We start from the raw sequence: 71,879 nt of genomic DNA, 5'->3' as shown, positions 1-71,879 counted from the left end.
CATCTATCCATCTTCTATCTGTCCGTCCATTTGTCCATCCGTCTATCCATCATCTATCTGTCCATCTATTTATTCATCTATCTATTCATCCATCCATCTATCAATCTATTATCTATCTACCTACCTGTGTATCTATATATCTATCTATTGATCTATTATCTATCTATCTATCTATCTAACTATCTATCTATCTATCTATCTAATATGGTTTTGGATTTGTGTCCCTTCCCAAATATCATCTTGAATTGTAGTCCCCGGTGTCAGGGGAGGGGAGTGGTGGAAGGTGATTGGATCACGGAGGTGGATTTCTCCCTTGCTGTTCTCTTTCTTTTTGAAACAGTCTTGCTCTGTCACCCAGGTTGGAGTGCAGTGGTGCCATCTCAGCTGACTGCAACCTCTGCCTCCTGGATTCAAGCGATTCTCCTGCCTCACCCTCCTAAGTAGCTAGGATTACAGGTGCCCGCCCCCACACCCAGCTAATTTTTGTATTTTTCGTAGATACAGTGTTTTACCACGTGGGCCAGGCTGATGTTGAACTCCTGACCTCAAGTGATCCACCCCCCTTGGCCTCCCAGAGTGCTGGGATACAGGCACGAGCCGCCTCGCCTGGCCGCTGTTCTCATCACAGTGACTTCTCAGGAGATCTGGTTGTTGACAAGTGTGTAGCACCTCCCCCTTCTCTCTCTTCCTCCTGCTCTGGTCATGTAAGACGTGCCTGCTTCCCCTTCTACCACGACTGTAAGTTTCCTGAGATCTCCCCAGCCATGCTTCCTGTACAGCCTGCAGAACTGTGAGCCCTCTTTGCTTTATAAATTACCTAGTCTCAGGTAGTTCTTTACAGCAGTGCGAGAATGGACTTTATAGCTGTGTGAGATACACAATCGGGTGCTGGCTGGTGGCATCAGATCTGCCTCCTCGCTGAAATGCTCCTGAAGCTTGTTTCCCAGGACTCTATTCTGCACTGACCCTTCGTCACCTGCCACACTTGCATGGTTCCTGCTCCTCTCCTGACCCCTAACCCGGGAGTGTCCAGGCCTGGCACCCTGCCCTCTGCTTCCTGGGTGACTTTATGGCTTAAATTCAACTTCCATGCCTGGGCCCTGACATGTTCTTGTCCCCATATCTGACCACTCTCCCAGCTCCAGGCTGATGTGCACACCTGTGCACATCTCCACCTGGTGTTCACATACACCTACAGCTCCAACGTCTAAACCCAACAATCTGTCCCCCAGACTCCCTTTCCCTGGTGCTCCAACTCAGCAAATGGCATTGCCATCCCCCGGGCTCTGGCCCAAACCCTGAGTCATTCTCATACCTCTCCTCCTCTTGCACCCACGGCCAATCTGCCGGGAACCCCTGTCAGTTCCACTTTCAGAACAAACCCAGAATCCAACCCCTTCTCACCACCTCCACTGCCAGCACCCTGGACTCAGCCCCCACCGTTTCCCTCCTGAATTACTAGAATAGGCTCCTAAGCCTCCTTGCTTTCTTCCAGGGCCTCTACACTCTCTTCCCGCAGCAGCCAGGACGCTGCTGTTACAACCTGAGTCAGATGATCATTGTCTTGACCAACCCTCCGGCGGCTCTCCACAAGCCTGGAGTGAAATCTGAGTCTTGACCCAGGACATCCAGGCCCCAGAAGCTGCAGCTCCAAGACCTGTCTTGTCTCATGTCTCACCATGTTACCTTGGATTCTCCTGCCTCACGGACCTTTCCTACCCCGAGTTACTCTGAGAATGTCCCACCCCTGGGTCCTGGCACTTGTGATTCTTTCCACCTATATATAGCGTGTTAGTTCTGTTTCTCTGATACAGTCACCATGTGACTAATACAATCATCATGTGACTTTCTACACATTTTAGTATCTACGTTACTAAAATGATAGACCAATAGGTAGATAGTGTGTTAGTCCATTCTCACACTGCTATACAGAACTACCTGAGAGTGGGTAATTTATAAAGAAATAAGGTTTAACTGGCTCACGGTTCTGCAGGCTGTACAGGAAGTATGGCTGAGGAGGCCTCAGGAAACTTTGAATCATGGCAGAAGGGGAATCAGGCATGTCTTACATGGCAAGAGCAGGAGGAAGAGAGAGAAGGGGGAGGTGCTATACACTTTTAAACAACTAGATCTCATAAGAGCTCACTATCATGGGAAGAGGAAGGGAGAAATCCACCTTCATGATTCAATCACCTCCCACCAGTCCCCTCCCTGACACTGGGGATTACAATTCAACATGAGATTTGCGCGGGGACACAAATCCAAACCATATCAGATAGATAGATAGATAGATAGATAGATAGATAGATAGATAGATGATAGGTAGATAGATGACAGATAAACAGATAGATGATAGATAGTCGACTGATTGATAGATTGATAGATGATAGATAAATGATAGATCGACAGATAGATGATAGAGATAGATAGATAGATGATAGATAATAGATGATAGATTGGTGATAGGTAAATAGATGATAGATAAGTAATAGATAGGTGATAGATGACAGATGATAGATAGATAGATGATAGATAGAGACAGACAGGTGATAGATAGGTGACAGATAGATAGATGATAGACAGATAGAAGATAATGATAGATGATAGATCATAGATAGATAGATGATAGATGATAAGTGATAGATAAATAGATGATAGATCAATAGATGATAGATAAATGATAGATAGGTGATAGATAGATGATAGATGATAGGTGATAGATAGATGATAGATAGATAGATGATAGATAGAAGATAGATACATAGACGATAGATAGATAACTATGTACATACTACTAAGTTGCAGAGTCAAACCCATCCTGGTGTCAAACTACTTTTAGTACTTCCAGATTCGTAAGTCAAGAAATCCTCCTTCCTGTTTGCACCAGTTGGCAGTGGGTTTTCTGGCATTTGTACCTGGTATGTGTAGCAGGTGGGTCGGGTTTGGTAGGAGTTGCTGGTGGGAGTGGGGAATTGTTTGCCTCAATCTGTTCCCCTCATATGGCTGCAGCTGCTCCAGGCCCTACACCAGTACCCACAAAGTCCAGAAGAGGAGTGAGATGATTTTTGTTCCCACACACTGAGTGAGAGCTCCAAGGCTGATTTTGACCGGATGTTTTCAACCCAGGGTAAAGGCCTATGACTTCCCAAGGTCATACACTTCAAACTTCCTGCATCTGGTGACTGAACCAGGCTAGAGAGGTCTGGTTATGGTGCACTCTGACAGGCCGTCCCCTCTCCAGGGTCCCTCCAGGTCAGCCAAGGCTTTGTTGGGCCTGTGGTTACAGCTCTTCTTTTCCTTCAGCTCAGCCTGCTTTCTCCTCCTCCTTTTCACAGCTGTTGCTTCCTAATGAGTCCCTTGTTCCCCAAACTCCATATTAGCACCAGCATCCAGAGAACCCACCTGCCACATGTGCTTTTTTCTTCCCGCTTTATTGAGGTATAATTGACAAATAAAACTTGCATATATTCAAGGAGTACAACTTGACATTTTGATATACGTATGCATTGTGGGATGATCACCAGCATCAAGCTAATAAACAAAGCCATCAACACTCCCTGTTACTGCCTTTTTTTTTCCTTTTTGTGGTTAGAACACTTGAGATCTACATCTTGGTGAATTTCAGGTATACAATACAGAGTATTAACTAATGTTCCCATGCTGTACATTAGCTCTCTGGAGCTTTTTAAAATTTCTGAGACGGGGTCTTGTTCTGTTACCCAGGCTGGAGTGCAATGGTGCAATCAGAGTTCACTGCAGCCTCAAACCCCCAGGCTCAAATAATCCTCCTGCCTCAGCCTCCCAAGTAGCTGGGACCACAGGTATGTGCCACCATGCCTGGCTAATTTGTAAATTATTTGTGGAGATGGGGTCTCCCTATGTTGCCCAGGCTGAGCTCTCTGGAACTTGTTTGTCTTGCATTATTGAAAACTTCTACCCTTTGACCACATTCTCCCCATTTATTTCTCTTCCTACCCCCTAGCAACCACCATTCTACTCTCTGTTTGAATGAGTTTGAAACATCCACATCTGAGTGAAGTCAATGCCAATGAACAGAGACAGAGGGAAAGAGTTTCAGAATATCCTTCAGAATAGCAGCACCTGGCAGATCCTGCCTCACACTTCGAGGGCCTGTGTGGGGTCCTAGGTTCATCCCTGATCCATCTCAGAGGTGCGGCGATCACTGATCCATCTTGGAGACCTTTGAGCTTGGACCTGACATTTGCCACTTCCTCTCCTCCTCACTGGAGACAGAGTGCAATCTGTTTCTGCAAAGCAAGAGCATTTTAAGAGGGTGGAAGGGCACTCACCTGTGTCAGGGTCATGTCTGTGTGCAAATCCCCCAAGATCATTGTTGAGAGAAGGGGGAAAATGTTGGGGAGGCCAGGCAAGCATGTGCCGGCTACCCTCACACTTGCACACAGCATATGTCAAGTCACCTAAAGGAATCCTGAATGATATCATCAGAGACTCTGCATAGGATTACTTACTAGCAGTGCCCTGGGTTGAACACAGAGGTCGCCAAAACAGGACCAGCCATCATGGCAATAGACACCCCATGCAGATAAACCCTGTGCATGAAAAACCTAGGATTTTAGAACAAATTGAGAAGGAGGTCAGGAGTTCAAGACCAGCCTGGCCAACATGGTGAAACCCCGTCTCTACTAAAAATACAAAAAGTTAGCCAGGCATGGTGGTAGGCGCCTGTAATCCCAGAACTTTGGGAGGCCGAGGTGGGTGGATCACCTGAGGTCAGGAGTTTGAGACCAGCCTGGCCAACATGGCAAAACCCCATCTTTACTAAAAATACAAAAATTAGCCGGGCGTGGTGGTGCACTCCTGCAATCCCAGCTACTTGGGAGGCTAAGGCAGGAGAATCCCTTGAACCCAGGGGGTGGAGGTTGCAGTGAGCCGAGGTCGATCCATTGTACTCCAGCCTGGGCAATAAGAGCAAGACTCTCTCTCAAAACAAACAAACAAACAAACAAAAACCTTATTTACAAAAATATCTCTGCCAAGGCAACTGGATTCTTTTTCAGGGTCAGCAGTCTGTATCCACACCAGGGTGGCCATGAACACATGTCTGTTAGACTTCCCACTGCAGAGAGGGTGACTGGTCCACAGCCCCAGCTGCCTGTTCTGAAATCCATCACCAAGTTCACGCCAAGGCCAAATGTCTTGCAGGCTGCTCCCAGCCCATGATGGAGTGTGCCGGGGACACTGGGTGAGACCCGTTCCTGGACCATGCAGGACTCCTCTGATGAATAACTTTGCCGAGGACACCCCATCTGCTTTGGCAAAACTTTCTTAGTCTCAGATTTTTATTTTTTATTTTTTTGAGACAGAGTCTCGCTCCGTCACCCAGGCTGGAGTGCAGTGGTGCGATCTTGGCTCACTGTAACCTTCGCCTCCCAGGTTCAAGTGATTCTCCTGCCTCAGCCTCCCGAGTAGCTGGGATCACAGGCACCTGCCACCATGCCTGGCTAATTTTTGCATTTTCAGTAGAGATGGGGTTTTACCATGTTGGCCGGGTTGGTCTCGAACTCCTGACCTCAAGTAATTGGCCCGTCTCGGCCTCCCAAAGTGCTGGGATTACAGGCATGAGCTACCTCGCCCTGATCTAAGATTTTTCCTACTTATATTAGTTTCTTATAGGTACTAAAACACATGACCACAAACTGAGTGGCTTCAAATAACAGAAATGTATCATCCCACAGTTAGGAGGCCAGAAATCTGAAATCAAGTTGTGGGCGGGGTTGGTTCCCTCTGGAGGCTTTCAGGGAAAATCTGTTCTGTGCCTATCTCCAGCCTCTGGCAGCTGTCCTCCATTCTTGGAGTTTCTTGGCTCCTCCGCCTCCATCTTCATATGGCCTTGCCCCTTTGTGTCTGTGTGTCTCAAATCTCCCTCTCCTTCCTCTTATAAGGATACCAGTTATCGACCTTAGGGTCCACCTCAAATCCAGGATGATCCCATCTTGAGATTCTTAATTTAATTGCATCTGCAAATAACCTATTTCCAAATAAAGTCATATGCATGGGTACCAGGGATTAGGATTTGGATACATCTTTTTGGAGGGACAATATCCAGCCCACTTTATGATCCAACCATCCTTCCTCTCACTCCTCCATAGGGACTGTCCATACCCCCAGCTTCCTCAGCGCCCCTCCACCCCGCCATTTTTCCTTGCAGGCATTTTCTGCAATAAATGTCTTGCACATTGAATCCCATGTAATTCCACATTGCAGCCTGTTTCTCAGAGGACCTGAGCTGACACAGATGACACAGATGTGATTTTTACTTAAAAGGGATTATATGTATATTGTCCTGAAGCTTGTTTTTATTTTACTACCAAGTGTCTTGGACATCTTCCCATGTCAGTACATGCAGATCTACTGATTGGAAGAGCTGCAGAATCTGTCATCTTCATTTTTTGTAGTGTTTTTCAATGCATCTCTCTGTCTAGTTTTTGTAGTGGTTGCCCTGGGTATTACAATACACATATGTAATTTATTATAATCTCCTAGTAAGACCTCATTGCAATTTTGGTCTTTTTCTCTTTCCCACTTTTAAATATCTTGGTCTTGGGTATTGGATGGTTTCATAATTTTTGTTCCAATCATCAGATATGATTATAAAGCTCAGGAGGGGAAGGACAGTCTATTGTATGTGACCCAGATCTCTGCCCTCCTCATTGTTCCTTCTCCCTTCTGATGCTCCAAGATTTTTTCTTTCTTTCTTATTTTTTTTTTTTTTTTTTTTTTTTTTTTGCGCGACAGAGTTTCACTCTTGTTGCCCAGGCTGGAGTACAATGGCATGATCTCGGCTCACTGCAACCTCCGCCTCCCAGGTTCAAGTGATTTTCCTGCCTCAGCCTCCTGAATAGCTAGGATTACAAGCATGCGCCACCATGCCTGGCTAATTTTTGTATTTTTAGTAGAGACAGGGTTTCACCATGTTGGCCAGGATGGTCTCATGATCCACCTGACTCAGCCTCCCAAAGTGCTGGGATTACAGGCGTGAGCCACCGCGCCTTGCCAGATTCTTTCTTTTATCATTTTCTTTCTGTTACAAAAACTTCCTTCAGCTAAACGTTAAGGGTAAGTCCACTTGCGACACTTTCTTTTCATTTTCCTTCATATGAGAATGTCTTTATTTCCCCTTCATTCCCAAAGGATGGCTTCACCAAATATAGAACTAATGGCTCACCTCAGACCTTGTTATTGTTATACCTAGAAGTACAATCTGGACCTTTTTTAGGTATATCACCCATATCTCTACCTAAATGCTCAATCTTTTCTCCAGCTTCTTGAACACATGTAATATGACCTTTTCTGGCTATTCTACAAATTCTGGCTCAGCATTAATTGGTTGCTTTTCCTCCTCATTTTTGGTTGTATTTCTCCGCTTCTTTGAACGTCTGGTCATTTTTGACTGGGTGCCTGACATTGTGAATTTTACCTCACTGGGTTCTAGATAATTTTGTATTACCGCAAATATTCTGTTTTATCTGGGGATATATTTAAGTAGTTTGGGGGCTCTGCATGGTGGTTCATGCCTGTAGTCCTAGCACTTTGGGAGGCTGAGGTGGGTGGATCATATATATATAGAAAAAATTAGCCAGGCATGGTAGTTGCATGCCTGTAGTCCCAGCTACTCGGGAAGTTGAGGCCAGAGAATCACTGGAGCCTGGGAGGTTGAGGCTGCAGTGACCTGTGATCATGCCACTGCACTCCAGGCTGGGCAACAGAGCAAGACCCCATCTCAAATAAATAAATAAGTAGTTTGGAAACCATTTTGTTACCAGAAAAAGGGTCTCAATGCAGACCCCAAGAGAGGGTTCTTGGATCTCACATAGGAAAGAATTCAAGGCAAGTCACAGAGTGCAGTGAAAAGAGAGAGTTTATTGAAACCTACTTCCTTAGGGAGTAGGGCGTCCTCAGGAAGCGAGAGAAGGAATGCACTGTCCTTGTTTTAAGTTTTTCTTATATAGAAGTCTTATCTATGTAAAGACTAAAGCAAGCTGTGTCTACATGTGGGCGGGCAGACAGTATGACAAAATATATTATTCTATTGATTTAAAGAAAACTATCCTTGACATTTTAGTGGATAAGTACATTGAAGCATAACTATAATTATTTTGAAAGCATGTATTGTTATGGGTATTGGGATATCAGGACTTTCTATGTTGTAGGTATTTGTCCTTGCAGGCATTACTAATCTGCTTTCTTAGCTGTAAACATCTTATGACCGTGGGTCATAACTGGCAAGGAATGTGCCTTGTTAGTCTCAAGATGGAGCTGAACTTAAAATGGCGCTACTATGGCTCTCTGAGGCTCTTGCTTCCCTAACAATCTCATCCTTTCAGGGCTTACTCTTTAAGATTTGGTAGGTAGAATCAGAGAAGTGTTTAGTCTGGGGCTAATTTACCCCCACTACTGAGGTAAGACCCTTCTGAATATTCTCCCTGATACCCTGTGAATTATGAGGATTTCTACTCTGGCTGGAGGGAACAGAAACTATTCCCATTCCTGCGTGAGCTCCTTGAATTGTTCTTTCTAATCTTTTTGGGTGATTCTTTCCCTGGCCTCAGGTAATTTTCTTTTTTTTTCTTTTTTTGAGAGAAGTCTCACTCTGTGGCCCAGGCTGGAGTGCAGTGGCATGATCTCGGCTCACTGCAACCTCCGCCTACCTGGTTCAAGTGATTCTCCTGCCTCAGCCTCCCGAGTAGCTGGGATTACAGGCACCTCCCACCATGCCTGGCTAATTTTTGTATTTTCAGTAGAGACAGGTTTCACCATGTTGGCCAGGCTGGTCTCGAACTCCTGACCTTAGGTGATTCGCCCGCCTTGGCCTCCCAAAGTACTGGGATTACAGGTGTGAGCCACTGCGCCCAACCAGTAATTTTCTCACATACATGTGCTGGCCAGTACTCAGCTAAAGATGGCTAGAATCCCTCCTCTCTTATTTCCTTGTACCTGGCACTGTATTCCCCATGGGAAGGCCCACTTATTTAAGAGACAAAGAATAGCTCTTGGCTGCCTTTGGAGCCAAGAAATTGGTCTTTAACTGGGACAAAACCTGAGACCAGGGCAGATAGAGCATTGTCTACCTACTGCAGGTCCGGGAGCTTACTGTGGAAACAAGGAGACCCTCCAATAGGGAGAAGGAGGCTGAATCTGGGCTTTAGAGATCGCCCAGTTGCTGGGTTGAGAATGGAAGGTGCACAGATCCATCCTGCAGGCCGTGTGTGATGAGTAAACTGAGCCAGAGTTCATCGCTGAATTGCCCAAAGAGACACAGCTGGAGGGGACAGAATGGGGCCTGAGCCAAGCTGCCTCACTCCGGGGCACCTGCTCTCAGTCCCATAGCAGACAACCTCTCCGAGAGTGCATGTTGACATGCAGCCTTGGTATTTCACCAAGTAGCATCTGCTGTCATCCCCATAGCCTGTGGTCTCAGCTATTTGGGAGGCTGAGGTGGGAGGATCGCTTGAGCCTGGGAGTTCAAAGCTGCGGTGAATCAGCATCAGAATCATCTTGGAGTTCAAAAACAGTGCAGAATCCTGGGCCCCCACAGATTCCCTGAGTCAGAGTCCCCAGGGTGTGGCCTGGAAACCTGTAGGCAGGTTGTTCTGAGCTGCACTTTGATAGCAGCTGGATCTTAGCCAGTGTGCTTCATGGTGCAAAAGACAGAACGCCCAATGCTCGCATGGGGTTGGCTCAGGGCCTTCAACAAGGACCAGGCTGCCGGGCACAGTGGCTTACGCCTGTACTCCCAGCACTTTGGGAGGCTGAGGAGGGCTAATCACTTGAGGTCAGGAGTTTGAGACCAGCCTGACCAACATGGTGAAAGCCCATCTCTACTAAAAATGCAAAAATTAGCCAGGTGTGGTGGCACATGACTGTAATCCCAGCTACTCGGAGGCTGAAGCAGGAGAATTGCTGGAACTTGGGAGGCAGAGGTTGCAGTGAACCGAGATTGTACCATTGCACTCCAGCCTGGGCGACAAGAGGGAGACTTCATCTCTAAATAAAAAATAAAAATAAAAATTAGACTGGTGTGGTGGCACATACCTGTGGTCCTAGCCACTGGGGAGGCTGAGGCAGGAGGATCACTTGAGCCCAGGAGTTGGAGGCATCAGTGAGCTATGATTGCACCACTGCACTCCAGCCTGGGCAACAGAGTGAGACCCCAACTTTAAAAAGAAAAAAAAGCTAATATGGAGGCCAATGGTGTCCAGCACACACATGCTATTAATGGCTATGCCAATGTGGGTGAGAAGTCAGCTGGGTGGTCAGCCTGGAGGAGGAGGAATGAGCTGGGGCCTGAGGATGGGGGCAGAGTACAGACAGATGGAGAAGAAAGGGCATCACCATTGGGCCACAGCCTGAGCAGAGACCGATGTCCTGGGATATTTCCAGGGACCTCCCCCAGCAGCAAGTACACAACAGGCACTTAATAATTACACAGTTGGCAATGGCACCCACATTGGCAGGGGAGCCCCTTCATTTCTTCTTGCTGAGCCAAGTTGTTGCCCCATATTTACAGTTAATCACTCACATCCACCCAGTAGAATAGCCTGGAAACCACTCTTGGAGCAGGACTCCAAGAAAAGACGTGAAAATTTCCATGTTCCCGCAGAAAACATGATTGACATTCCAGTTGGGCTGGCATCAGTCTCATCTTTTCCTTTACTTCCCAGCTCATTAGAATTTAATATTGGGTTCATCCTTCCCTCAGCCTTCACCTGGGTGTGCTTCTGAATCTAGCCTGATCCAGATCAGTGGAGATAGAAATGGGGAGGACATGCTTGTGCTGAAAAGGAATTGTCATCTGGGTCTGAAATTGTAGCTGGAAAAGCTGACCTGGCCTCTGGTCTCCAGGTGTTGGGGAGTTAGAGCCTTAGGGACTGTGCTTGCCTGGGACTCAAATAGAATGGCTGCTCCAGGCTGGGCGCGGTGGCTCATGCCTGTAATCCCAGTAGACTGGGAGGCCGAGGTGGGCGGATCACTGGCCAACATGGTGAAACTCCTGTCTCTACTAAAAATACAAAAATTAGCTGAGCGTGGTGGCAGGCACCTGTAATCCCAGCTACTGGGGAGGGTGAAGCAGGAGAATCGCCGGAACTCGGGAGGTGGAGGTTTTAGTGAGCTGAGATCACACCACTGCTCTCCAGCCTGGGCAACAGAGCAAGATTCTGTCTCAAAAATAAAAAAGACTGGTGGGCCCGGTGGCTCACCCCTGTAATCCCAGCACTTTGGGAGGCTGAGGCAGGCGGGTCACGAGGTCAAGAGATCGAGACCATCCTGGCCAACATGGTGAAACCCCGTCTCTACCAAAAATACAAAAATTAGCCGGATGTGGTGGCAGATGCCTGTGAATCCCAGCTACTCAGGAGGCTGAGGCAGGAGAATTGCTTGAACCCGGGAGGCAGAGGTTGCATTGAGCTGAGATCGCGCCACTGCACTCCAGCCTGGTGACAGAGCAAGACTTTGTATCAAAATAAATAAATAAAATAAAAAAGACTGGTCACTCCCTCGGGCCTGTTAGGTGCTCCCCCAGCTTAGAAAGTGAGTGTCAGCTAAATTGGCCTAGGGGTCATCTTCTCTTCTTCATTATCCTCCACTCACTCTCCAAATACTCATGGGAGAAGCTGCTGAGCCCTAGCACCAGGCTGGGCTCAGGGAGTGCACGATGAACAAGGCAGACCCAGTCTCTGCTTTCAGTCCTACATATGGGGACAGAAAATACACAAGCAGTCCAGGAGCGGTGGCTCACGCCTGTAATCCCAGCACTTTGGGAGGCCGAGGCAAGGCGGATCACCTGAGGTCAGGAGTTCGAGACCAGCCGGCCAACACGGAGAAACCCCATCTCTACTAAAAATACAAAAATTAGCTGGGCGTGGTGGCATGCGCCTGTAATCCCAGCTGCTTGGGAGGCTGAGGCAGGGGAATTGCTTGAACCAGGGAGGTGGAGGTTGTAGTGAGCCAAGATCACGCCACGGCACTCCAGCCTAGGTAACAGAGTGAGACTCCATCTCAAAAAAAATAAAAATAAAAAATATGCAAGCAGTCAAGAGACACACTAGAGGCCAAGCATGGTGGCTCCCTCTTCACATTCAGCATTTTGGGAGGCCAGCATAGGAAGAGTGCTTGAGGCCAGGTATTCCAGACCAGCCTGGCCAACATAGTGAGACCCCAGCTCTGTAAAAAATACAAAACCATTGGCTGGGAGCAGTGGCTCACGCCTGTAATCCCAGCACTTTGGGAGGCTGAGGCAGGTGGATCACCTGAGGTCAGAAGTTCCAGACCAGCCTGGGCAACATGGTGAAATCCTGTCTCTACTAAAAATACAAAAATCAGCTGGGCACGGCAGCATACACCTGTAATTCCAGCTCCTTGGGAGACTGAGGCAGGAGAATCACTTGAACCTTTGAGGCAGAGGTTGCAGTGAGCCGAGATGGTGCCACTGCACTGCTGTGTGACAGACTGAGACTCCATCTAAAAAAAAAAAAAATTTAGTTGGGTGTGGTGGTGTGCACCTCTGGTCCTAGCTATTTGGGAAGCTGAGGTGGGAGGATTGTTTGAGCCTGGGAGTTCAAAGCTGCAGTGAGCTATGATTGAGACACTGCACTCCAGCCTGGGCTACAAAGGGAGACCCTGTCTCTAAATATAATAATAATAATAAACACACCAGATGATGATGGGAAGTCATTGTGCTCTAGAGATCATAAAGCAGGTGTGGTAATAGGGAGGGAAGGATGGGGCACAGGAGAGGAGGAGGTCTGGGAAGGCCCCTCTCAGGCTGTGTCCCTTGAGCATTTTCCTGGGTTGCAGGAAGGAGGGAGTCGGTGCGTGGAGAGAATTTCATTCTAGGCTCTTTGCACCTTCCAAGTGCTTGGCTCCAAAGCAGGTGAATGAAGCAGTGGGAACCCAGGTGAGTAAGGAGGCACTCAGTAAGGCGCAGCAAAGGAGACAGCTCAGGAAACCCCATAGGGGGTGTGAACAGAGCACGCAGGACTGGATTCTCGCAGGGTGATGGCAGCTTCAGAGGGAAACTCCAAGGACAAGAGCGCCCAGGGTGCCCACTCCAACCACTCCAGATGCCTCCCTGTTCTGTGGGGCAGGGACAGGCAGGGTGCAGGGTGCAGGGTTCAGCTGGATTCCTGGCCATTGACTGACCCGGGCTGCCCTGGCTCTGAGCTGGTGACCTGGCTCCTGCAAGCTTGTATCCTCACTGGGGTCCTCCTCCTGCCCCTTCTCCACCTGGCACGGCAGGGCTGGGCACCAGGTCTCTTTGCCTTGTCCAGGAAATGTGCCTCCATTGGGGCCTGAGGTCCCACTTCTGGGTCTGGTCTCTTTCCTGCATTTCCTTCTCCAACCCTGAGGCATTCTAGGTTCTGGGGTTGTGTACTGTAGAATAACTGTGTCATCTCCCATACACTGAGTATTTGCTGCATGCCGGGCCCTGGGGGAGTCCCTTCCTTACCATGATAGCCAAACTCACAGCAGGAACTGGGGGCCAGAGATGGCCCCAGCCATCTCTGCCACCTGGTATTCACAGCCTCTCATATATTGTAATAAGGTTAGTCTGTGTGACCAGTACAAGACAGTAGAAGTGAGGGCATGTCTTCCAAGGCTAGGTCATAAACCACATTACGCTTTCTCAGATCGCTCACCCTGGGAAGCCAGGTGCCCTGTCACGAGCAGCCCTTTGTGGTTTTTTTTTTTTTTTTTGAGATAGGGTCTTTCTCTGCAGCCCAGGCTGGAGTGCAGTGGTGCAATCAGGGCTTGCTGCAGCCTCAACCTCTGGGCTCAAGCGATCCTCCTACTTCAGCCTCCTGAATAGCTAGGACCACAGATGCTTCACCATGCCTGGAGAATTTTTTACTTTTTGTAGAGAGGGGGTGTCCCTGTGCTGCCCAGGCTGGTCTGGACCTCCTAAGCTCAAGCGATCCTCCCACCTCAGCCTCCTAAGGTGTTGGGATTACAGGTGTGAGCCACCACACATGGCCGTGAGCAGCGCTTTGGAGAGGCCCACGTGGTGAGGAACTGAGGCCTCCTGCCAACAGCCATGCACAGAAGCCATCATGGAAAGGGCTCCTCCAGCCCAGTCCAGTCTTCAGGACTGCAGCCCTGGCCAACCCTTTTTTTTCTTTTTTGAAATGGAGTCTCACTCTGTCGCTCAGCCTGGAGTGCAGTGGCACAATCTTGGCTCACTGCATCCTCCACCTCCCAGGTTCAAGCAATTCTTGTGCCTCAGCCTCCTGAGTAGCTGGGACTACAGGCATGCCCCACCATGCCTGGTGTATTTTTGTATTTTTTTTTTTTTTTAGAGATGAGTTTTCACCATGTTGGCCAGGCTGGTCTCAAACTCCTGATCTCAAATGATCCACCCGCCTCGGTCTCCCAAAGTGCTGGGGTTACAGGCATGAACCAATGCGCCTGGTCCTGGCCAACATTTTGATTGTCACTTTATGAAAGACCCCTGAGCCAGAACTACCCAGCAAGGCCACTCCTGGACTCCTGACCCACAGAAACAGTGAGATATTAAACATTTGTTGTCTTCAGCTGGTAAGTTTTGGAGTCATTCGTTACGTAGCAACAGATAGCTAATACGGTCAGCTCCTTCAGTCCTCAGGAGAAGTCTCTGCTGTGTAAGACTGTTGTTCTCCCCTGGTCCAAGCAGAAAACGGCAGCTCACAATCACCCAAAGAGGAAGTTGTGCAGAGAAATGCAAACTTGAGGGTTTGCATCTGTTGGAGCCGGTGCCGCATCAGACCTCTGGGCTTTCCATCCGTCGGCAACCACACCACCCTACTCAGCAAGCGTGACCTAGGCTTGGAAGGCTTAACTCCTCGAAATAAGCCCACGAGGGTCCATCGCCCTGATTTCACAGATGAGCAAACACTTTAGACCACCACGACTCACTCAGGGTCGCACAGCTGGTGAGGAGGGGCGCCCTGCCGGAACTCAGTCACCTGGGGTTATTGGAGGCTGGCGCCCTGCTGTGCAGGAGTGGCACCTCTTCAGGGCAGGGAGGAATGCTGGGGTGTCTGCCCAAGGCTGGTCTTTGTGGTCTCAGGCTGTCCCCCAACTCCAGGGCTGTTGGGACTGGTGAAAACCTGAAGCTTCTCCTTCCACTTCCCTAAACCCTCAGCTGGCACAGAGCCTACAGCCTGGGGCGATAAGATGTGGTCACCTGCAGGACCCGGGTTTTAAGAAGCAGCTGTTTACTGTGGTCTTGAATTTTAAGGAGGTTTCAAGTCCAACTTGGACCCTCAGCTCCAGGGATGCCTGTAACCATGGCAGCGGCTCACAACAGCAACAGCAAATATTTGCCGAAAGAGAAAGAGCAGGGAGGGAGGGAGACAGCGAGGGAAGCAGGAGCAGGGCTCACCCCTGGGCACCTGCAGATGGCTGGGGGCTATCTCTAGGTTCCCAGGGGGCACTCAGATGCCTCCAGTAACAACTTCTCTACTATCCTATGCCTGGGTGGAGGGTGTGTCTGTGGGGGTGTTGGAAGGTCCCATGCCCCGTCTTAAGCACTGTTTCCCCCAGGTCTCTGCATAAAATATGTCCCCAGGACAGCATGTCCAGGACCAGACTTCAGGTGGACCTCCTTTGACCTAATTATTCACGTGAACTTAGACAAGTCCTTTCTTTTACCAGAGCCTTAGTTTCCTCATCTGTGAAAGGGGAATAGCAAACTGGCCTGTGTTTTCAGAGGTGTGTGGCTAAAGTGAATTCCAGGCCAGGCACAGTGGCTCACACCTGTAATCTCAGCACATTGGGAGGCTGAGGCCAGAGGATTGCTTGAGGCTAGGAGTTTGAAACAAGCCTGGGCAGCAAAGTGAGACACTGTCTCTATAAAAAATAAAAATAAATAATTTTTTTTTTTTTTTGAGACAGTCTTGCTCTGTCCCCCAGGCTGGAGTGCAGTGGTGCAATCTTGGCTCACTGCAATCTTCACCTCCTGGGTTCAAGTGATCCTCCTGCCTCAGCCTCCCGAGTAGCTGGGATTACAGGTGTGCACCACCAAGCCTGACTAATTTTTGTATTTTTAGTAGAGATGGGGTTTCACCATGCTGGCCAGGCTGGTCTTGAACTCCTGGCCTCAGGTGATCCACTTGTCTCGGCCTCCTAGAGTGCTGGGATTACAGGTGTGAGCCACTGTGTCTGGCCAAAATAAATAAAAATTTAAAAAATAAAATGAATTCCAGCTGTCGCCATCTAGAACACCCTGTTGAGGGATTGTTGTAAAGATCCTATTGCTGGCTTCCAGGACAGAGTGATGTCGTGAGCTCCAGGCCACATTCCAGATAGCCCAGAGAGGGAAAGTGCCTTGCCCTGGGCCACACAGCAAGGGCAACGGGACCCAGAACTCAGCTACCTCATCCTGCTGCCTTCTCAGGCCATGAGGGCGCCCCCTGCTCGGCTGTCACCAGCTGTGTGGTTGTGACAGATGGCTGAGCCAGGCTTCCCTGCAGATGTGCTCAGGGCTTAGCTACTATCTGGGTCAGGGCCCTGGGTGAGCCATGTGCACGGACAGTGTCTGCTGAGCGAATTTCAGCAGAGAGAAGATGGAAATAGAACCCTGTAGGCCTAAGCCGCCAGGAAGGGACCCTGGGTTCTCCCAGTGGGGCGGTCCCTATCACCACAGGTTTCCAGGTTAACTGGTCCACATACAGACTTTGATGTATACATAGGCCAAATGCTGCATTTATATTTAAATTACATCTCAGGGGTAAAAAATAGACTACATCCTATTATTAAGAGAATGAGGTGTGCATGCGGAAATACTACAGAGAGACCTAGGATGGAGCATCCGTTTTTTTCAGAAGTCTGGGGCCTTGGATCCTCACCTCTAAACGGGGGTGGTGTCCATGCTCCACATTCCCCCCAGCTGGGAATGAGTCCGAATATTCTCGTAAGACACTGGCCTGAAAGTCTCCTGGGAGGCATCTCCACCTGCCTCTTCTCAGCTGAAAGCTCATATATATTTATTTTTTTCATTTCCCTGTTTTTGCACTGGACATCCCTAAAATAGAACAGGAGGTAGGGCTGTAAGGAGAGGTCCCCAGGCACAGACTCTTCTTGGAGGTCCCCGAGGAATGGTCCAGCCTCCAAGAGCAGGAAACTGTTTGGTGAGGCTTCAGATTTACCCTCCACATCCATGCCATAAAGAGACCTGCAACAAAGTGGCCCTTTCTGCTGCAGAATTAAACCGAGAGCCCACTAGGGGTGGGACGCCCTCCTCATCTACACCACGTCTGGATTCCTCAGCTCTACCACAGGCCCCTGCTTCTAACGAGCAGCGTGGGGACCAGCTGAAGGGCTGCCCTGGGAAAAATGAACACTGTCTGCAGCAACTGAGCTGGTCCTGCACTTCGGGGTTGCTTGCCTAAGGAGAAGATGCTAGGTATGGCCATCTCCTGGGACTTCCCTACCACACAAGGCCAGCTCAGAACAGGCAGGAGGTCCGGGGCCTATAGAGCATGCACCCTGAGGAAAGACATCAGAGAGTTCCTCCACTCGAGCCCATCACCCTTTGGGGCAGACAGCTTGCTCAGTCCTTCCACTGTCCCTGGACAGATGTGCAGATGCGGAGTAAAAGATGGCAGACAGACCACACTCAGTTGAGGACTTATCCCCAGACTGGAAGCCACTGAACACTTGCTGGGATAAGGCTCCTGGAAGCCTCTATCAGGCCCCTGGGGCAGGTGGCAGCTGGCAGGCCTCCTCCCTCGTAGGGCTGTGTGGCCTCAGCCAGACCTTCCTTGCCTGCTGGTTGGGGCCTCAGCCCCCACCAGCCAGCTGACTTCAGCCACCTACCACCTGAGAGAGGAACTCTCTCAGCCTATCTCTGCCCCATCCAGCTGTAACCCTGACCCAAGCCTTGATCAAAGGCCAACACACATCTTGACAAAGACATCATTATTGATTTGCCCAAAACCAGTTATCAATAGCCACAATAAATGTAAATGGTCTAAATTCCCCAAGTAAAAGGCAGAGTGTGTCAGATTTCAACCCGGCCATTGCTCTCCTACGCACTGGCCCTAGAGAAAATTCTTGCACACTGCATTAGTAGATATGCACCATCCAACAGTCCCTGAGTAAGAGAATGGATAGAGAACCATAATATATGCCGTCAGGAAAGACTAGATAGCAGTGAAAATTATCAGCCTGGAGAAATCTCAAAAACATAATATCAAGAAAAAAAAAGCAAGTCACAGAAGAACTCATAGAGTTTGATCAAGCAATGGTATGCGTGGCCAATTCTCTCATCTCTGTCAAGTCTTGGATCAAATGTCATCTTCTCAAAGAGGCCTCCTCCATTGCTCTAACTTAAATTGTGAACCCTGACAAACACATTTCCATTCCCCCTTTCCCAGAGAACTTGTCATCTTCTAACAAATTATATAATTTACTTACTCATCTGTCTAGTAGTTATCATCATTTCCTTCCTCTGGAATGTTAGATCCACAAGGTGAGGAGTCTTTTTCTTTTTCGTTCATTGATTTCAACAAAGTACCCAGCAAAGTACCTGGTATAAAATAGGCATTAACTAAATATTTCTTAAATATTGGTCATTGGTACACAAATACTCATTTATGATTATTCTTTCAACTGTGCATATGCATATACTTTGTTGTATCTATGATGTCTCATAATAAAATATACTTTAAAGATGATAAATAGGTGTGATATTTCTTTCAAGATCTGAGTCTTGAGCTGAGACACAGACTCTCCAAAATCTATGCTGCCCTCTTAAGCACAGAAAGCCAGGGTTGACCATATTATTCCCGAAGGGCATAATCACTTGTGTATGATGATGAGTGACAAGGAAATGTCAACCCGCCTCCCAGCTGTAGTCTTCTGTGATTTATCTCTGCTTGAACAGGGTTTTAAAATGTGCCTGTGAATATTTGCACTGACAACTACAGAGAGCAGAATTGCTTTGTAGAGAAAAGTAAAACAACTTGGTAAATTTGTCTTGTGCTTCTTTGAGAAAACAATGGGAAACTTGCCGTTCGTCAAGGCCAAAGTCATATAACCCAGCGTGCACAATCCCAGCCTTGACAAGCTTCTTACCATGTTGAAATTTCCAGGAACAATCAAACTGCTTCTGTGTGTCTGCTGAATACCAACCCCTTACAGAGTCATCCGGCTGCTCTGTGAGCCACCAAGGCTGAGGTCAACAACTCTTCTTGACTGGTTCGGTGTGTAGCTGAAGGTAGAGCTATGGATGATTAAAGAAGTCACTATGGAAACTGCCCCTCCCTCAGCCTTAGCCAGGTGAAGGCTTTCTGATATAGCAACTTGCTTAATTGGCTCCACTCTCTCTCTCATACTAGACTGTGAAGTGAAGACCAGGTCTCACTCACGTAGACACTACACACAGTAGGATAATGCATGTTGAGTTAAATTGGCGTATGCATGAATATGCTTCCTACCAGTGAGGAGTCAATGGTCTAAGTAAGGATGAACATGTCTGTTTCTGTACATTTACTTTCAAACAGTAGTGAGGCTGGGAGTACCTAGAGGCAAGGACTATGTTTTTAATCCAATTTTCAAAAATTTATCTTTTATTTGTTTTAGACACAGAGTCTTGCTCTGTTATCCAGGCTGGAGTGCAGTGGTGTAATCACAGCTCACTGCAGCCTTGACCTCCTGGGTCAAGTGATCCTCCTGCCTCAGCCTCCTGAGTAGCTGGGACTACAGGCACGCATCACCATGCCTAGCTAATTTTTGTAGAGACAGGGTCTTGAAATGTTGCCCAGGCTGGTCTTGAACTCCTGGCCTCAAGAGAGTCTCCTGCCTTGCCCTCCCAAAGCACTGGGATTATAGATGTGAGTCACTATGCCCAGCCTAACCCATTTTTTATCTCCAGCCCTGACGTCTTCCCAAATCCAATTACCCACTTGACAGTTAGACTAAAATATGTTCTCACACTTAAGTCCAAAACAGAACTCTTTATTTTCCCCCACCCCAAAACCTGCTTTTTGCCCCCACTCCAACTCCCCATCAGTAAATGGCATCTACCCACGTGGTCCAAAACCTCATTTTAAAAAATGAGACTGTGTCCAGTGGCCCATGACTGTAATCCTAGTGCTTTGGGAGGCCCAGGCAGGAAGATAATTTGAGGTCGGAAGTTCGAGACCAGCCTGGACAACAGGGAGAGACCTGTCTCTGCAAAAAATTGTAAAAATTAGCCAGGAATGGTGGCGCACATGTGTAGTCCCAGCTACTCAGGAGGTTGAGGTGGAAGGATCCCTTGAGCCCAGGAATTCGAGGCTGCAGTGAGCTTTGATCATATCATTGCACTACAGCCTGGGTATCAAAATGAGAGTCTGTCTTTAAAAACAAACAACAACAACAAAACCTGAGATATAATTTACACGCCATCAAGTTCACCTTACTTTTAAAATGTGTAATTCAGTGGCTTTCAGAATATTCACACCACTCTGGGCCTGTCCCCTAACTACCATAAAAAACCCAAACCAGACTTCTTTTCCTGCTCTCTCAAGCCATTTTTGGACCTTCCTGGGACCCACCTGTTCTATTCAGAAACCCTCATTACGTGGGGGGTGTATTAGTCGGGGTTCTCTAGAGGAACAGGACTCATAGGATAGAAGGGGAGTTTCTTAAGGAGTATTGACTCACACAATCACAAGAAGTCCCACTGTAGGCTGCCTGCAAACTGAGGAACAAGGAAGCCAGTCTGAGTCCCAAAACCTCAAAAGTAGGGAAACTGGCAGTGCAGCTTTTAGTCTGTGGCCAAAGAATCAAGAGCCCCTGGCAAACCACTGGTGTAGATCCAAGAGTCCAAAAGCTGGAGAACTTGGAGTCTGATGTTCAAGGGCAGGAAGCAGCCGGCACGGGAGAAAGATGGAGGCCAGTAGACTCAGGCAGTCTATCCTTCTGTGTTCTTCTGCCTGCTTTTATTCTAGCTGTGCTGGCAGCTGATTAGATAGTGTCCACCCAGAATGAGAGTGGGTCTGCCCCTCCCAGTTCACTGACTTAAATGTTAATCTTCTTTGGCAACACCCGCACAGACAAACCCAGGAACAATACTTTGCATCCTTCAATCCAATCAAGTTGACACTCAATATTAACCATCACAGTGAATAATCAGCTTTTTCACACTCCCTTGGTGTGTGTATATGTGCGGTCATCAGACTCAACATCTGAACACATTTTTTTTATCCACTGAGTGTTCACAGCAGCAGTCTTTTTTTTTCTTTTTTCTTTTTTTTTTTTGAGACAGAGTCTTATTCTGTCACCCAGGCTGGAGTGCAGTGGTGCAATCTCGGCTCACCACAACCTTCACCTCCCGGGTTCAAGCAATTATCATGCCACAGCCTCCCCAGTAGCTGGAATTACAGGCGCGTGCCACCACGCCTGGCTAATTTTTGTATTTTTTAGTACAGATGGGGTTTCACTGTGTTGGTCAGGCTGCACACCAGCAGTCTTAACAATATTAAGTCTTCCAATAAACAAACATGGATAACTTTTCATTTATTTAGGCCTTTAATTCTTTTTAATAATGCTTTATGGCTTTCAGAGTACAAATCTTTCCCTGATTTTATTAAATCTATTCCTGGCTGGGTGTGGTGGCTCATTCCTGTAATCCTAGCACTTTGGGAGGCCGAGGCAGGAGGATTGCTGGAACCCAGGAGTTCAAGACCAGCCTGGGAAACATAGCAAGACTCCATCTCTACAAAAAAAAATTTAAAAGTTAGCCAGGCACGGTAGTGCAAACCTGTAGTCGCAGCTACTCAGGAGGCTGAGGCAGGAGGATTGCTTGAGCCCAAGAGGTCGAGGCTTCAGTGAGCTATGATCACACCACTGCACTCCAGCCTGGGCAACAGAGTGAGATCCTGCCTCAAATATAAATAAATAAATAAATAAATAAATAAATAAATAAATAAATAAATGCATTCCTAGGTATTTGAATTTTTGACACTGTTGCAAATAGAAATGCTTTCTTAAGTTAATTTTAGATTGTTCATTGATCATGTATACAGGAGAAATACAGTAGATTTTTGGCATATTGCCCTTATTTTCTGCATCCTTGATAAACTTGTTTATTAGCTCTAGTGAGTTTTTTTGTGGAGTCCTTATGATCTTATAAAGAAGATAGTTTTACTTCCTTTACTTTTATATGACAAGAAGATTGTTTTACTTCTTCCTTACAATCTAGGTGCATTTTATTTTATTTTCTTGCCTAAGTTCCTTGACTAAAACCTCCAATGCAGTAATAAATAGAGGTGATGAGAATAGAAATATCTGGCTTATTCCTGTTTTTTTTTTTTTTTTTTTTTTTGAGATGGAGTCTTACTCTGTTGCCCAGGTTGGAGTGCAGTGGCGTAATCTTGGCTCACTGCTATCTCCACCTCCTGGGTTCAAATGATCCTCCTGTCTCAGCCTCCCAAGTAGCTGGGATTATAGACATGCACCACCACGCCAAGCTAATTTTTGTATTTTTAGTAGAGATGGGGTTTTGCCATGTTGGCCAGGCTGGTCTTGAACTCCCAACCTCTAGTGATTCGCCCACCTTGGCCTCCCAAAGTGCTGGGATTACAGGCATGGACCACCACGCCCGGCCAGGTTGTGTCTTTTTTCTTGGTCAGTCTAGCCAAAAGTTTGCCAATTTTGTTAAATGTCTTCAAAGAACCAGTTTTCAGTTTTGGTGTTTTCCTCTATTGTTTTTCTATTTTCTATTTGATTTACCTCTACTCTAATCTTTATTATTCTCTTCCTTCTGCTAGCATTGGGTTTAGTTTGTTCTTTTTCTAGTTCTTTACGTTCTAAATTTAGGCTGCTGATTTGAGATCTTTCTTTTTTTTAATGTAAGCATTTATAGCTATACATTTCCCTCTTAGCACTGCTTTTGCTATGTTCCATAAGTTTTGGTATGTCATGTTTTCATTTTCATTTCTCTCCAAGTTTTCTGATTTCCCTTGTGATTTCTTCTTTGACCCATTGGTTATTTAAGAGTTTGTTGTTTAAAGCCAGATGTGGTGGCTTCTGCCTGTAATACCAGCACTTTGGGAGGCCGAGGTGGGCGGACCACCTGAGGTCAGGAGTTGGAGACCAGCTTGGCAAAAGTGGTGAAACCCTGTTCTGCCTTTTAATTGGAGTGTTTAATACCTTTACATTTAATGTGATTACTGATAAAAGTAGGGTCTATATCTGCCATTTTGCTATTTTTTATTTGTCTAATTAATGTGTTTTGTGTTCCCTTATTCTCCATTACTGTCTTCTTTCATGTTAAATGAACATTTTATGGTGTAGTATTTTAATTCCCTTGTTGTTTCTTTTAATACATTCTTTCAAGTTCTTTTCTTAGTGGTTGCCTGAGGTACAATTAACAACTTAATTTATAATGATTGAATCTAGATTAACACCAACTTCATTATAACAGTAACAAAAAAATTTGTTTTTACATAGCTCCATCCCCTCTCCACTTTTTTGTTGTTATTGTTGTACAAATTGCGTCTTTATACATTTATGCCCATCAATGCAAATTTATAATTATTGCTTTATGAAGTTGTCTTTTCTTTCTTTTTTTTTTTTGAGTTGGAATCTCGCTCTGTCATCCAGGCCGGAGTGCAGCGGCGCAATCTCAGCTCACTGCAACCTCTGCCTCCCAGGCTCAACCAATTCTCCTGCCTCAGCCTCCCAAGTAGCTGGGATTACAGGTGTGTGCCACCACACCTGGCTAATTTTTGTATTTTTTAGTAGAGACAGGGTTTCCCCATGTTGGTCAGGCTGGTGTTGAATTCCTAACCTCGTGATCTGTCCACCTCGGCCTCCCAAATTGTTGGGATTACAGGCGTGAGCCACCGCGCCCAGCCTACAGTTGTCTTTTAAATCAGATAAAAGAAGGAAAGAGTTATAAACAAAAAAATACACTTACACTTTTATAATTACATATATAGCTACCTCTAACAGTGCTCTTTATTTTTTCAAGTAGATTTGAGTTACTGTCTAGTATCTTTTCACTTTGGCCTAAAGGACTCCCATTGGTATTTTTTTGTAGAGCGGATCTACTAGTGTTAAATTGTCAGTTTTTGTTTATTTGGAATATCTTAATTTTGCCTTCATTTTTGAAGGATAGCTTTGTCAGATATAGGATTCTCGGTTGACAGTCTTTTTCTTTCAGCACTTTGAATGTGTCATCCCTCTGCCTTCTGGCATCCATAGATTCTGATGAGAATTCAGCTATAAATTTTATTGAGGATTCCTTGTACATCTCGAATCTCTTCTCTCTTGCTGCTTTCAAAATTGTCTGTCTTTACTTCATTTTCAACAGTTTATGATATTTCTAGGTGTGAATCTCTCTGTTTATCCTACTTGGAGTTTAGGTTTTTAAAAATTGTATTTTATTTCTCTCCCCAAATTCCAAATATCAGCAAGTCAGGATGACTACTTCTAAGTATATCCTAAATCCTTCCACTTTTTTCTGTCTCCTCTGCTACTTCCCTAATCCAAGCCATCATGACCTCTTACCTGGAGTAGTAACCTCCTCACGAGTCTCTCTACTTCCCTTTACAATGCTCTGCAGTTTATTCTCCATCCACCAGGAAGAGTAGTGGGCTTACAATATTAATCACATTATCACACTCCTCTCCTTAAAACCTCCAGGCTTCCCATTTCATTGAGATCTCAACACAGGCTCTTTGTCATCTGACCCTACAATCTCTTCATCCTATCCACTCCTCCCCTCTCCTGTGAATGCAGCCAACCTGGCTATTTCTTCTCTTGAACACCCAAGCTCAGCTCTACCTTAGGGCCTTCATACTTCCTGTTCCCTCTGTCTGTGAGGTTCCACCCAAGATTGGTTCCCTCTCTTCATTTAGGTCCCAGCTTAAAGGTGACCCCAGAAAGTAGTTCCCCAGTTACTCCCTATCACATCACCAGCATTTTTCTTGTTTATATATTTGCCTTCTATCTACACTTCCCACTGAAATTCAGCTCCATTTAAAAGGAGAACTTTGCAATGTTGCTCACCATTGCATCTCGAGTGCCTGGAATGGTTGCTGACACAAAGTAGGTGCCCCAGATATTTGTTGATAGAATAAATGATAACATCTGTGCTCAAAAGAAGTCGTCTTTTCTTTCTGAGAGCTTCCGTATAAGGAGAGCTGATGTCAAAGCCCCCAGAGGCTGGGCAGGATCTTGGTCTGCCTTTCCTATTGGTGGAGACCTGGTCCCAGGCTGCCTTTATTTAGCTGCATTTTATTACTTTTCAATTCATTAATCATTGATCATTTGGCTACAGTTTCCATGACAACCCTTAAGCAACCTGAATATTCCATCATCCAGGACAATCTCTACCCCACCCTTCTTGGAGAACCCAGTTTGCTCTCAGTATTTTTCCAGCCTTGTACAAAGGATAAGAGTCTTCAGGCTGGGCGCGGTGGCTCATGCCTGTAATCCTAGCACTTTGGGAGGCCGAGGCAGGCAGATCACGAAGTCAGGAGATCGAGACCATCCTGGCTAACATGGTGAAACCCCATCTCTACTAAAAATACAAAAAATTAGCTGGGCGTGGTGGTGGGCGCCTGTAGTCCCAGCTACTCGGGAGGCTGAGGCAGGAGAATGGCGTGAACCTGGGAGGTGGAGGTTGCAGTGAGCTGAGATCGTGCCACTGCACTCCAGCCTGGGCGACAGAACAAGACTCCGTCTCAAAAAAAAAAGTCTTGAGTGGGGGAAACTGAGGCCACAGGTCTCCTTCACATGGGAGGATCAAGGCATAAGGAACTTGCTGGATTGCATAAATGATTCTTGTTTCTGCTTGTATGTCAGGAGGACCAAACTGCCAACAGGAGGACCGGTGTGTGGCTATGATGTGGACAGGTGGTTCTCTCATCTTCGGGTCAGATCAGCAAGGAGCATTTTGATCCCATGTTGTGGGCTCAAAGCTCTTCCAGTTGCAGGGAGGAAGTTATCTGGCTCAGCAGGGTTTCCAAAGCCCTGATGCAAAGCGATGCTCTTGGGGGAGGCAGTGCCTGGGAAACAAGTTGGGCCAGCTCAGCGCCTGGCATGCATACGAAATGAGGAAACTCCTCAGCACCTTTCAAGGGGGAGATCTGAGTAGCTGGTGTTTCCAGCATGAAGGAGATTCAAAACAAACTGCTCTCCACCTGGTCTCAGCACTTTGAGTTTCAAAGGTCCCCAAGCAGGATATCTGGCCTCATTTCATGTTCTACCCAACACCAGTGGTATTCAGTTCTTGCCAAGTTATACTTCACAACATCAAAAATGGACTCCAGGAACCTCTGTGACCTGCCGGTCTTGGTTTTAGAGGTTATGGCTTCCATTTCAGCCTTGGTATCAAGTATGTCTGGCATACGGTGTCAGTTGGCTCCAAGATTAGGCTCTGCTCCGCTATTATAACAGAAATTGACATTGCTACTTGGAAAAGGGACAAAGTTACATTCTGCAGCTACCAAGACAGAGTAAAGCTACAAAAGTGGAAAGAGGTGGTGGTGGGCAGTGGGTGGGATCTAATGCTTGTGGAGGGGGAAAGACCATCAACACACCAGCCAGGGTCAGGTGAGCACAGAGAGGTGGATCTGGGAGGACACAATGGCACTGGGCCCCTTGGAGTGAGCAGTGGAAGGGACAGAGCCCTCAGAGCCACAGGACGGCTTTGAGCCCAGCTCCATCCTCTAACGGCTGCATGATCCCAAAATAGCTTTAATTGTTGTGTATTCACCTGTAAAATGGGATTAGCTCATTCAGGGAGGATTCAATGAGATGATGTCTAAGAACACCAACACAGAGTAGATGCTAAGCAGGTACCACACCTGGAAGGCAGCCGCAGGTCTTCTAGCTAAGCTGGCTCTCCTGGTTGAGAAGACAGGGGTGGGCTGGGGACAAGGAGCCTGGGCAGAGCCTGCCAGGCACCCACAGCCTGAGCCAGGCATTGAAATAGGAAGGATGGACAGCTGGACCACACCCTCCTCTAACCATCCTCAGTGCCCCCAAACCCACCAGATGCAGGCTGCAGCAAACCAGAGACATCATCCTTCTGCCAGAAGTTGCAAAGCCCTACCCCTTCCCACCTTCAGCCCCAGAACATGAGGAAGACAAACACAGAAGCATCTTTCAGTGCACTTTAATCGAAATTCCATCATCAGAAGAGTTCTCGTAGCATACAATGTCAGGATGGGCATGTCGACTTGGTCCTACAAATGGAATATCCACAGATTTGCACTTCAAACATGTATGAAAAATAAAATATATAATATTTAGCTTTATAAATTTCCCCACTTTGTCACTTTATCTTTAAAATAAATTACTACTCCCATCCAATACAGTGAGTAGCTTGAAGTCACTCAGCCAATCTCCAGCCAAATGATCTCTGTTTTCTTGAGGAGTTCTGTAGGGAAATACTTGATGAAGACAGACCAGTGCTTACAGGAATCAACATGAATTTAAAACGAGCACACTCTTCACAGTGGGGCGGAACATCAGAAAATGGGAGCCTTCTTCTAATGGCTGTTCTTTTCTGTTGAGGAAAAAAAAAAACAAATCCTCCAAACCACACCGGATGGTTGTAAAAAGCTGCAACGGAACCTTTGGCACCAGATGAGAAGAGAGGCCTTTTAATGCCATAGCTAGTGATGATTCAGTCAAAGCATCAGTCTAAGGAAGAGATGACGGGGGAAGGGGCCGGAGATCACAGCCCGTCTCCTTTCTGAGCCCCCCCGATGCCCCCTTTCTGGAGACAGACAGCCCCTCTACTCTGGGGAAGGCAGAGCTTTGTCTGGGCAGGCTGGGCATTCTTCAGACGGGAAGATTCACAATGTATAGAACACAAAGGGAGAGGCCCTTTTGCAGATTGGGGGGTAGCCGCTTGCTGCCAGCTTAGTCACCAGAGGGGACGCACTCAATGCACAAGGGACACGGCCACTCCAGCGGGACGGCTGCATAGCCATGAAAGGGGACAGACAGAAGGGGTGCACGGGACACCAAGGAACTGGAAGGCGGCAGGACTCAGGCTGCGATAGCATTTACAGGGGCTCTGAAGAGGGGCTGCTGGACCTGCCTCCACTTGCAGCAGGAAGGCAGATATCCATCCACTCATGTCTTGAGGGCATCTTCCCAGGGGACCCTGGCACTACTTCAAACAGCAACAGAATCTTGGTAGGGAACAAATAAGCCAGTGACAGACACTGCCCCAGCCCTGGTCTTAGAGATTCCTGGGGAATGAGCTCTGGGGACCCTGAGCCCAGACTGACAAGAGTTTAAGTCGGGGAGTCAATGGCCCTGAACTTCCATGGCAACAGCCTGATCCCGGCCTCCTGGACAGAGGAGAAGGCGGCTACAAGTCAAGGAGACGCTCCTCGCACGTCTCCACGGGCCACTTGGAGGCCCCTCCGAACACATCGACGTTATTGTCCACCCACGGGATGATGTTGCCCGGCATGTTTGTGGAGCAGTTGGCGATGTTGACAATTTCTTGTGCGCGAAGGACGCGGTCCCATATGTTGAACTGGCTGAGCTCCCCGACAAACGCCTGAGTGGCATCAAACCTACCCCCCACGGTGTCCTGGGGAATGGGAACAAGAGAGCTGCATCAGGGCGGGTTCACAAGTCCCCCTGCACACGGGCTGCAGACAGGAGATTTGGGCATTTTTCTGATGTCCCCCAGCTCTGACCAACACTACCTGTTTCTGCAGGTTCTGAAGCTCCCAGGCATGTCAGAACTGGGAAGTGGCATTGCTCAAATCTCCCCATTTTATATAGGGGAAACTGAGGCTGGTAAGGGAAGACACTGCTCAAAGTCCCAAGGCCAGGATCAGAGCCAGGTCTCATGACTCCCAGCCCCTCCCAGCAGAGATGTAGTAGGGGAAATTGAGGGAGGAGTGGGCCAAGAAGGAACCAGACTCAAAGCCCCCCAGTGCACCTGGCGTCTACTCCCCACTGTCCATCATCAAAAACCCAAACACAGACTGAAATGCCAACGCTTATCTGTCCTAGACCAGACAGCCAGCTTAGCCATTCCCTCCCCTAGATGGTAAGTTTCTTGAGGGCACTTTGAGGTGCCACCCTTTCATCCCTGTCTCCCCCACGGGCTGAGCACCCACTATGGATTACCTAAGTGCCCCTTGCTGGGTATCAGGGTTGAGACCCTGAGCAGGGGGCTCCTGGAAGACACCAGCCCCACAATCCTGAGTCGGTACCATGAGCACCCCAGGAGAGTCCCTCACACAGCCTCCTCCCAGACGGAAGCTGGAGCCTGTGACACGAGATGACCCATGACCGCAGGGACACTCACACCCCTCTGTGCCAGGTTCTATTTGGAATCTGTTTGAACCACACCCAGCTGGTCCCTGCCATGCAGGCCATGTCCCCACACCCAACCTCTAACCACAGGACAGCAAGGGCCAGGCTGCGGGGGTTCTTGCTCCCCCAACCTGGCTGTCAGGACACTGTGGCCAGGTCTGAAGGGCCAACAGCTGGGGCCGGGAGCAGGAACAGCTGCAGGTCTGGCCTGGTACTGCTCGGTTGGCCCCTCCTTGCACCATCCCTGGAAGGGCACACAGCCACCCTGCGCCCATCCTGCACCCACCTGCGCCCTCCTGCACCCACCCTGTGCCCACCCACACCCACCCTGCACCCGCCCTGTGCCCACCTGCACCCACCCTGTGCCCACCTGCACCTGCCCTGCACCCACCTGCTCTTGCCCAAGGATCAGCACACCCCCGGGCTTGATGGGGTGCCAGGGGGCCAGGTTCTCCCCAGTGCCCAGCTTCTCTCCGTCCTGGAATGCCTCCCACATGCCATCCCGTGTCGTCCAGGTGACACAGATGTGGTGCCACTTGCCATCACTGACAAACAGGGGCAGCTGTGCAACCTGTGAGCAGCAATGTGCAGGTAAGGACCTGCTGGGCCCATGCCCTCAGGGTCCCCCAGGGCAGGAAGGACACCCCCCAGTCCCCCTGGGCCACACTGCTCCTCCTGTCACCTGGGGTCATGTGTGGAGAACATGAAAGGGGGCAGCCTCGGTGGAAACCCTGACCCCAGAGCAGCCCTCACATTAATGGGACACCCTTGGTGCCTGAGGACCGAGCAGATGTGAGGGTCAACACCCCCACGCTGGCCCTGAGCTCTCCATGCCAGAGAACCTCGGGAAGTCAGGGCTCTATGGGGCCAGTCTCCTTGGAAAACAGACCAGAGATCCTCATTCCTCACGCCAAGTCCCAAACCTCCGTGGTGGCACGCAGGGATCTGTCCGTGTGCTGGGGGTGTGCCCTGTCCTCCCTGCACAGCGGCACGTGTGTATCTGTGTGAGCAGGGAGCTCACAGACAGCATGAGGAACTGGGGGGAGGACGCTGCCACTGGCCGGGTCCCTGGCGGTCCTGCAAGCACTTTCCATGCAGGCTTGCCTGTGAACCACTTCGTTGTTGCTGCTGGTCTCCTAGCAACCTGAAGCCTCCCTCCCAGGAATTCGATGTTTACAAGCCATCCAAACCCGGAGGTCAACAAGGCTGTCAGCCCCACTGTGTCCTAGGGTATTATTTAGAACAATTAACCCCTGGCTCAGGCAAGGGGGTCTATCTAGGAGAAGCCCAGCAGGCTGATGCAACAGCATTTTCTAAATTTCGACAGACTCCACCCAGGGCAGTTCAGTGAGGACAAACAGAGTAAGGGACTGAACTGCCCCCGCCTCCACCAGGGGTGGCCCGGGTGGCAGGGAGTTTGTGTAGCCACTCGAATGCCCAAATCAGGCCAGGTTCTGAGAAAGCTCTTTTTGTTATATGGAGTCTGCCGTTAGAATGAAAGTTTGGAAGCAGGGCTGTGAGAGGTCCCCAGGAGGCCCAAAGTGGGCTTTTTTTTTGAGACAGGGTATTGCTCTGTCACCCAGGTTGGAGTACAGTGGTGCGATCATAGTTCATTGCAGCCTTGACATCCTAGGCTCAAAGCCGTCTTCCTGCCTCAGCCTCCCAAGTAGCTGGAACTACAGGTGCACACCACCATACCTAGCTAACTTCTTAATTTTTCGTAGAGAAGGGGTCTTGCTATGTTGCCCAGGCTGCTCTTGAACTCCTGGGCTCAAGCGATCCTCCTGCCTTGGCCTCCCAACACGCTGGGATTACAGGCATGAGCTACCATGCCCAGCCCTTGGAGCAGATCTCTTGAGAAGACCACTCCTGAATGCCAAAACCAAGCAGTCTATTAAGAAGGGGCATTTGCTCTGGAAAAGGCAAGACTATGGGTGTACATAACGGGTCAGCAATGGCCATGGGCTGGAGCTGGGCTCAGAGTTAACTATGAAGGGGTATGAGGGGGTTTTGGGGGGCGATGGAACTGTTTTATATTTTTTCATCGTGGTGGTGGTTACACAATTGTGTGCATTTGTTAAAACTTCCTGAATTGTACATTAAAATGGGTACATTTTGCTGTATGTAAATTATATCTCTAGAAACCTGACCCCCACGAAAATATGCTCTTGAGTCTCTTACACTGAGACACACACACCCCCTTAATCAGTGTGGCCCTGGGGAACAGCCCTCACTGACCGGCCTGAGGTCCTCTCTCAATCCAGGCTGCACACGGAGACCTGCTCCTTCTGCCCTTCCACAGCCTAGGTGCCTGGACCTTCTGCAGCTTCGTGGTTGGACTCACAGCTCGGCCCCTCCCCGCCCCGCCCCTGCGAGCCACCCGGCATGTGCAAAGCTATCCCCACCTCGAGGAGAACAGCCCTGCAGTCCCATGTCTGGGACCCTGCTGTGTGGCCCAAGGAGGGCGAGGACGGCTGGGGTGGGGGCTGCAGCTCCCTCCACCACATGATGGGTTCCGGGGGGGGTGGCAGTGCAGGTGGGCCTCACCTTGTCGTTGATGAGCAGCTCAATGGGGTTGTTGCCCCACTCGATCAGCACGATCTCGTTGGCCTGCCCCGGCACCGCATAGGAGAAGGGGGTGCCAATGCCGGGCGAGGCGCTGGACCGCAGCCACAGGCAGATGGTGAAGGCGTACAGCTCGGGCAGCGTCTTCTTGATCTTGCCGTATAGGTAATTTGTGCGGAGCGGGAGGGACACCTTGAACGCATCTGGTGACTTAAAGGCGCTGTTGCCTGGGGGTGGGGAAGAAGAGAGGCCAGCAGCGTGTTAGGCAACCCCCACCACCCACCAGCACGGCCCAGAGCCATGTCTTGCTAGACCCACAAGAAGGTCCCTCACACAGCCTTGATGGACCCTCCAGCAAGCAACCAAAGACCGCTCCACACCAGCCACTGATAAAAGGCTGAAGTCTGGCAGGATTCAGGACACAAGATGGAGTCCTTGTCCTTAGGGTGCTTACATTCGGGCAGGGAAGGTGACATGAAACCAGCAGCAGGTACGTGAGGGAAGTCCAGGCAGTGGATCCTGCTAAGATGGGGAGTGGCCGGGGGAGGGAAGGCAGAGGATGCAGGGAAGGCCTGGAAAGACCTGCGGAAGAGAACCCCAGACACAGGTGACAGCAAGTACAGGGCCCCAAGGACGCCCAGGAAAGGAAGGAAAAGGAAGATTTTGTGGGCACTGTGTGGGGCATGTTAGAGAATTTAGCTCCATCTTTTAGGACAGGAAAAGAGGCCTCTTGAAATCTAGAAGAAAAAAAGTTCTTGGATGGGTGCAGTGGCTCACACCTATAATACCAGCATTTTGGGAGGCCAAGGCAGGAGGATTGCTTGAGGCCAAGAGTTCAAGACCAGCCTGTACAACATAGCAAGACCCTGTCTCTACAAAAAATTTAAAAAATTAGCCAAGTGCAGTGGCTCATGCCTGTAATCCCAGTGTTTTGGGAGGCTGACGTGGGAGGACTGCTTGAGCCCAGGAGTTCAAGAACAGCCTGGGCAACACGGCAAGACTTCATCTCTACAAAAAACATAAAAATTAGCTGGGCAGGGTGGCACACACCTGTGGTTCCACCTACTCGGGAGGCTGAGGTGGATCGCTTGAGCCCAGGAGGTCCAGGCTGCAGTGAGCTATGATTGCATCACTGCACTCCCACCTGGGTGACAGAGGCTCTGTCTCAAAAAAAAAGAAAGAAAAAGAAAAGAAAAGAAAAAGCTCTGGTTCCTTCTAGTTAATATTCTCTTTTCACAAGTCATATTAGATGACTAGAAAGCTTGAGGAAGGAGCAGAAGAAAGGTAGATTTAATTTTCTTGTGTTAAGCCAGAAACTGCTTCCTTAGCCACGTCTTACAACTTCAGATTATTTCCTTGAAATCTTGGCAGGATCTAGGAACCCTGGAGACTTGGGCTTAGAAGAAGGAAGTCTTACAGGGACCCAGGCACCCAATAAACACTTGTCAAGTGCGTGAGTCTGTGTCACTCCTCACATGAAAGAATTACCACTGCCGAGGCAAAGCAGTCAGGCTCCCGGGTCTTGACTCCATAATTTAACTCAGAAGTGGCTTTTTGGTCTAAATCCCTGATGAAAAGCACTTTGCTCTTTTCCTCCTCAAGAGAAGATTGAGTTTATTGATCATTTCCTATAGTCAGGAGCCAGTGGGAGGCAGGGGAACCGCAGGTGTCTCTCCTCATTTAGGGAACACACCTGGCCAGAGCCTTGGCCCTTCCAGACCTTCCTGGAATTGGTGAGAATCCATTGGCCACCCCTATGTCATCGGCGCTTCTAAAATCCTTGAAAACAAACTCTAGAATGGGTTTACATAATTTCCAATGCAGCCTTGGTTGAAGTTCAAAATTAAGTAAACCACAGCAGCAGCCCTTGTCCAGGCATCACGGATTCCAAAGTTTGCAGGACACCATTGGATTGTGCCAGCTGTCATGGCAAAGGCGGCCCTCTTATTTGAGAACCAGACCCTGCCATTAAAGGAATCTAAACACCCTTCACTCATTCAACAAGTGTTGGTTAAGCATCCACAAGGGCTCAGACAGTCTCTGGGGCCATCAGAGACAGGTGGGCTCTCTGGAGCTAGAACTGCCTGTGTCACTGTGGAGTTAAATCAGTCCCTTCTGCAGAACACGAGCCAGAACAGATAACACCACAATCCCCCGAACCCATTTTCCCTCAGAGCAAATAATACATACGAAAGGCTCTTGGGGGCCGCAGTTCACATCTATCTAACGAGGATTTCTGCAAAGGGGCACAGAAGAACCCCCTATCCCCTTTCTAACCTCTCTGGAACAGGCAGTGTGTACATTCTAGAATCTGGGCTTCACATGTTGCATGTACTCATATCTGCCAATGGTGGCCTCCTGATTGCTCCTGACCTCCGAAGGATGGGCACCTCTTGATGCCACTGCAGAGCTGCTGGGCACCTGGCGAGGGCTAGGAAGACCTGTTCCCCCAAGAAGTCAAGGGGCCAGGCCAGAGTGAAGGCTGGGACTAGTCCCTCATTAGGCTGAAAAGCAAAACTGAGAGAGAGAACCAGAATGTCCCTACTCCCCCATTTTTGCAGGTTGCATAGTTGAGGCTCAGAGGCTCAGCGAAGTGAGGTGACGTATCCAAGGTCACACAGCTAGTGAATGACAGGCCAGGGGCCAGAAGTCCCTCTTTCCACGACACGTAGCCACTCGCACTTAATCTTCAAGTGGCAAATGACCATGTCCTTAATGAAGGCATCATTGTCTAATAAAGAGAAATGGCTGCTATACTTGTGGGAGGGCAGCCTTGCCAATCTGATATGACTCCGTGTGGGTAATATTGTTAGCTTGGTGACAACAGATAGGTTTAATTAGAGCTGGGAGAGCCGAAGGGCAGAGGAGGGGGCCTGTACCCTGAGAGCCAGTGCCTTTTATTTAAATAAAACAGCTTGGCAGTTTGGAGGAAACTTGGTTAAAACCAATTAAGGAATTAAAAGGCCTGACCAATAATAAATCAGACACTGCAAGTGGCGGAGAGACTCAGCAGGGGGTGGGCAGCTTGGGGCTGGAAGAGAAGCAGCTTTGGTTTTCTCAACAGCAACGTTTATTTCAACACTGAGCCGGGCGGTGCCTGGACAGCTGGCCTGGACTCTGGAGGCCCTTGCAGAGGAGCAGGTCTCGCAGCAAAGAAAAGCAAGCAACCCTGGGCCCCGGGCAGCAGGGACGTCCATATGCCAAGGGTCAGGCACTTGCTGGGGGCTCCAAGGAGCCTCCGACCCAGCAGGGCTGGGGCCCACACACCACTCCAGGCTGCAGCCTCCATCACTCCTCTGGGGCCCCACCAACTTCACTCCCAGCTCTGCAATCTGCTGGCGACATGAATGCAGGCATCACTTTAGCTCTCTGACTTGAGTCCCTCGTCTGAACTAATCCCTACCTTGCAAGGTCGTGGCAGGGGTTACAGAATGCCAAGTATGGAACTCACAGCCGAGCATCTGGTCCCTAAGGGGTGGAGGGTGATGGACCAAAGGCCAGAGTCCCCCCACCAAGGCCCCCTGCCTGTCATGAGGTTAAAGTCTAGCTACTCTGGGTTCCGCTGGATGTGTCTAAGAAACTTGGCATCATTTCCAATCATAGTACATTTGGAGGGCTAGGTGTTTACACATCTCTCTACAATTGTCACAAACAGGACAGATATAAACTCAGAACTGCCCAGAAGACAAACTGATCTGCAAATGATCACTTTCCTTAAAGCACATCCCAGAGCTGAGTTGGTGGAGCTCACGAAAGGATTCTAGAGTTCCCACAGTGGGATGAAGAGAGGCTGAGCTGCCTCTCTGGGGTGCATAAATGGTCAGCAAGGGTCTTTGACCTTGTAGAGGTGAGCTTCCCCTCTGTGCCAGAGGAGCTCTGAGGGCTTTCTGGGAAACTAAAGGGTCAATAGTCAGGCTGGTGGGGTCTGAGTCCTGACTGTTTCTTTCTGGCAGGTAATGGACAGGCTGGGGATGAAAGGGACAGTCACAAAGTGGCAGCTTCTGGGTGGCCAAAGCAATGATGATGGCTTACCTTAGGAGTAAGCCCAGTGAAATGACATTGGCCTTGAGTGAGAGAAAGAGAAGGGAAGAGGTGCAGGTTGATGTGACTGTCACTGTTTGCCAGCTAGTGGCCCAGGCCCCACTTCGGGCCCCTCTCCCCAAAAGATACATGCCCCACTGGGAATGGGGTCTTTTTCTCCTCTATGAAATGGGCATACCAGGAGTCTGAGCTCCTGCCTGGCACGACTGAGGCTCTGGCTCGCTATTCTGCTATTTACCCACCTCCTCGTGCCAACTTGGCCACTGTGCAGAGGGAGGTTTACAGCCACCAAGGTCTCTCACAGAGCCCTCCTCTTGTTCCACAGCTCCCCTTTCGAGAGGCAAACTGCCTTCAGTGTGCCAGCTCCATAGCCCTCAGTGTCCCGAGGATCCACTGTGGCTCAGGCTGGGTCCACAGAGCCACGCTCACCTGTGCCTAGATGCTCCCTCCTCCTGTCATGGGAGGAGGGCCACAGCGACGGCTGCTTTACCTTCAGGGATGGCTCCTGAGGCCACCCAGCAACAGAGAGCAGACAGAGAGGAAGATTTCTTGGAAACTCAAGAATCTAACAGGTAAGCCATACTCACCTTTTTCTGAGAAGGGCAAAGAAGAAAGGATGGGTTTTTCTGTAGGAAGAGACTAGGAAAGGGATGAAAGAGACCCATGGCTTGTGGATGCTGGCTGTAAAATGGAACAGTAACACCAGCCCCTTCTCCATCTGCCCCACCTCGGCCAAAGTCATTGGATGTTCTGCTATTGGGCATCCTCCTATCGATGCATGGAATGGAGTCATGGGGAAGTGGCTTCATCAGGTTAGTGCATCTGGGAAAATTCCAGTCTTATAAACACCCACTACGGGCAAACCTACAACTTCACAGCCAAGCCACCCAGTGGTTTGGGGGTTGATGATGCAATCTGAATTATCCCCTGATCCCTCCCTCTCTGTCTCCTGTGAGAGAAACTTACTCACCACAGTGTGAACAGAGAAGAGAAAGATACACAGAATCCGCTGCCAGGACTAGTTAAGAAAAGACTGAAACGCCCCTGTGGTTGCTTATCGAAGCTGGTCCTGGACACATTCACTCTTCCCTGGATAATGCCAGTGGGGCTGGGGGCTGGTAGCTGGCAGCTCATTTCTGAGATGACCATGCTCAGTCACCTCTATTATTTGCTCACACACCCGGGAACCAGGCCCATGTGGTGTCACAATCCCTGCTGTCCATCAACCGGAATCACAAGTGGTGAAAATCAGGCCACTCCCAGACAGAGAAACAGGCCAGGCACACACCTCGCTCCAGCTCGGTGACCCTCTGCAGCAGCGCGTTCAGGGTGCTCTCGGTCTTCTGCCGGTGAGCCGAGGTCTCATTGTGCAGCAGGGACTTCTCGTCCTCCAGCTCTGCCACCTTGCGCAGAAGCTGCCTCTCCAGCTCCCCCAGCCGCCGCTGGAGCACCTCGCGGAAGTCGCCGGGCAGCCCAGCATTGGACACGTTTGCTCTGAGCTGGTGCTTTCAGCCACCGGGGAGGAGGGAGGGGCACAGAAAGAGTTAAAAAGAAATTGTGAAATGTGGCTGTGATGGCCCCACCACACAGGGAGAAGCTTCCAAAACGCAAGCACTGAATCCTGAATCGTGCCACTGGCAGGCAGGGGAGCATCTCACTGATGCTTTTTTGGTGTGGAAAAGATTTCAAAGTCAGATAAGAATTACTTTGCTGCAATATTTGAAACTTGTGAATCTCATTTTCCCTTCTCAAAAAGCCGTTTTTCTCCTCTTACTAAAAAGTCAACATTCTAACCAACACCTCGAATTCTATGTTGGGTAGAGACCAAAACTCAGCTCTAGGATTTTTTTCTTTTGTAAGAGTAAATCGATGGTTACACAAAGCCAAGGAGCTTTCACCCAGAAATGAAAACAGCTCCCAAGTTCCGGTCTGGCACCAAGGTAAATAACTATGCATGCAGAGATGTTTCTGGAAAATGACAGATCTAAAACGCTGCTATTCTGAACTCCAGCAATCTTTGTTTTTAATGCTGTTTCTAAATCCTCACTTCCTATTTCTCTTTCTCCTCTACCATCATGTGGTTCTGGAGGCTGTGGCAGGCTGCCTACCCACGAGTTCATGGCAAGCTATTTACCTTTCTCCACAAAGTGTTCCAAATTGTGAAATGCACATAATGGGACCTGCCTCGTGCCATTCATTGTTCCAAGGATTAAAAAATTAAATAATGTGCCTGACTCATATTTAGTGCTCCAGAAATGTTAGCTGTTAGCAATCACAATGAATCAGGGGATATACAGATGCTAGAAATACTGTATTCAGCCCTCACGCCAAAAGAAACCCTAGAGTCATTTTTGCAATAATTACCACCCGTAATTTAAACCTAGTTTTGCTGAGAAGTATTTTCACAAAGGCTATTAACAGCAATGTCCACACTTCTTAAAAAGGGTGGAGCCTAAAGATGAAAAATAATTGAATATTTTTCTCTCAAAGTTCCAAACTGCACGCATCTTCAGAGATAGAGACGAGACGGAGGCGGGAGGGGGGGGGAGGGAGGGGGGAGGGAGTGGGAGAGAGAGACAGAGAGAAGGGAATAAGGTCTCCTCCCCTGAAGCAATCCTGAAGAGCACCTTAAAATGGTTCAACTTGCAGACATGGGAGTCTTTGAAGTTAACCAGAGGTTGTCCCTCTAATGCGCGCTCTGGGGTCGCCGGTGACCCCCCCTGCGCTCGCCTCCCTGCAACCTCCGCCCCCAGACTTCCGCCCCCTCTAGTTCAGCCTGACCTGATTTAAAGAAAGAAACGCCAGATGCCTGGGGCAGCTGACCTCCCGCGGCAGCCTCGCAGCAACCCGCACGGCCTGCGGGAGCGCATCCCGGCTCGCGGAGATTTGCAGATTTGCGAGAGGATAGAGGCTATCGCGTCCTCGGGTATTTGGCGCCCGCGGCTTGGCCGTCTGGGTTCGCTAGCCCCGACCTCGGGAAGTGCTCGGCGGATCCCGCGGGCAGTCCCGACGCGCGGGGGTGGAAGTTAAACGTTTCCTTCCAGCAAGAGCAGCGGTGTGGGAAGGGATACCACGCAGGGGAGTTCCCGAGCAGGATCTAGATCCTCGCCTTTCACCCTCAAGTCCAGCTCACCCCCACGGACGATCACACCCTCCCCAGGGCCAGGCCCCCTTTCACCAACCTCCCGAGTCTTCCGCCCCCGACTCGGGAGCGTCCCCATTCCAGGTCCCCCGCGCTCCCCGCGGGCCGCTACCTCGAGGCTCTCCAGGCGGTCCTTGAGGGTCTGCAGCGAGCGGCTGAGCTGCTCCACGACGTGGCCGGGGTCCCGCGGCAGGTCGCCCATGGTGTCCTTGCCCGTGGGCCCCGCGCCGCGCGCCTTGCCGCCCGCCAGCCCCTCGCAGCGCGCTAGCTTGCCCGTGAGCTCGCGGATGGCCTCGCGCTGCGCGCCCAGCGTCTCCTTCTGCTGCACGACGGTCTCGCGCAGCTGCAGCACCGCGGCCCGCAGCTCCTCCTCGGGACTCAGCGCGCCGCCCTGTATGGGCATCGCGGGCAGCGGGCAGCCGGCGTGCACCGCCTCCGGGGGCAGTGCAGTGCACACGAAGCGGCTACCGGGCGCCGGGCTGTCCTGGGCCCCGGCGGCCACGGCGAGCGCCACGCTGGCGGCCAGCAGCGCCAGCATCCCGACGCCGCTGCCGCGCTCAGCTCCACATGGGCGAGCGGGCGCCGTCGGGGCGCTCCGCGAGAGGCGCCTTCGCTGCTAGCAGTAGCCGCGCTGTGGTCTGGAGGGTCGCGTGCACCGAAGGGCAGACGTCTCCTGCAGCCTCACAGCCGCACCCTCAGCGTTGCTCGGCGCTCTGGGCCTGCCGTCTCCGCGCGCCCTTTCTTAAGCTGAGGGGCGAACGGGGCCGGCGCGTGGGGCGCACGCCACGAGCTCTGATTGGTTTGTCCGGGTGCGCGTCACGCAGTGGGCGGGGCGGGGCGGGGCGGGGGCGTTTTCCGTTGCGCGCCTGGCGGCCGGGCGGGCGCGTGGGCCGGAGCCTGAGGCGAGAGCGCGAGGTCCCGGGCCCTGCCTCAGGAAAGGAGGCCTGAGGTGGAAAACGACATTGGGGCTCTCGAGAGCCTCGGCCGGCCGTGCCCAGGCGCCCCTCGAACCCACCCGAGGACGCGGGCGTCACAGGCTGAGGAGAAAGTGGGAACCCCTCGGTGTCCCGGTGCCCCTTCCTCAGGGTGGCTTCCGGCGCGGCGCGGGGCCTCGCTGCGCGTTTGCCGCCGCTCTCAGGGAGGCGTTTTCTCCAGCAGGAGCAGCCTCCCAGGCGGGACTCGAACCCCGACTGCCATCGCGAGCCACCCCCGCGGCAGGCGTGGGCCTCCTCGTCAAGGCCTGGCCATCTCACTCTCGAGGCGGGAAGGAGCCGCACGACGGCCGCCTCCGGATGCAATGGTCCCCGGGACGCGCTCCATGGCCCCGCCTCCACCCCCCGCGCCGACTCGGAAAACGCTCGGGACGAATCCCCGGGGCCTCGGGGACCGGGACCAGGACCAGGCGCCGGACGCTGATGGAAAGGAGGGGACACCCGGAGTTAGGGACAAAGTCACGAGGCCACTCACAGAGCCCTCGCGCGCGTGTTCATCGACTGCCTCCTGGGCGGTGACCTTATTCAGCAAGACCTGAGCTCGGGAGGCGGGGTGACATCTAACTGGAGTCATCGCGATGGAGCCACGTGGTCCAACAGTGCCCCGTCCTTGTAACCAGGAGGGCCCGCAGTGTCACCACTTCCTCAAAGTGAGGCCACTGCCCTCAGCTTCTTGGAGACAGCAGATATGAGCAGAAACCCCCAAAAGTCAGGAGCAAATTTGTTTCAGAATCTCTCCAAATCTGTGGCTTAAAACAAGTTCAGAGGGATTTTGATGCACAGCTACAGACTAAGCTGGTTTACTGCACATTTATAAATGGAAATCTTTATTTCTTTCCCTCTCTATGTTTTTAAGAATTCCTGTTGCAAGGTCATTAATCACGTTATCCATTATACCACAAACAAATGGATTTGTCACTTGTGCGCAGAAGCCGAGGTTGATTCTGAAAGCAAATTGTACCAAAATAAATGAAATTATTATGATAATATAAACTAGACTGCAGTGATTAATCTCTAGAAACCAAATTCTGACCTGCTTTGCACTTCAAACAATAGCTTATGTTATGTAAATAGTTGTGGGGTTTTCAAGGACATTATTGCTAAATTACAAGAAAAGTTCCATTCATGAAAATCTCTTCGTGGATAAAAATGAGAGACAGGAACCTGGTCTACAAGGTATCCAAAGCAGAGGACAATGGAAGTAATGATGGTTCAGGTAAGAATATTCATTAGCAGAAAAAGGTATGGATGGGAGATTTGGGGTGAGTAATGGGCTCATGTTTCTGTTAGCCTGCATCCCCAGGAGGTGTCAGTTTCACCTTGTAAGTATAACCTTGACTGGACTCATTCTTCCCACATCCTTTTTCAGCTGGATGAAAACTCGAAAAAGTTCAAATAAACCTACATATGCACAAATTACAATAATGAAGGCAACAGGGTTGCAAAGCACTTCATGCCTTGTTACATTTCAGATGATTCATAAGGCACCAAATCCAGACGTTTTCAAAATTATTCAGATACCGATGTGACTTTTCCATTTTCACTCATAGCTTTGATGTTCCTCTTTACTTATAGACCTTAGGTGGCCCTTAATTGGATGTGACAATAGAGTATTATCTTTCCTGTATTTTTCCATATATCCTTTCTTGACACACAGACTGATACATTCATATTTGCAACTACTTGAAGTAGAAGCTTGTTCCTTTGATAATTAAACAAAATCAAGTGTATTTCCAGAATTCTAATTTCTTCCTGAACAAAGAAAGCAGTGTACAAGAGTAAAAATAGCATATATCCCAATATAATTACTCCTAAACGTCTTAAAAGAGATTCCAGTATGAGAAGTGATCAGTGAAATTGCCAAAGCTCAAATGGAAAGACCCAGACATTTGAAATGTTATTTTCTTTGGAGGCAGTATAATTAGAGGCTTAGTTAACAGAGTACATGCTATTTACAGTTTTATTTTATCTTCCTGGTGCAATGAAAAGCCTGCTGGCTTAGAAATGAGGGATCCAGTGCTAATTCTAACTCTGTCACTAGCTAAGTGGTTTGGGGCAAGTTATTTCTCCTCTGGACTTCAGTTTCCTTGCATATAAGATAAGGGGGGGGGGTTGGGTGTGGTGGTTCACACCTGTAATCCCAGCACTTTGGGAGGCCGAGTCGGGCAGATCACGAGGTCAAGAGATTGAGACCATCCTGGCCAACATGGTGAAACCCTGTCTCTACTAAAAATACAAAATTTAGCTGGGTGTGGTGGCGCCTGCCTGTAGTCCCAGCTACTTGGGAGGCTGAGGCAGGAGAATGGCTTGAATCCAGGAGGCAGAGGTTGCAGTGAGCCGAGATCACACCACTGCACTCCAGCCTGGTGACAGAGTGTGACTCCATCTCAAAATAATAATAATAATAATAATAATTATTATTATTATTATTTTAAAAAAATAAGGGGATTAGACTCAACTGTCTAAAGTTGCTTTAGCTGTACTCAAGAGCTTGGTAGTTTGGAAAAGAAGGAATCACTGTTGGTGTGAGGAACGTTTCAGAAACTTGTTTTTTCTATGTGTGTTATGAACCACCTGTAGCCAAAGGTGAATGTGGAAAGGCAGGGTCGTTTTGCAGTACAGCAGGTAAACCTTCATACATGGAGATTCTGTAGCTGTGGTTAAAACCTGCTCTCGACAACACAAAAGCTCATACTGGATTTACTCATGGCACAACAACTTTGTCTACCTGAAAGATCCTGCATGTATGACTCATGGTACCCATGAGGATGGTTATGTGAGTGGCAGAGACCAGGGCCCACAGATTTTCCTTCACTTGAAAAGTCGTGCAGATCTGCAGCAGTGAATCAGCTCCACCTAATCTCTTAGTGTAACTGATGCTGCAGCATAGTAACCACCCACTCATTCACTATGTCGGCTGGTCCCAGGTCAGCTGTGAGCCCAGTATGGACTTAAACCGTGTGCTGGGAATCCTGATGAGCTCATTCCGCCTCCATTTTATTGCCCCATCTGTTTGGTTCTCTTGTTCTTCTCACATGCATTTTTATCTTGGTCTTCTGGGAAATGTGCTAATTTCCACCATGGTGTGAGAGGATACCATCTCATACTTTCTTACATTTCCTTCTCTCTTTCTCAGTGCCACTTGGGAAGTCAAGAATGAGAGTGTGAGCTCTAACAGAATCCAAGGACAACTTCCTGCAAACATGATTCAGGAACTGTCCTCGGTGCTGAATTTCAATAGGAAGGGGGGAAATAAGAGACGTGTGTGTGTGTGTGTGTGTAAAATTCAGTGCAGATAAAACAGAATTTGGAAGCTCCAGAGGATCCCTACTAACACACTTTTATGCTTAAAATGCTAAGACGCTTTCAAGAGTGGATTTTTTTTCCCACTAGATTGAACTGCATGGTAGTGTGGAAAGAGCTTGAGCTTTGGAGTCAGACAGCTTTAGTTTCAGTCCCAGTTTTATGACGTGCTACTTTACCTTGAAAGAATGATTTAACCTCTCCCAGCCTCAGTTTCCTCATCTCTAAAATCAAAGCTAAATTTACTACAAAATATTGTTAGGCTTGAGTGAGATAATGTAAGTGAACATGTTTGGCATATAGCCAGTGCACAATAGATGATAATTGTCCTTTTCTTCCCCTTGTCTCCACTGAATTTAGACCTGGATTATGTAAGTCCCTTTAAAAACAAAGTTGAAAAAAATTCTTCACTTTCTGCAATATTCTTCAGAATTAAATAAGGCAATAATACTTAAGAAGGAACAGGCCAGCCTCCCAAGAGGAAAGACAAGGGATGAAAACTTCAGGGAAATATACTGGTGTCTCAGCAAGATAAAGATATACTACTTTGTGGGGTTTTTTTTAAAAAAAGATAAAGCATGGTATTATTGAGCTTTAATCAGAGGATTCAGTCAAAGTGAACTGTTTCACACCTACACTTGGGATATATCACCAGAGTGTGTGCCTGGACCCAACTAAAATATTTGTAATATTTAACATCTCAATGATTCTGAATTTGTGTTGCTACGGGACCCAAATAGATATAAGCCCGTCAGATAAAGCAAAATGTTCTTGCTTCAGTGCATCTGGGTTCTTCTTGAATAACATATTTCTGGCTAAATTTTGGGAGCATGTGAGATGAGACACTGAGTTTCAGGAAGTGGTGTCCCTGTACAAGTATATTATCACATTTAGCTAGGGAGCCGTGATTTAGGGGAATTCGTTGTTCATATTACTCAACTGATTTCAACAAACCAAAAAAGGCTTTTGGTGGCATCCTCTGATTTTAAGCAATAGAACAAGTCACCGGATATACCAGGGATAATGTCTTACCTCAGTTTTTAAAAGTAAGGGATAATAGACTGGGAGTGGGAGGAGGCTGAAGGAAGGAACATCATCAACTTGGTTTGCTTTGAGAAAATCTTCTATGAATGTAGTCTCAATTTCTCTATATTAGGAAACACCAAGAAAGTGCCCCACTTTCACATAAGTTATAAGTGGTGAAATTGGCCTATTTCTGATAAAGACATGTGGTTCAATATCTCTGTATGATTCAGGCACACAGGTAGCTTGTACGAATCTTTGAAAGTGAGAGTTTGAAAATATTTTATAGAATTTTGAAGACTAGGAAACAGTTTGAGAAAGGTTAAAAAGTCATATGGCAGCTAGATAGGAAGACTAGGTTCTGGTGTTCTACAGCACTGTAGGGTGAGTATAACTAACAATAATTTATTATATATTCTCAAATAGCTAGAAGAGAGGATTTTGAATGTGCCCAACACAAATAAATGATAAATGTTTGAGGTGATGGATATGCTAATTACCCTGATTTGATCATTATACATTGTATGCATGCACTGAAATATCACTCTGTGTCCTATAGCTATGTACAATTATTACATGTCAATTAAAATTATTTTAAAATAAAGACTTCCCTTCCCAACAAAATAAGTTCAAAACCATGCTAAAAAGATCATATGGCTACTTAACAGCAGGGCCATCCTGGAACTCAGGCCCTCTGGTTTCCAGTAAGGGCTCTTTTCTCTGTATCACTCCCTAACATACTCATTAACCTATTAGAATGCTTGGTTTCTTCTTCAATAACTGCTTTCTTAAAAATCAACAATTTGCCATTAATTCCAATGACCCCTTTTCTGTCATTCTCCTGGAACTCATTGGCATTGAACATTGTTGACTAAGTCTTATTAGAATTTTCCAACATTGGTTTCTATGATATCGTATTCTTCTGGTTTTCTTCTTTGATTTCTGAACATTTTTTCCTTTCTTCTTTTCTAGATCTTCTTTCATTACCTGCCTCCTCAACACACATATTCAAAGTTGAACTGTCCATAGCTCTCTCCTTTCTCTCACTGTACTTTCTACCTTAACAGTTTTAAGTTTTTAAGTTATATTACTGATTCTGTCTTAGTTCATTTTCTGCTTCTATGACAGAATACCACAGGCTCAGTAACTTGTAAATAAAATAAGTTTATTTGGCTCATAGTTCTGGAGGCTGGGAAGTCCAAGAGCATGGTGCTGGTATCTGGCCCATAGTGGAAAGGTGGAGGGCAGAAGCAAGTGCATATATCTGAGAGCTACTGTGGGAGAGAAAGTACCAAGGGCTGGACTTGCTTTTATAACCACCCACTCTAGTGATAATTGACCCACTCCTAAGATGATTGCAATAGTCCATTCATGAGGGCTCCCTCCTCATAACCCAGTTAATCCATACTTAGCCCCACATCCCAACACTGTTGCTTTGGGGGTTAAGTTTTTAATACATTAACTTTTTAAATTTTAACTTTAAGTTCTGATATACATGTGCCGGATGTGCAGGTTTGTTACATAGGTAAACATAATACAGGAATTTTGAGGGACACAAACCGTAGCAGAAACTATCTATACTGAGTTCCAGATTATAATAAACCAACCGCATATTGGACATCTCAAAGATAAACTACCCATACTTCTAACTCAATATGTCAGCTAAATTTATTGTTCTCTTTATTTTCCCTCTATTCTTCCTCCTGTTTCCTATTTCTTATGTCATTAATGCTTTCCAAGTCATTCAAATTCAAAACTTTGGAGACATCTGTATCTCCTCCACCCCCAATTTTATTCAAATTCTAGTTCGTTTCTAAGTCCTAATTCTGCTTGTACAATATGCCAACTCTATTCTCACTGCTACAGTCTCATTACTTGTGTTCTAAACTATACTGTTGCCTCTAACTGAACAATTCAGTTCTACAATGTCCATTTCAACTTGTACATTCTATTGCCAGGTCAGTTTTCCTGAAGTACAGCACTAAAGCATTGAGCTGCACTGCTCAGAAACCTTCATTATTTCTCTATGCAAATGTGTAAACTCTTTAGTCTCCATCATTTTTCCCCACACCCACCTATTCAGTCCAATTTTTACTATATCCCTTGATCTACCCTCACTCCAAAGTAAACTTATGCTTTTCACAAATGACCCATATTTTTCATCCTCTGGCATTGGGACTCAGGTTGTTTCCCATATCTGGAGACAGATCTGGAATGATCTTTCTTGCATCTCTAGGACCACAAGGCCCACTCATCCTTCACGGCTCTGCTTACACACTACTCCCTCCACAAAGCTTACCCTGATTTTGCTCAGTTTGAAATGACACAATAACTTCTTTATTTCTCTTAGTACTTTAAGCCCTGCATTATAATTATCTTTTCTACTGGATTATGAATTCTTTAATGGCAACATCTAGGTCTGATGTACTTCCTTCTTTCAATAAATATCTCTCGGATGTCATTGTACACAGCCATAATAGCATTGTGGGAAAGAAATGAAGGTTTTGCTCAACATATAATCAATCCATTCTGCAACTTTGTAAGAAGAAAGTCACTGTGTTAGAATAGTAGAGGACATTGTCACGGAGAAGCTGGAAATTAAATTAGCCCTTCAAAAGGGTAATGGAGGATATGGTAGATAGGAAGTGCTGGGTATCTGGAAGAGGGGGCAAAAGAAGGGAAAGTTGAAGCCATTGGAGAAAAACGAGATATGTAGTTAATAATCTCTGACTTTCAGCCCTCTGTTCCAAATTGGTTCTCTGTTTCCAAGGATACCTTAGGATAAATTTATCTCATTTCCAGCAGCTATCACTCACCTACCATCGTGAGGAAGGACAGGGCCATTATTTTAGACAGGTGACCAAAACATCTACTTGCAAGAATGAACAAAGTGAGTAGTAACAATGTTCAGTTTTTAATTGAGCAAAGGGAAGTGGGAATTTGAGTCTGAAATGTCTACACATTCCAGACTTCCTGAAATTCTTCCATCTGGATTCCCAGATGGAAGTGTCACAGAAATGGCGGGGAGATGTTTAGCTGGTTTTTTTTTTTTTTTTTTTTGCAGGCTCTATAACACCACTTGGTAGGGGTTAAAGTGAAATTATAGAGAAACAGACCTCTCTCCCAGCACTATTACAGGTTTTGAGATCGAGAAGCAACTAAAATTAGAGGGTTGGAGCCAAGACAAGTTCTCCAATGGTATATTCTCAACAGATTAGGTTCAGTGCAGCTTTGAGCTTTCAGCTAAAATTCTTATTGGCCCTTTCATCTCGTTTAATCATTTATTCCCCCTAGAATCCTGATGTTCACACCTGGGATAGCCTTCTCTTAGCTGAATGAAAAACGCAAAAAGACTGCATATTTGAGACTTCTACCAGAGAGGAATTGTACTATTACCAGCCTCCATCAGGAAAATATGTTCATCTATGTTCCAGATGTCCCATTGCCATCTCCACTCAGCCCTAGACCACAGGAAGTGAATTAAACCCTTCATGTACATTTGCTGCTTTTGTTGCAGAAGTAGCGGCTCATTCCATCTGGATTCTTTCTTCTTTTGCTCTGTGATTCAGTCTAGCTAATGAACAGCCCATCTGGGTTAAAGGGGGTAGGAGGTATTTCCCTTAAATATAAGCAGCCTAAATAAATCAATTCTCCAACTATGACTTTCTTCTCTCTTCAACAAGAATCAGTTAAGCAACCTTTATTTTACTCCCTAACTCAAATGAATCCCAGTTGGATTCATTAGGAAATAGTTTAAAACCCTTAGAATGAAGAAAAAAATCTTTTGTGTAAAGTGATACTGTGTTATGATTGTTTTTAAGTCTAGCTTCCTGAGAATGACATAAGATAGTAAAAGGATTATGAGAACAAAGGCATCGTAATGTATTTGCAGCCTTGAGTCTTTGGGTTTGACAGAGAAGGTCAATTTAATTCAAAAAAAAAAAAAAATCTTATGGCATATGAAAGCAAAAAGAATCTGAGTCAATGTGTGGTGTTTTAGGCCAAAGCTTAGACTTCATTCTTTTTATTGTATTTCATATTTTCCTTTGCCATTTTGGCACTAAAAAGAATTCTCTCAACATCCAAGCCCTGTAATAAAATAAATATGCATTAAGTATGCTACTTGAAACTGCAGTGAGTGTTTTGATGTTTAATCTTTATCTTTAAACAAATAAGTGGTATCGTGAGTTCTGGTTTGAAAACCACCTACTTTGGGAGGCCGAGGAGGGTGGATCACGAGGTCAGGAGATCGAGACCACGGTGAAACCCCATCTCTACTAAAAATACAAAAAATTAGCCGGGCGCGGTGGCGGGCGCCTGTAGTCCCAGCTACTTGGGAGGCTGAGGCAGGAGAGTGGCGTGAACCTGGGAGGCAGAGCTTGCAGTGAGCCAAGATCACGCCACTGCACTCCAGCCTGGGCAACAGAGCGAGTCCGTCTCAAAAAAAAAAAAAAAAGAAAACCACCTAAGCCAGGAGTACAAAGAATGTATGTGTTTGCTGGTGAGCAGGGAGAGTGCCATTTCCTTTGCAGTTGAAATCAACATTAATCCTCAGATTATTATATAATTGCAATTCACGATGCTTCAAATCTTGCTGAAAGTTACGCTGATAGAGTAAACTGGCCAGCAAATATTATCTCCACTGGTAGTGATAAAGGATAAATACTTTGATTTTGTTTACTTCTGTGTCTCCAGCACTAAAACAGTGCCTGGTATATTGTAAGTGTAGCTTACACTTACACAGGTGTGGCACATTGTAAGATTCTGGTGGTATAGTGTCTTAGAGTAAAAGGCTCCTAACTTCCTGATCTACAAGCTTACTTGATGGCCTAATTTGCTTCTGAAAATTGCAGGCAAGACTACTATATTGGAAGTTTAATTTTACATTGGAAATCTCTACATCTGGGAAAAACAACAAAAACAAAAGCCTGCCTTTTGGGGAATTAGACAATGAGGGAATGGCCTTGCCCCAGAGAAAGAGTGAAAACCTTAACAGGAGATGCTATGAGGAGAAGAAGCCAAAAACAGAGACTATCTCTAAAAACACCTTTCCATTGGAATAAGCCTCAGCTATTCTTTTCATATCATTGCAATTAACATTCCTTATGGAACCTCAACCACCACCTAAGCCACACAGACACGCACATGCACACACACTCTGCAAATGGAATCTTGGGAACACAAAGCAAAAACGTGAGGGCATTCATTTACCTCCCACATTGCTTATGTGCTGATTGTCATAATTCTAGAGCGATAATATTTGCTTTAAGTACAACACTTGCAGAATCTTTGGACTGGCCTGAATTGAACAGGAGATATTTCTATGATGCTCCCACCCTTGTGGGCTGATATTGATAACTAGGTGATACAAAGGGCTTTTTGGTCCTCTTAGCACAAATTGAAAGTGACCCCTCTGAAGTTTTGTGGAATCATCAATCATCATTATAAGCGTATGCCTTTAGAAGACTATTTTGACAAATCTAAAATAGAAATGGCTTTGTCAAAAGCTAGCACATTGACCCACTCTGTGATCAGTATCTGAGCTGACGGATTGGAAAAGAATGAAATTGAAACTCAATTTCACAACAGGCCTTACTGTTGGAAGAAATGAGAAGCAACCAGGAACATAAGTGGCAGAATGAGGGGAAGGGCCTGCCCAGCACATTTTCACATCTTTTCTAGTACCTATGGAAAGACCAGAAAATATGGTTTAAGAAGTTCTGGTTGTGAAATAAGATCTTGGAGGTCATGTGAAATAGTTTAATGATCTAAAAGCTCAGCTTGAGCCCTATTATATTAAGATCACTTTTATTCCAGACAGAACATCCTAATCTTAGACACAAGAAATATTGAATAAGGAATTAATTGTGGAAATGGATCCTGTTCTTTAAGTTACTATCCAACCCATTGGATGGCAATAAATTATGTCATGAAATCCCCAGTCAATGGAACATTCACATCTTTAGAAGTTAAGAATTTTTTGCTCTTTGAAAGACATTGTTAAGAGAATACAAAAACAGTTAAGCAAAAGACTTGGAAAAAATATTTTCAGATTACAGATTTGACCAAGTACTTTTATTCAGAATATATAAAGAACTCTCAAACTCTAGCACAAGAAAACAAACAACACAACTCACAAATGGTAGAAGATTTAAACAGATGCCTCACCAAAGAGGATCTACAGGTGGCTAATAAACACATGAAAAGATGTACAGCATCATTAGATATTGGAGAAGTGCAAATTCCAGCCACGGGATACCAGTACACACCCACTAGACCGTCTAAAATAATAAACAACCAAACACACGAAGTGTTAGCAAAGATGTGGAGAAACCTAAACGCTTGTCTATTGCTGTAGGAATGTAAAATGGTACAACCACTGTGGAAAACAGTTTGGTGCTGGAAAACAGGCTTTAAAAAATTAAACACATGCTAGCATTTCCAGCCATTCTATTCCAATATATTTACCAAAGAGAAATGAAAGCTACCTTTATACAAAGACTCATACATGGGTGTTGATAGCAGCTTTATTTGGAATAGCCAGGAAGTGGAAACAATCCAAATATTCACCAATAAATGTGTGGATAAACAAGTTGTCCTAAATACACAGAAATGAGATGGAATGAACTATTAATATGTGCAACAACACAGATGAATCTCAAAACAATTATGATTGAGGGAAGGCAGAAAAAGAAGAGTAGTACTCATAATTCCACTTATGTGAAATTCTACAAAATGCAAAACAGATCTGTATGTCTATAGGGACAGAAAGCAAATCAGCAAGGGAGGGTGGAGAACTGGAGAGAGTCTGGGAGGAATTACAGATGGCCAAAAGGAAACTTTTAGGAGTGATGAAATCTTAGTCCATTTGTGCTGCTATAAAGGAATGCCTGAGGCTGGGTTATTTATGAAGAAAAGAGGTTTATTTGGCTCATGGTTCTGCAGGCTGTACAGGAAGCACGGCGCCAACATCTACATCTGGTAAGGGCCTCAAGCTTTTTCCACTTGTGGAAGAGGAGCTGGTGGGGGCAGAGATGACATGGTGCGAGAGGAGGCAAGAGAGATAGGGTCTATTTTTTTTTTTTTTTTGAGACCATATCTCACTCTGCTGCCCAGGCTGGAGTGCAGTGGGGCAATCATAGCTCACTGTAGCCTCCAACTCCTGGGCTCAAGCAATCTTCCCACCTCAGCCTCCTGAGTAGCTGGGACTACAGGCATGAGCCACCATGCCCAGCTAGTTTTTTAAAACATTTTTGTAGAGATTGGGTCTTGCTCTGTAACCCAGCCTGCAATGCAGTGGTGTGATCATAACTCACTGCAGCTTCAAACTCTGGGGCCCGAGTGATGCTCTGCCAGAGTCTTTTTAGCAGCCAGCTCTTGTGGAAACTAATAGAGTAAGAACTCACTCAGCCATTGATGGGGAATCCAACCCCATGACCCAAATGCCTCCCATTAGGCCCCACCTCCAACACTGGGGTTCAGAGTTCAACATGAGGTTTGTGAAGACAAACATTAAAACTATAGCAGATAGATATAGTCATTATCTTGATTGTAGTGATGGCTTCATGGATTATACATCTGTAAAAAGTTACCAGGTTGTATGCTTTAAATATGTGAAGTTTATTTTATGTCAATTATACCTCAATGAAACAACAAAAATAGAAAAATAAATAAGCCAGTGATCACAAAAGAAGATATAGAAATGACTAGTAAGTACATGAAAAGGCACTCAACATTATTAGTCATTGGGGAAATGCAAATCAAAACCACTACACACCAATTCAAATGGCCAAAATAAAAAGTACTTAAAATCCTGAGGGCTGATGAGGACATGAAGCAATGGAACCCTCATCCATTGCTTGTAGGAACACAAAATTATACAGCCATTTAGCAAAACTGTTTGGTGGCTTCTTATAAAGTTAAACACACACTTGCCATATGACCCACCAACCTCACTCCTAGGTATCTCCCCAAGAGAAATGAAAACATTTGCTCACACAAAAGCTTGCACACAAATGTTCATAGAAGCATTATTCAGAATAGCCAAGAAGTAGTATGTTCCAAATATCTATCAACTGGTGAATGGATAAACAAAATGCAATACATCCATACCATGGAATACTACACAGTAATAAAAGGAAAGGAACTGCTACAACGTGGATGAACCTTAAAAACATTACACTAAGTGAAAGAAGCCTACATAACATGTAATTCTATTTATAGGAAGTGTCCAGAAAAGACAGATTTATAGACAGAAAGTAGATTCGTAGTTGCCTTGGGCTGGGATGGGAATAGCAATTGATTGCAAATGAGTGCAATGGTCTTCTGGGGGCAATGGGAATGTTCTAAAACTAAATTGTGATGATAGTTACTAAAATTATTTGCTAAAAACAATTGAAGTGCACCCTTAAAACAGGTGAAACTTATAGTGTGCAAATTATATACTAATAAAACTGTTTAAAAAAAAGTGATATATCTAGCCTGGGCAACAAAGTAAGACCTCATCTTTAATAAAAATATAAAAAATTAGCCAGGCGTGGTGATGTGCTCCTGTAGTCTCAGCTACTTGGGAGGCTGAGATGGGAGAATGGCTTGAGCCCAGGAGGTCGAGGCTGCAGGGAGCCGTGATTGGGCCACTGCACTCCAGCCTGAGCAACTGAGTAAGACCCTGTCTCAAAAACAAAATTGTTATCACCAGCAGCTGGAATGTAAGGCTCCAAGAACACCTGGTGGGATAACACAGTTATACATAGACATGTGTCCATATGACGTAACACAAAGAAATGATTGTACAATTGAGATCATGTACATGAGATCACATTTTTGTACATATGAGAATGTATAGATCTAAATAATGAAAGCTTATGATATAACCATACATACAAGTTAACAGATACACCTGAAAAATTGTAATTGTGCATTTGAGATGACATATACACAGTGAGATGACATTTATTTTGTTCTATTTTGAGATAGGGTCTTGCTCTGTCGTGTGCAGGATGGAGTGCAGTGGTGCGATCATAGCTCACTGTAACCTCAAACTCTTGGGCTCAAGTGATATTCCCACCTCAGTCTCCCAAGCAGCTAGGACTATAGGAGCATGCCATCACACTTAGCTAATATTTTTAATTTTCATAGAGATGGGAGTCTTGCTATGTTCCCTAGGCTAGTCTTGAACTCCTGGCCTCAAGGGTTCCTCCCATCTTGGCCTACCAAAGCACTGGGATTAGAGGCATGAGCCACTGCACCTGACCATGAGCTGACATTTGTAATGGCCTAGCATTGAAATGTAATATAATTTTAGTAGAAGAAAGACCAATAATACATTTTCATCTATTAAGCATTAATTTATTTCCCCCCTTCTGACCACAGAGTCCTGGCTTATGACATGAGTAACCTATTTTCTGCTCTGAACCGTCTTGTCTTATTACTCACTTTGACCTCAATAAGAAAAACATAATCATTAAGCCTTCTGTGGCTCTCAGACTCATAAACTCATAGTCCAAGGCCTTGTTTATGCAGTATTCCATTTATTCTGGGACATTTCAGGTGAAGCCAAGAAGATTTCTTTCTGAAACAAGATACTTTCAATAAAACTGCAAAGAAGAAAACCACCACCTCTTAAAGAAGTACATTGGGTAAAGATATAGAAATTTTAAACATATATATTCTTTACTTTCTGCAAGAGGCCAAGGCCAGGGCTGGAGCTGAGTTAGTAAAAATGCGCAAGGAAGAACAGATGAGCAATTTTCAATGATTCATTTGGACCTTGACTGCTTTTTTTTCAAGGTTAAGTAAAACTGATCCTTAGAGAAACTTCCTGACATAATATAGAATAAACCAGCTACATAAACCTGTAAAAGTAATACAAGTCTTTTACAACACTCATTCTCCCTCCCTCCCTCCTTTCTTTCCTACCTCCCTTCCTCCTCCTCCTCCTCTCTCTCTCTCTCTCCCTCCCTCTCTGTCTCTCTCTCTCTCTCTCTCACACACACACACACACAGACACACACTCTCTCTCTCTCTCCCTCTCTTCCCTCTCACCCACCCTCAATACAGTAAATCTGTGAAAGAATCCTCCTGGGTGATATTTCCTCATCTGTAAAATGAAGACTTGCATGATCTCTAAGGCCCATGAGAGAGCATCTGCTTCAAAATGCTATGAGATATACGGCTTGGTTGATCACTGTGGTTCTAGCAAAGCCAAAACTAGGCTGTATTTTAAGACTCAGACTAAAAACTTGCATGGGTATCGTGCTATGCAATGTCAAAACATTGAACAATTTTTAAAAATCTAGTAAAGCAATCTGTTTGTAAGGTCTGGGTGACACCAGGGTGCCGATGTCTTAGTCCATTTTCTGTTGCATATAGCAGAATACCCGAAACTGGGCAATTTATAAATAAAAGGAATTTATTTCTTACAGTTATAGAGGCTGAGGAAGTCCAGGGTTGAGGGACTGCATCTGGTGAGGGCCTTCTTGCCGATGGGGACTCTCTGCAGAGTGCCTGGATGGTGCAGGGCATCACATGGGGAGGGGCTGAACCTGCTAGCTCAGATCTTTCTTCCTCTCATTTATAAATTACGGCCACCAGTCTCACTCCCATGACAATCCATTAATCCATTAATCCATGAATGGGTTAATCCGTTCATGAGGACAGAGCCCTCATGATCTAATAACCTCTTAAAGACCCCACTTCTCAACACTGGCGCATCGGAGATTGCATTTCAACATGAGTTTTGGAGGGGACAAATGTTCAAACCATAGCATCTGGTTTAACTGACTTTTAAACATTGATCAAAATTCCATTCATATAAATGAACATCAACCCTGCCTGGACATTAGAATCACCCAGGGATTTAACCAGTCTGAGGTTGGGGCAATGAGGTGTTTTGCTGTCTTTGATGCTGTGATTGTTGACTAGTTCAGGCTATGCATACAGGCTTCAGAACTCCTAATTTATACTGTACCAGTATCAAGATGTAAACAGGCTGAAGTCCAAGCTTCACATACTTGAGTATTTGGATTTAGCTTTTTCAGGGTAGGTCCAGCCTAAATCCGAGACAATTTCAGGGAATTAGGAATTTTTCTTCCCTGAACCCCCAGGTCTGCCAACCCCTGGGTGGGGTCAATATGTGATTTTTTTTTAATGGCTACTTTTTGCAAACCAAATATATTTTCAATATTTTTAATTATACAAGCAATACTCACTCTTCATAGTAATTTGAATAATTAAGTGGTAAATATATTTTAAAATAATAGTGCCTTCCCCATTTCTACTCTAACACAACTTCATGGAGGCCTGAGATAAGTCACCTCAACAGTTGGGAGTATATATATCCTTCCATTCTGTGTATTAAAATACATGCACAAACATATACAAATATATAAACTCATATATCATGGTTTTGTGATTTTCTCTTTCTTTGTGATCTACGGAAAATAGATATTTCTGTATTAATTTTTTTCTGCAGTGTTCTTTATTCACTCAATCTGTATCATGAGACTTCGGGAAAACCTGGTGGATTAAATACCCTCCTGCAACCTCACTGAAAGTGGCAGAAAAGGGATTAAAATGGATATGAGCTGCAAGGATAAAGAGAACTGCAAAGGAGAAGAGAACAATAACACCTTAGAACAATAAAATCTCAGAACTGGAAAGCAGATGGACGAGCTGAAATTGTCTCAGAAGATGAGAGAAATAAAAACTGGACATTGGAGAGAAGCCCCAGTCCACTGCTTTTTTTTTTTTTTTTTTTTTTTGAGATGGAGTCTTACTCTGTTGCCCAGGCTGGAGTGCAGTGGCATGATCTCAGCTCGCTGCAGCCTTCACCCTCTGGGTTCAAGCGATTTTCCTGCCTCAGCCTCTCGAGTAGCTGGGATTACAGGTGCCTGTCACTATGCCCAGCTAATTTTTGTATTTTTAGTAGAGACGGGGTTTCACCATCTTGGCCAGGCTGGTCTTGAACTCCTGACCTCGTGATCCACCCGCCTCGGCCTCCCAAAGCACTGGGATTACAGACATAGGCCACCACGCCCAGCATTGTTTTTTTTCTTCTTAAGACAGGGTCTTGCTCTGTCACCCAGGCTGGAGTGCAGTGGTGCAATCTCGGTTCACTACCACCTCCGCCCCCCAGGTTCAAGCAATTCTCATGCCTCAGCCTCCCTAGTAGCTGGGATTACAGGCATGCGCCACCATGCCTGGCTAATTTTTGTATTTTTAGTAGAGATGGGGTTTCACTGTGTTGGCCAGGCTGGTCTCAAACTCCTGACCTCAAGTAATCCGCCCGCCTCAGCCTCCCAAAGTGCTGGGATTACAGACGTAAGCCACTGTGCCCTGCCCACTGCTTTCTAATACAAAATCTCATATGGAGGCACTGGGGACCCAGACACTTCTCACAGTGGGTCTGGAGGTCAGGCTGGACACTGGAAGACCAGCTGAGACACTGCAGGAGAAGCGCTTGGATCCTCAAATGCCATTCCCCAGTTTGAACTGAATGTCTGTGCTCCCTCCCCAATAGAAGACTAGAGGAGTAGTTCTCAAAGGTGAGCCAGTAGCCCACTCTGCCTGGAAGCCTTGTCCAGGGGCAGATGGCTGAGCCCCACCTTCCAGAGATTCTGAGGCAGCAGATCCAAGGCAGGCCCCAAGAGCTTGCATTTCTAGCAAATTTCTGGGTGCTGTTGATGCTAGTGCTGATTACACTAGACATTTACACTCTGATTCTAGGCACAGGCACACAAGGCACAGTTAAGTGTGCTTCTTTTTCTGGTTTTTTTTTTTTTGAAATTTATTTTAGGGACAGGGTCTTGCTCTGTTACCCAGGCTGGAGTGCAGGGGCACAATCATAGCTACCTGCAGCCTCCAACTCCTGGCCTCAAGTGATCCTTCCATCTCAGCCTCCCAAGTAGCTGGGACTATAGGCATGCACCACCATGCCTGGCTAATTTTTAAAATTTTTGTAGAATGAGGTATTGCTATATTGCCCAGGATGTTCTCAAACTCCTGGCCTCAAGTGATCCTCCCGTGTCAGTCTCCCAAAGTGTTGGTATTACGGGCATGAGCCATTGTGCCTGAACAAGTGTGCAACTTTTATACAGAGAGCAGGAATAGCATGAGCATCTACTTTCCTATTTTTTTTCTTTTTCTAGGGATGGAGTCTCACTATGTTGCCTGTACTGGTCTCAAACTGTTGGCCTCAAGCAGTCCTCCTGCCTCAGCCTCCCTAAAGGCTGGGATTATAGGCATGAGCCACTGCACCCAACCCCAGCATTTCCATACCTACATACTGATTAAAGAGAACCTCAGCCACTTCCCCTAGTAGGGTCATAGAACATTAGACACCTGCCCATAAGGTGGGAGATTGAAAGATTCTCTTCCAAGGAATCTGATAAGCCTAAAGAAAAAAAGCATGTCCTGTGTATTGGTAGTTGAGGCCCCTCCCAGTGAAGGGGGCCAGTCCCCCAGCTACGTTTCTCCCCCCTGGACAATGGAACCATCTGGGAAGCTTTTAAATATATGAATGTTAGGGATCCAACCAATTAAACCACATGCTCCAGGGGAAGGGCCCTGGCATTTGTGTTGGTTTTAAAGCCTCCTGGGTGATGAAAACATACTACCAGGGCAGGCTTGGAACCACTCCTTTGTGGGAAAGATCACCAGCCAATGAGTCACAGCCACATAGACCGGAGGACTTCTGAGTGCTTCACTCCCAAGCATGAGTCAATAGTCAAATATCACCTCATATTAAGGAAGCTCTACTATGAAAGCCAGAGACCAAAATAAATAGAAGAAAGGAAGAGCTTAAAGGAAACAATGCAAGGAGCAGAAGAAACCTTCAAGTGAGATCTTCAGAGATTTTCTTTAAAAAAGGATAGTACATCCATGAAAGAAGAACAGGCAATTACAAAAGGACATTCAGAGAAAAAGAAAACAAGTTAAACATTTTGTAACAAATAAAATCTTCAATGGAAGGTTTGGAAGCTAAGTTGTGGAATTCTCCTTTATTTATTTATTTATTCATTTATTTATTATTATTATTATTATTATTATTATTATTTTAAATAGAGACAGCGTTTCGCCATGTTGCTCAGGCTGGTCTCAAACTCCTGGGCTCAAGCGATCCTCCCACCTCAGCCTCCCACAGTGTTAGGATTACAGGCATGAGCCGCCATGCCTGGCCAGAGGTCTCCTTTCAAGCAGAACAGACGAAGGGAGAGAGATGGAAATTGGAGAGGAGATAAGAAAATTAAAACATCACTTGGGGGATCTAACACTTAAATAATAGCTATTCTAGACAGAGAACAATGAAAATGGAGGGGGTGGTTATTAAAGTAATAATTCTGAAGAATGATTCCCAAAGTAGTTTGGTGGTGACTTAGTGCTGGTGATGAGAAGATTGGGAAATTATTGCAAATGGGTACAAGGTTTGTTCTGGTGATGATGGAGATATTTTGAAATTATGATGATGGTTGCACAACTCTGTAAATATGCTGAAAACCATTGAATTGTACACTTTACATGGGTGAATTTTATGGTATATAGGTTATGTCTCAATAAAGCTATTTTATAAATGTCCCCAGAGATAAAGGACATAGGGACTTAGATTGAGGGGGGCCACCAAAGGCCCCATGCAAAGTAAACCTTCAGTAAGGCATGTAATAATGTAATTTCAGGATACTAGAGGCAAAGAGAAGTCCCCAAAGCAAAACTTCCAAGACAGTAAAAATTCACATAGGAAGGATCAGGGATTAGAATGGCATCAAGTGTCTCAGCAGCAGCACTGAACTCTACAGGGCAGGGGAGTGATGTCTTCAGAATTCTAGCAAAAATCTAAAACTAGAAGCACCATAGAATCCAGTAATCCCACTGCTGGGTATTTATCCAAAGGAAAAGAAATCAGTATATCAGAGGGATACCTGCATTTAAGATTGCAGCACTGTTCACAACAGTGAAGATATGGAACCAACCTAAGTGTCCATCAACGGATGAAAGGATAAAGAAAATATGGTATACCTGTCTCCACACACAAAAAAATGAAAAATTATCCAGGTTTGGTGGTGCACAACTCTAACCTCAACTACACTAGGGAGGCTGAGGCAGGAGGATCTCTTGAGCCCAGGAGTTGGAGGCTGCAGTAAGCTATGATCATGCCACTGCACTCCAGCCTGAGCAACAGAGTGAGACCCTGTCTCTAACAAATAAAAAGAAAGGAATTCAGGCTTTAGATCAAACAAACCTACTAATCTTATAACTTGAGCTGATGACCTAAGAACAGATTTAATTTCCTTTTCCATAAGATGGCACTAATCATATCTTTTCATGGGGTCGTTTTATTAGATGACATACTACTTATTTGTTAAGTGATGACTGTGGGACTTGGTACACAGCAGCACTCACTGTTATCATTAGTGTCACGATAAAAGTGAAGAGGTCTAATAAAGTGATGAAAATGATACATTTGGCGATTCATAAATACCAGACTTATACATGCTCAAAGTTCAGTTTTCCCTTTATCATACCAATACTATGTCCACACACAAAAACCCTATTTCTAATTTTTCTTTCATCCATGCTGAGATGGATTTTTCATTCTAGTCACGTTCTTTTGGGAAAAGGCCTAATAGCTTATATCTCTATCTGTAGCTATTTCTGAAATGCAGCTTCAAGGTTTGAAAGACTTCTCTCTTATCGGCTTCTCATTGTTAAACATCATACTTATAGCATCCGGAAAAAATTCAAGTTTAGTTTATAGGTGTGACTTGTCTACACCAGGCATATATATTCATTCAGAGAGGGGCAGAGAGGTTGCGTGGATTCAGAAGAGGATTCTAGGCATTCATAGCAATTCATGCTTTTAGAGTTTGTCCTTGCCTAAGTTGCAGTACTGAAAGTGTCCCCAGCAAAATAACTGGTTAATGTTGTGGAAGCAATTTAGGTACAAATGTCTGTGATCAAGAGGTAGCAAAAATGCCAGGTGCGGTGGCTCACACCTGTAATCCCAGCACTTTGGGAGGCCAAGGCGGGCAGATCGCTTGAGCCCAAGAATTCGAGTCCAGCCTGGCCACATGGCAAAACCTCATCTCTACTAAAAACACAAAAATTAGCTGGTCATGGTGGCGCGGGCTTGTAGTCCCAGCTACTCGGGAGGCTGAGGCAAGGAGAATTGCTTGAACCTGGGAGGTGGAGGTTGCAGTGAGCCAAGATTGCACCACTGCACTCCAGCCTGGGCAACAGAGTAAGACTCTGTCTCAAAAAAAAAGAGGTAGCAAAAAACACCCCAAATAAGAGTGAGTGGGCCAGGTGCAGTGGCTCATGCCTGTAATCCCAGCACTTTGGGAGGCCGAGGTGGGTGGATCACCTGAGGTCAGAAGTTCAAGACCAGCCTGGCCAACATGGTGAAACCCCGTCTCTACTAAAATTACAAAAGTTATCCAGGTGTGGTGGCAGGCACCTGTAATTCCAGCTACTTGGGAGGCAGAGGCTCAAGAATTGCTTGAACTCGGGAGGCAGAGGTTGCAGTGAGCCAAGATCACCCCACTGCACTCCAGTCTGGGTGAGAGAGTGAGACTCTGCCTCAAAAAAAAACAAATCCTAGCATTTTGGGAGGCTGAGACAGGAGGATTGCTTGAGGCCAGGAGTTAAAGACCAGCCTAGGCAACATAGCAAGACCTCATTTCTACAAAAAAAAATTTAAATGTTAGCCAGGCATGCTGGCACATGCCTGTAGTCCAAGCAACTTGGGAGACTGGGGTGGGAGGATCGCTTCAAGCCAGAAGGTCGAGGCTGCAGTGAGCTATGATTGCACCACTGCACTCCAGCCTGGGTGATAGAGCAAGACCCTGTCTCTTAAAAAGTAATACAAAATAAAAATAAAATTTAAAAAATGGGGCTGCAACAATCCTCAGATGTCAGATCATGCAAAGCATTAATGAAGAACTATGTAACAGCAGCTGGGCTTGATTCTGAGGGCACTGGGAAGCCAGGAAAGGGTTTTAGGCAGGACAGTGGTCATGTGATGAGATTTGCTGCGGTTTCCCCACTCTGGCTGCAATAAGGAGGGGCCCAGGGTGGAGCGAGGTGATGAGGGGTTGCCTGCTGCTTGGGGAGTGGCCATCCTCAGTCCCTGTCTGGAAAATGTCCTCACCCAAAGTCACACGGCCTCCCCAGGACAGCCACCTCCGGTGACTGGCTCATGGGACAACAGTCTGAAGATTCAGGCCCCATCATCTCAGGACAGACAGCCCTGAGGGGACTGCACTGCTCCTGAGTTTCTGCAGAATGTGCTGAAGCATTTGTTGCAACTGCTTTGTAGTTTAACTCCTTCAACCTTCATTCTCCCACTGGTGATGGACTCTACGCCTCCCCAGTCAACATCCTGCATGCACATCTCAGACTCAGAGCCTATTTCTGCAGAAATAGACTTAAGACAGTTGGCATCAGGAGCTGTCCAAGGAAGCTGACTCAAAAGTAGGCTATAGGGCTGGATGCAGTAGCTCACACATGAATCCCAGCGCTTTGCGGGGCTGAGACGGGAGGATCACTTGAGCCCAGGAGTTCTAGGCTGCTGTGAGCTATGAACATGCCACTGCACTCCAGCCTGGACGACAGAGTGAGACCCTGTCTCAAAAAAAAAAAAGCGGGATATTTGGATCCCAGCCCCCCAGGTGAGGCTGCGTCAGTGGCAAATGGGGTGCTGGTAACACCTGGTCGGCTGTAGTGGTGCAAGGGTGAAACTCACACAGGTGGTGAAGGGAAAGGGGCATTCTGGCTGGGGCAATCTCTCTGGCTTTTGAGAGGTTAAGGGAATGAAGTAATATTATAATGAAATGAGTGATCCCAATGAAATGAGATGCTTTTTAATGAGCACCCACCAATGCCTTGGAGGAAGATCATAAGGGTCGAAGTGTGAAATGCAGAGGGCCTTCTCCATAGCATAGAAAGAGACTCTTATCTCCTGCAGCCAGAAAACAGGAAAAGTCAAGCCCAGGTCTTCACTGTTCGATTAGCCCCAATCCTCCAGAGTGGATTGTATTAGTTCCAGCAAGTCTGCTGAGTCAGCTCAAAGCCTGAAAGGGAAGGGATGGGACCCTGAGGATTGAGATGGGGTCACCTGGGTTGATGCACTTGAGAATCTTGAAGCCCCAGACCCCTCTAAACCCCCTGACCCTGAAGCAGGAGCCCACCCCTTCCTTGTTAGAGGCTGCTGGAAGACTGTAGAGAAGTGTCAGCTTTTCAGGGTGATGTGCACACCGGTGAGGAGGTGCCTGATCTCCCCTCCTGGCACCAGACAAATGTCAAGGATCAAGCCATCACAGCGCCATCTGAGGAGGACTGGACCTGCTAAGGAACCAGAGGGATGGTACCCATGGGGTGAATAGTATGCATGGGATTGGATTCTTGGGGTGCTGGACCAAGGGGAAGGATTGGATGTGGAAGAGTTTGTTGGTGTGAAAACACTGTCCCGTGTATGTATACTGCATCGGACGCCCTGCAAAGACCCCTGGAAAGGGTGCTAACGTGCTGCTAGGATAAATCTTGAATCTTGGAGAAAGTAGAGGCTCACATTAAAGGAAGCAGAAATGTCAGAACTACTGTGGCAGATGATGAAGAAAGATTCAAAGGCTCAGAGGTGACAGTCCCCAGTGAACTACTTGCATGCAGAAATCCAGCCTAAGACAGTAAAGTTTAGGATATCTAAGAAGGTGTGTTTATTTTAATAGCATGGGGTTAATTTGCTCCATTCTTTGTTTTTTTTTTTTTTTTTTTTTTTTTTTTTGAGACAGAGTCTTGCTCTGTCACCCAGGCTGGAGTGCAGTGGCACAATCTCAGCTCACTGCAACCTCCGCCTCCCGGGTTCAAGTGATTCTCCTGCCTCAGCCGCCCGAGTAGCTGTGATTACAGATGTGCATCACCAGGCCCAGCTAATTTTTGTATTTTTAGTAGAGACGGGGTTTCACCATGTTGGCCAGGGTGGTCTCAAACTCCTGACCTCAGGTGATCCACCCACCTCGGCCTCCCAAAGTGCTGGGATTACAGGTGTGAGCCACCATGCCTGGCCAATTTGCTGTATTCTTTTGGAAACTTTTGTTGTTATTGTTGGTGGTGTTGTTTTAGGGACAGGGTCTCACTCTGTCACCCAGGCTGGAGTGCAGTAGTGTGAGGATAGCTCACCACAGTGCTCAAGCAATCCTCCCACCTCAGCCTCCTGAGTAGCTGAGACTACAGGCATGCACCACCATGCCTGGCTAATTTTTAAGTATTTTGTAGAGACAAGATCTCACTGTGTTGCCCAGGCTGATCTTGAACCCCTGACCTCAAGTGTTCCTCCCACCTCGGCCTCCAAAAGTGCTGGGATTACAGGCATGAGCCATTGCAGCTGGCTGAAAGTTTTTAATTTACAAGAAACTTTCTATCTCAATTCACTAGGGGAAAAATACCCCCACCTCCTTTTTTGGCTCACAATCATTTTGAATATGAATTTGGTGAAGGAAATATTCTTTCCTAAGAGATTTTACTAAGCAGATTGTTCAGTTTTTCTTTTTCAGAGAAAGCTCTCTGCCATATCTTTCTTGAGAACAAATTTGCTTAATTCTTACCTCCCTGGCTGGTGAAAAGATTCACCTTAGATAGCATTACTGCTTGGTTTTCATGATTCAGTTTTCCTGGCTGGGCCATGTAATTTCTCTCCTTGTAATTTTCCTTGATATGCTGTGTGATTCACATACTAAGCTTGTTTTTAGTCATTTCCTTGTGTTTAGGCTTCTGGGGAACATTAGTGTTTTACAAATGGTGTTTTGGACCATGCCAGATCATAATACCAATACAACAACACAGTAATAATCAACACTGAATGAAAACTTCGTCTGCATCTGGCACTGGTCTAAAGGCTTCCATTCCCATCTCATTATACTCTCACAATAGCCTTGTCTGTGGAATCCCAATCCTATAGATGAGAAAGCTGAAAGGTTAAGTAACTTGTCATGGACATATGATAGATAAATGGGAAGCTTTTGGGCAGGCACAGTGGCTCATGCCTATAATCCCAGCACTTTGGGAGGCCAAGGCAGGGGGATCCACTTGAGGTCAGGGGTTTGAGACCAGCCTGACCAACATGGTGAAATCCCATCTCTACTAAAAATACAAAAATTAGCCGGGCATGGTGGCACACAGCTATAATCCCAGCTACTCGGGAGTCTGAGGCAGGGGAATTGCTTGAACCTGGGAGGTGGAGGTTGCAGTGAGCTGAGATTGTGCCACTACACTCCAGCCTGGGTGACAGAATGAAACTCTGTTTCAAAAAAAAAAGGGGAAGCTTTATTCCCAGGTTACAGAAGATGGAGAAACTGAGCCACAGAGCCACCCAACTTGGATTTGCTCAGTGCCAGCAGATCTGAAGGCTTGGAATTTAGAGGTCTAGCACTATCCGTTTACTGCCCCCAACAAATAATGAGGTAGGCTTTGTGGAGTCACCAGCCATGGTTGGAAGTTCAGGTAACCCGGATTTGAGTCCTGCCCCAGAAACAAGTCACTTTTCACCCCGCAAATCAGTTTCCCCATCTATAAAATGAAGGCAGACCAGAAAAGGAATGGCACGTTGGGGCCGGGCGCGGTGGCTCATGCCTATAATCCCAGCACTTTGGGAGGCCAAGGCAGGCAGATGACCTGAGGTCAGGAGCTCAAGACCAGCCTGGCCAACATGGCAAAACCCTGTCTCTACTAAAAAAATAAAAATAAAAAATAATAATTAGTCAGGCGTGGTGGCACGCACCTGTACTCCCAGCTACTAGGGAGGCTGAGGCACAAGAATTGCTTGAACCCGGGAGGCAGAGGTTGCAGTGAGCTGAGATTGCACCACCGCGCTCCAGCCTGAGTGACAGAGCAAGACTCCATCTCAAAAAAAAAAAAAAGGGAAAAGGAATGGCACATTGGTAGCTTGAGGGCCTGTGGAAGCCACAGGATGTGTTTTGTGTGCTTGAAGGGAGTCACATACATTTGAATTCCTTAAGATGGCCAGTTTAGACAGTTGACCCCACAACTCCTTATTGTATTAAACAATCTAAGGCAGGTGCCAGGGGTTCATGCCTATTGTCTCAGCTACTTGGGAGGCTGAGGCGGGAGGAGATTGCTTGAGCCCAGGAGGTCAAGGCTGCAGTGAGCCATGATGGTGCCACTGTTCCCCAACCTGGGCGACAGAAGGATACCCTGTCGTAAAATAATAATAATAATAATGTATAAACAAATCTGATCCATACATTATTATCCTTGCCTGGCCCCTGTTGGCTTCTGAGATTGCATATTCAAGATTAAATTATCCCTAAGACCAATGTCAGTTGTGCTTATTTTCCCCTGGAGTCCTCAAACCAAGGGGGGATGTGAGGCCCCAGAAGGGCGGGGTAAATGAGGAAACAGGAGTGGTTTGCTGGCCCTGCAGGTTCACAGTGTCCTGGAATCGTAGGCACTTGGCTGGCCTTGCCCTGAGCTGCCACAGTCCAAAAGAGAACTTCGTTTCCTATAACACCTTTATGCTGACTTTTTCCATGCCCGGCTCTGTGATGGACATAATCAGGGTTGGTATTATCTCTCAAGCAAAATGACATTGCAAAACACGCAGGCATCAGGTGGACCGAGATAATGTCAGGGCAGCTCAATAGGGTTCCTCTCAGCCCTAATGAGAAACACAAAAGGAGCAAATCATGGAGACTTTCTATAGAGCCTTTCGAAAAGTGTGGGGAGGGAGGCAGGGGGAAGAATCCCACAGTAATAAGAGCCTTTTTGAGAGGAACTAGTGTTATTTCTCTGCTCTCAAGCCCAGATTGAGTTCCGTGGGTGAGAGAACTTGCTTCACTCTGGGTGGATTTCTTCATGGGCGCTCAGGGAAAACATCTCGAGCCAAAGATAGAATTAAATCAGCAAATGATGGTGGGAATGTGTGTGTACCCCTGGCGGAGGAACCCATAAATGAATTCTGTTCCTTTGTTTTGGCTCTTAGCTAGAACACCTTGTCTAAATTAATGTTTTTAAAACAACGTTATTGAGGCTCGACCGACATTTTACAAGCTATTCTTAAGGTTGGAACTTTTGTTTATGTCTACAAAGCTCTTCTGATGTACGGTAGGATTAAAATTGTATATAGAGGAAGTGGAATCCTTAAAGATAACATGCATGAGCTAATTTTTCTCAAATGCTATATATTTTTACATTATTGTCATATGAAATTCTTAAGAAGCCAGAGCACCTTGACAAACTATTTTATTCTTTTTTGTAAACCTTGTAGCATTGATTATTATGCCCTTGTATGTACATGTTAGGCACCCCGTGAAGGTAAACTGAATTGAGTTTATCAAATATTTATTAAGTCTTCTACATTTAATGTTATAGTTTTGCTAGAGTAGGGATCCTCCTCTAATAGCTTTATCCCGATTCAAGTTTTGCAAGGTAGACTTAATTTTCTTGATTTATCTCCATTAGCTTGAAAAATACGAAACATTTTGCCATTAATATAAGTCACTGTGAAATGGACTTAGGCTGAACTTTTTGTTTTCTTTTTTTTTTTAGAGACTGGGTCTCACTCTGTCACCCAGGCTGGAGTACAATGACATGATCATGGCTCACTGCAGCCTCAATATACCACACTTAAGCGATCCGCCTGCCTCAGCCTCCTGAAAACCTGGGACTACAGGCACATGCCACCACGCCGAGCTAATTTTTAAAATTTTTGTAGAGCTAGGGTCTTGCTATGTTGCCCAGGCTGGTCTCAAACTCCTGAGCTCAAGCGATCCTCCCACCTTGGCCTCCTAAAGCTCTGGGATTATAGGTATGAGCCACCGTGCCCAGCCCATTTTTCTAACTTAGTACACCCCATGTGAAGTTAAAGTTAAGCTGGCAGAATCCTTAAACAGATCTTTAAATAACCTTCTCCTTGATTATCAAAAAGCATTTGTCTGATTCTTCGGAGTCCCAGCCATCTTAGAGCTCAAAATAGATTTGTGAACACTGCAAAGCAAAAGACAAAAAAAAAAAAAAAAAAAAAAAGCAAAGGAAAGAAACTCGCCATCTAGCCAACTGCGTCAAGAGGAAATCCATTCCCACTTCTCTGCGTTTGTTTGAACCTTGGTGAACCGCCAATGCCACACACCCTGGAGGAACCGGATTAAAGACCTACAGGAGACATTTTATAGATCTTCTTAGACAGGTGCTTCTCACACCTCCGCAGTTTATCTAAGGCTCACTTCACAAAGGCTTGGAGGAAGCTCTGCCCTTCCCAAAGTACATGAAGTAAGAGAAACCCAAGGCTGAAAAATGAGATGCTCAGCTTCAAGCTCAGAATTGTGTGAATGGCAGACAGAAGGGAGACAGCAAGCCTCTTTTTATTAAAATCCTAGGTATTGAACCTTTACCACATTCAGTGGAAATCATTGTCGTTCACACACTCATTCATTTGTTCATTCATTCAGCCAGTTTGGATAGAATACCTACTATGTGCAAGGCACAAGGCTAGGACTGTGTAAGTGACTCTCTACCCAAGCAGTTTATGAGTGTGTGCTAGAGGAGTGACAATTTTGTGGCTCCATCTCATTGCTCTTGTCTATTTGGAAGAATAAGGATTTTTTAACCCAGTTTTCCCACTTGTCCCACAGACTAGGTGATCACAGATGTCTTGGCCAATAGGCAAAATCTCACTTGGACTCAAAATATCTGTGATCTCAACTCTTTTTTTATTTGGAGACAAGGTCTTGCTCTGTCACCCAGGCTGGAATGCAGTGACGTAATCACAGTTCACTGCAGCCTCAACCTCCCAGGCTCAAGTAATCCTCCCACCTCAGCCTGCCTAGTAGCTGGAACTACAGGTGTATGCCACCGTGCCCAGCTAATTTTTAATTTTTTTTTTTTTGTAGAGACAGTGTTTCGCTATATTGCCCAGGCTGGTCTCAGACTCTTGGCATCAAGCAATCCTCCCACCTCAACCTTCCAAAGCATTGGGATTATATGCCACCACAATCAGCGCCAACTCTTTTTCAAGATCTTAAAATTCCAGAAAGAAATCATTACAGTGTGAGTTGTATCCCCCCAACCCCCAAATTTATATATTGAAGCCGTAACTCCCAGAGTGACTATATATGGAGATATGGCCTTTAGGAAGTGACTAAGGTTAAATGAGGTTATAAAGGTAGAGCCCTAATCTAATAGGAAAGATATCTTTATAAGAAGAGGAGATATATCTGTTTCTCTACCCATGCACAGAGGAATGTTCATACGAGGACGCAGCCAGAAGGCGGCCCTCAGCAAGCCGGAAAGAGAGCCCTCACCAGGAACAGGTCTTCTGGCATCTTGATCTTGGACTTCTCAGCCTCTAGAACTATGAGAAATAAATGTCTGTTGCTTAAGCTGCCCAGTCTGTGGTATTTTGTTGTGGCAGCCTGAACTGATGAAGATAGAAACAGAGCAAACGTCCCCTAAACTGTTTTTCAGGTAATGGTACCTCATACAATGCCAAGCACACAGGGTAGACAACAGGCATTTGCCAAGTGAGTGGTGGAGAGAAAACCCAGGGGACCTCTGATCCTTGAGGCCAAGCAGTGGGTTGGGAAATAGGACCAGTTACCATGTGGCTCAACTCTCAGCTTCCTTTTCCCTGTCTGAAAAATGCAGTTGCTCCTCGATTTAGACCCTTACTACCTTATGGGAAGACACTGTAAAGGTTGGCTGATGACCCTAAAACAGCTGAAACTTGAAAATAAAAATAAAAACACTTTTATTCCACATGCCTTCCCTGACCTACTTCCTCCCTTTGCTGGTACCAGGGCAGAATGACAGGTCAGGATCACCCAAACTCCTTGACCTGTTGTATTCATGGCAACTCCCTCTTAAATGAAGAAGATGCCTGCCCAGTTCTTCAGTACTATGGAATGTTAGAAATAACAACCTCTTTAGATATCAGAGGAAGGCCTGTGTTGGGGAAAATTATAAAGAAGGATTTGCTTGTATTCAGTATGTCTTCTTCCTACCCCCAAGAGGCCAGCTGCTCCAAGCTACCTGGATGCCCCTAGCACTTCTGCTCTGACAAAATAATTCTCAGCAAGGCCTTAGAGATGAATAATTCTCAGCAAGGCCTTAGGGACTAACACTGGCCACCTTATAGATCAAATTTGACAAGGTTTATATGCATAAGCCATTTCTTTCTTTCCAGGGTTCATGCCTGAAATTTGGGTAACTTCCAGCAGATCAATGATGGCACTTAAGCTAGAGATATGGTCCAAATGGGAAAACTTCCTATAGTGGGGTCAAAAGTTAGCAGGCAAAAACCAAACAAAAAATTAGCATGCTATTCTACCTCACCGTGTAATTTCTATAAAACAGCAGTATTTATTAAAATGTTTGGTCTATTAGCTAATAGTAAGCAATATGCAATATAACTAATATTAGCACAATAATTTACCTTTGGAGGGAGGATATATAATCCAGAACATAATTTAGGAGAATACATCAGGTATGGTGGCTCACACCTGTAAACCCAGGGCTTTAGGAGGCCAAGGCAGGAGGATCTCTTGAGGCCAAGAGTTTGAGACCAGCTTGAGCAACATAGCAAGATCCCATCTCTAAAAAAAAATTAAAAATTAGCCAGGCATGGTGATGTGTGCCTATAGTCTCAGCGACTCAGGAGGCAGAGGTGAGAGGATCCCTTGAGTCCAGGAGTTTGAGGCTGCAGTAAGCCATGATTGTGCCACTGCACTCCAGCCTGGATAACAGAGTGAGACCTTGTCTCAAATAAAATGTATAAATTTACATGAAAAAAGACTTCTCTATATACCCAAAGTCAAAAGACAATGAAGAGGCCAGGCATGGAGACTCATGCTCATAATCCTAGCACTTTGGGTGGCCAAGGTGGGTGGATGACCTGAAGTCAGGAGGTTGACACCAGCCTGACCAACATGGTGGAGGCCCATCTCTACTAAAAATACAAAATTAGCCAGGCATGGTGACATATACCTATAATACTACCTACTTGGGAGGCTGAGGCAGGAGAATCGCTTGAACCTGGGAGGTGGAGTTTGCAGTGAGCTGAGATTGTGCCATCGCACACCAGCCTGGGCAACAAGAGCAAAATTTCATCTCAAAAACAAACAAAAACAAAAGACAACTAAGATACTTTAAAATTTATTAATTTATAAACTTAATTTATTAATTTATTAATATTAATAACTTTATAAATTAATATTAACATTAACTTTATAAACTTATAATTTATAAAGTGAAAAAGTGAAATAAAAATGGTCCTTAAAGTATAGTTGACCCTGGAACACCATGGACTTGAACTGCATGGGTCCACTTAAAAGCAGAATTTTTTTTCAATAAAAGAGGCTGGGCATGGTGGCTCATGCCTGTAATCCCAGCACTTTGGGAGGCCAAGGTGGGTGGATCACCTGAGGTCAGAAGTTCAAGACCAGCCTGGCCAAAATGGCAAAACCCTGTCTCTATAAAAACACAAAAATTAGCTGGGCATGGTGGTGAGTGCCTGTAATCTCAGCTACTTGAGAGGCTGAGGCACGAGAATCGCTTGAACCTGGGAGGTGGAGGTTACAGTGAGAGGAGATCACACCACTGCACTCCAGCCTGGGCAACAGAGCAAGACTCCATCTCAAAACTAAATAAATAAATAAATAAATATCACACTGAATGTGCTTGTCTCTCTTGCCTTCCTTTCCACCTCCTCCACCTCTTCCACCTCTGCCAACCCTGAGACAGTAAGACCAACCTCTTCTCCTCTTCAGCCTATTCAACGTGAAGACGACGAGAATGAAGACCTTTATGATGGGCCACTTCCACTTAAGTAGTTAGTAAATATATTTTCCTTATGATATTCTCAATAACATTTTTTTCTAGCTTATTTTATTGTAGGAATGTCGTATGTAATACACATAACATACCAAATATGTTAATTGGCTGTTTATGTTATCAGTAAGTCTTCCACTCAACAGTAGGATATTATTAATTAAGTTTTGGAGGAGTCAAAGTTACACATGGATTTTTAACTGCATAGGGAGTCAATGCCCCTAGCCTTGGCATTGTTCAAGGATCAATTGTATAAAAATATGCTCAGCTGGGCGCAGTGGCTTATGCCTATAATCCCAGCACTTTGGGAGGCCGAGGCGGGTGGATCACGAGGTCAAGAGATCGAGACCATCCTGGCCAACATGGTGAAACCCCATCTCTACTAAAAATACAAAAATTAACTGGGTGTGGTGGCACACACTTGTAGTCTCAGCTACTCAGGAGGCTGAGGCAGGAGAATCACTTGAATCCAGGAGGTGGAGGTTACAGTGAGCCGAGATTATGCCACTGCACTCCGGCCTGGCAGTAATAGTGAGACTCTGTCTCAAAAAAAAAAAAAAAATACGTTCAACCTCACTCACGATAAGAGAAATGCTCATTAAAACTGCATTGAGATACGTTTTCTCTTCTACCAGATTGGCAAAGAATTAAGAAGCATAACAACTTACTATGTTGTG

The 71,879-nt window shown here is 46.4% G+C and overlaps 1 protein-coding gene across 2 annotated transcripts; it reads right to left on the bottom strand.

The window, feature by feature from the left end:
* Positions 1 to 19,126: 19,126 nt before the first annotated feature.
* NPTX2 (neuronal pentraxin 2) lies at positions 19,127 to 39,787 on the bottom strand. 2 transcript variants are annotated; one of them, XM_055292361.2, is made up of 5 exons: positions 39,168 to 39,787; positions 37,202 to 37,418; positions 31,855 to 32,099; positions 29,699 to 29,878; positions 19,127 to 19,243 (listed from the first exon to the last, which is right to left on the bottom strand). In XM_055292361.2, the coding sequence occupies exons 1-5, from the start codon at positions 39,591 to 39,593 to the stop codon at positions 19,199 to 19,201; spliced, it is 1,113 nt and encodes a 370-aa protein (XP_055148336.1). In that variant the 5' UTR covers positions 39,594 to 39,787; the 3' UTR covers positions 19,127 to 19,198. The 2 variants fall into 2 exon arrangements, with proteins under 2 accessions (XP_055148336.1, XP_055148335.1); XM_055292360.2 differs by lacking the exon at positions 19,127 to 19,243 and adding an exon at positions 27,118 to 28,570 and having other exon boundaries at positions 39,168 to 39,781.
* Between the last annotated feature and the right edge of the window lie 32,092 nt (positions 39,788 to 71,879).

The sequence above is a fragment of the Symphalangus syndactylus genome, chromosome 9, assembly GCF_028878055.3.
Source record: "Symphalangus syndactylus isolate Jambi chromosome 9, NHGRI_mSymSyn1-v2.1_pri, whole genome shotgun sequence".
Classification (NCBI taxonomy): domain Eukaryota; kingdom Metazoa; phylum Chordata; class Mammalia; order Primates; family Hylobatidae; genus Symphalangus; species Symphalangus syndactylus.
This window is presented reverse-complemented; position numbering and strand designations above follow the sequence as displayed.

What these genes read in the sequence shown, in the direction of transcription:
- NPTX2 (XM_055292360.2), bottom strand. Translation starts at nt 39,593, where the DNA reads ATGCTGGCGCTGCTGGCCGCCAGCGTGGCGCTCGCCGTGGCCGCCGGG. An exon ending in ACCGCCTGGAGAGCCTCGAG is followed by an intron (nt 37,419 to 39,167) that starts GTAGCGGCCCGC and finishes GGTGGCTGAAAG; the next exon opens with CACCAGCTCAGAGCAAACGT. An exon ending in TGATCCTTGGGCAAGAGCAG is followed by an intron (nt 28,571 to 29,698) that starts GTGGGTGCAGGG and finishes CCCATTCCCCAG; the next exon opens with GACACCGTGGGGGGTAGGTT.